Here is a 60,948-nt window from a genome sequence, read left to right as displayed (position 1 = left end):
TGTTAGCTATTTCATCCAGCTCTCCATTTCATTCTGTAGTCTATGTACATACATTAACTTCTAATTCTAACTAAAGTGAATGGCTTGTGGGGGGTGGTTAAAACCAGTACAGTATAATTATGGTACACTGTCATTTAAAAGGGTAGTGTGTTGTTGTGTGCGTGTTGTTGGTTTACACCTGTTACATTTACCTTTGGGGCTGAAACAATTTAGATCTTTAAAAGGATATTTCTAACGTAATTTTCCATTTTAGAAATGTATTGTACACAAAGCTAAAATGAATTGGCCACCCTAAAGCTCTTTAAATTGAGGATTTATAGCTTTAATCAGTTTTATAACACTGTTAACACCATATATTCGGATTTCAGGACAACATAAACAAAAGTATGTTACTTTAGGCTCCCTGGGAACTTGTGTTTTTTTTATATACTGTATGTGTTAGATAGACTAAACAAGGAATGGTTAATTCGAATTAAATGTTCTCACTCTCTGATAACAACAAAACATAACAGAATTGTGCAGTGAATGTTTGGGGCTTTGGCGATCTGGTTTTGGGTGGAAGTTCGAGAACAGAGAATATGGCGGGTATCAGGTACTACAGGAGAGGAAGTGGAGCTTGTGTTACGTTGAGAGCAAAGTGGGCAGAGCCGACGGAGAAGAAGAGCTCAGGCGGAGGGAGTCAGGCAGCCAGAGAGGAAGACACGCGTAGACGAGAGAGCAGCAAGGAAGAGGACAGACGGAACGATGCGGCCCGAACACCCAACCAAACGACCAAAACTGCACCAAAACACGACGCCGACCCCGGGAGATGAAGTGGGATAGTCATGGAAACTGGAAATGGGTAAGAAATCTAGAGTAATCGTACGTTAAAAGCTGTAAAAGCCGAGTCAGTCAGGGAGGCAATATGGTGGATAGAACGACTGTTGGACGCAGTGTTGTAAAAATGGCCATGGTGCTGTTAGCCAAGAATAAAGAAATCGGGTTTTAGAGTACAAATTGCATTAAATTGTGACATAGTGTAGCAGGATATGATGTTTAACACTCGTTTTTCGAGTTAACTTTGTTTTTATTTGGATAGACTCGTTTGTTTTCGATCTGTTTGGAGTTATTTCAACCTACGCATTTAATATTTGCTTTGTCCTTGAAAGGGCAAATGCCCTTGTCTGGTTTTTGTTCGACGAAAATCCACATAACAACATAATGTTTCGTTTTACAAATGGTGTGTTTGGACTGAACGACATCCAATCAAGTCTAATGACTCAAATTTTGTTTGTTTTCTCTAAATCCATTTTTGAACATTTTCATCGAATCTAATGTGGATAAATATACAATAAATGCATCCGTTTTTAGACATTCATGCCTCATACTGTGTTCAGGTTGTCTCTAAAAAGATTTCATCAAGGATTGGATGTGCAGGATTTGTAATTTTAAAATAGTTTGAAGAAATACAGACAAGTTGTAAAAATGCTCAAAATATTACCATCTGCAATATTTCCCATTTTGTAAGCATTATACATAACCTGAAGTGAATTTGTTTGACTGATAAAGAGTCCAAATGGCAGAAAAGCTTGAGTATACTTCGAAAAATAAAATAGGGTGTTGGCTTTTAACCCTTTGAGGTGCAGAATGGAGAAGTAAATTAAATGTTAAACCTTTATTTCGATTTTTCACGCTATACAAGATCTGCAAGACATGCAACGAGAGATATTAATGTTATAAAGCATCACTACATGTGAATCATGTTACACTGAGGAGATAGAAAATAATATTAAATTAATTAAAGAAAATCCTTGTAATATTGTGGTCTCTTGCCCAAGGTTGTTGATTTGTCCACACATTAATACAGTAACTACACATAAGCCAATATCACACATAGACAGACTTTTGTTCAAGATATTTGTAAGTTAATCTTTTAATTTTGAATCCAATGGATTAGTAGTGTACCACCCCACACAAAACAAAATGTCTTCTCCAGGCTCTTCACCGTAGTAGTTGTTTTATCCTGAACCATAATTTTAATGCCAAAGCCAAATGCAGTCCCTATTTGGCCACCAATCATGCAAAGAGGAAACATTTTTCCCATAAAATATGCAGCTGCATACTAATGGTCCTTTGCGAATATTGCAATTAGAACATATTTTTATAAACATTTTCTTAGACACATTTATAAAAGGTTCGGAAAACTTATGTTAAGTCTGTTAATGTTAATAAGAGACCATTTATGTGAGTGTAATTTGAGTATTATTTGTATTTTACAGGTAGTCCCTTTGATGTTTCTCAAACTGGGTCAGCGAAGAAAGTGGGTGATCTGACCAATGTGAAATGGTAGGTTTACTAAGGATTTTCGGCTGCAATTTCACATTTTTGTCGTTATTCAAATTTTTTGTTTATACTGCCACTTGCATGCAGCCAGTAGGGTGTGCTGTTTTCAACTCTTGTTCTTGCATTTTCCTATTTTAAAGGGTTGACATTTAATGACCAGAAAGCATGAAATGAAGGCTTGAAGTGGTCTGCACTGCAATGAGAACTTGTAAGTATATATATCTATATGTTCAAATATAATAAATAATTAAAGGTTCTCTGTGTGTCTTTAGTATATCCCCTCCATACAACAACACTCAGTTCTTATTCAAGTGGCGTCAGTCTCTTGCTTTTGCTTTCGCAATGTTATCAGCAGCTAAAATATTATTTTGGCCATCAAGGGCGGGGTTAGCAATCGTACCTTTAGAGGGTTACCTTCGCGTCTCCCGCAATTCGCCATTGAACTTCCTCTCTTACCTAACTTACTGTTAACAGAGAACGTAGCTTAACAGTATGATAAATCAAGTTAGCACCTTACCTACGGAAGTATTGCTAAAATAGGGTTTGGCTGTCTGCACTGGCCTACTCTCACCACTAGAGTTGTGTGACAAGAGATGCCATTATGCACCGTTACAATACAATCCTTGCTGTTAAGCTAACACACTACAAACATTTGTTACTGCATGCTATTCATACAATAGTGGTGGGTAAGGTGCTTAGTCAGGTGTACTTATTTGGTTTTGCAAGTGTCAAAGGGTAGTTATCTGATCAACATCCACACTTGCAGTGTTTTCTTGTTACGTTGTGCAAAGCACAAACTAATTATAATCAGAGCTGTGGACGGGACACCAAAACTGGCGATTGTCTGGATAATTAGCTGTGTCCCACAGTGAATCGCGCTACCATTTTCTGTCAGTTAGCCAGTTAGAACTCACTAGCCAGCTACTTTGGCTGTTTCTACAGACGAGGATGTTGACTATCTCACACTAATTGATTGTGCTTTGTGTTGCCATCATATGGGGCAATGATGGCACTGTGGAAAAGCACTCTGGAGGTCAACATGTGAAATGTAGAAGTAGAGACTGGGCCAGCCCTTTTGTTGTAATTGGTACCAGAGCGACTTTAAGCTGCTTTAAGTTTTTCGAGTCAACTTTTAAGTCATATTTTCTATGTATTTTTTGCATTGCTCTGAATTTGTCTTTGCTTTGTCATGTGTATAATCGGTGTTGCACAAGCTCATTAATCTATTTCTATGCTGCTGCCCATCGTTGGTCAAAAGTATGCAATCAGCTGCATTTAGTTTGCATGTCCCTTGGGTCCTTGGTGTTTGGCTCATTTGCATGCGCCTCCACCTCTAGAAAGTTGAACTAGCACTACAGCGCTTTATTGGAGTGGTTGAGGGTAGTGACTGCTGATGCCAGATGTGGACCCCCACTTGGTTTTTGGTCAGAGAGCATCCCTAACCCTGAATGTTAACTGAGGTGAAACTGTAGCACAGGGAAATTGAAAGGGGATAGTTATGATCCTTTTTCGGACATAGACCTGCCCTGCAGGCATGAGAGCTGTCCTAGTCCCCTAGTATAGGTAAGATAGCTTTGGAAAGCCTTACACCGAGTAGTTAGCCCCCTTACTCAGAGATGGTGCCTCAAAGCCTGTATGAATGAACGGAGCAGAAAACCAGTGAAAAATGTATAGTCTGTGCTGTCTGAGGCTGCTAAAAACAACTTTTATTTAATCCGCACCCGTTGGATTTGTATGACGTTGACTTTTTGTGGTGATATTTTTATTTTAGTTCACCTGAATCTTTTTGCTGTCTGAATCAAGACTTACTGAACACAGAATATTTCAGATAATTACTTCGGATCTTCAGAAAAATCTTGATTATTGTTGCCGGCAAGACAATAACTGATGATAAAAGCCATGACAATAATTGATGATAACCTGTTGCTAAAATGAAAAAAAAGTTCAATGTTTATTTTCCAGATTTGTAATAAAAGAAGTACAAATGACAATCATTTAAAAAATTATTTTCAATTTTCCTTAATTAAATGGAAACTTAAAACCACATAGAAAAGTCATGTTTCACTGACCTTATGGTTTAAGGTTTCTCATCTCTTGCACCCCTGTTGACTTCGACAGTGTTGTCAGGGTGCACGAAATACATCTCTGCAGCGAGGTTAGATCTTGAAGCACTGGATGCAAAAAATGTTGAAAAAACTATGAGTTCTTAGTCAGATTCCCAAGAGAACATAAATATACAGCACACCCAAAACAGGTTTCGGGCGGCCTCACATAGATTAACATTCAAAATCAGGTACAGTTCCTGCAGTGTTGAGTCACTGCATCAATATACTGTTCATATGATGTCTTAAACAAACATGAACCTTAAGCAACACAAACACCGTATCGCAGACGTCACAACAATACATTTCAAAACTGTTCGTCACACATTACTGATAAATCCACCATAGTTCTGGAGTCATATTGTACCAATGGTTCATGAAAAAAGAGGCCATCTGTAAATAATAGTCAAATTTGTTTCCCTATCACCCCTCATTAGATTTAGTATTGTCTATTGCACTCAGGGAAGTTGCTACTTTTCTACCTCGGTTCTCCATATTGTATAGTGGTTTGAAATGTATTTCGATAATGATATATATTTATCTACCTTTTAAAAAATATGTAATTCTGGCCAACAGTCCGTGCCTGCCATTAAATCGATTTTCTTAATCATAGAATTCAATCATTGTTATTTTTTTAAATAATTCTTAATGAGCAACTGCAAATAATTTTTCAGTGCCAACTTCAGGCTTGGAAAAGGTCAAAACATCTCACAACACGAACGGGGCATGCACAACAAAATTGTCACATCAAGTTACATTTCTGATTTGCGTTATGTTTGATTAAGAAATAGCATCCACTTTGGTTCCCACATTGATATTTCTCATGCACAGATCAAATGTACATTACCATGGATTTAATACAAGTTTCTTCATGTGTTGTACAGATGGCTGTACCTTGGAGTGGTGAAAGCTTTCAGGCTTTGAAAAAAAGAAGACAGCTCTGTAAGTTTTTCATGTTTATATTCGTGCTTTTCAAACCTGCAAGTTTATATGCTCCCAATCGTCCATGCGTAGATGTTGACAATAATTTGCGAGTATTTTCAATAGACATTATCCTACATTGTTTTCACGGTCAGTATGTGTTATATGTCACTAAATTAGAAAGTGATGAATTGGTATTCAAGGCCGGTCAAAGAAGTTGATATTAATTGGTAGATGAAGGTGCGGAAATAATGTCATCATGCTAGCTCTTGAGTAATGTTACTTATTTGGTAAATCCCTTGGTAAAAACTGAAATTTGAACTGTGGCTTTCTCATTAATGTCGTTAGTAAGTTTTGTGTGTACTTGGTATTCAGTGGAATAAGAAGGTATATTTGGTAGAATTTCGCTAGTTTGCTTTTTAGCCTGAGAAGCTGAAAACCTTATAGAACATAGTCAGTACTGCTTAAAATGTATTTTTCATAAATGCCTTTTTTGTAGTGTAGTATATGATTCTGAGTAATAGGTGTATAGCGTCAGTGTTTTCCAAGGGCTGTGTAACTGTTAATTGAGGATGATGTTCATCTGTTGTTCACCTGTCTCTGCTTTGCCGGCTCTGGTAGTCATTTTGGTGATTCACAGACAGTGTAGAGAACTGATCAAATTTTCATATAGGATTGTTTGCGCACATTCCAGTGTACTCTTGTTTTTTATTGAACTGTTATAGCTACATGTTTGTTGTTTTTTGGTTATGTTTTTCCAAGTTAGTTTTAACATAGTAGGTGACGTGGTTTAGTCTCTAGACGAAGCTCATGTTAAACCCCTGGTTGCTAGCAGATGAATCTTGTGTCGTTCACTTTGGTCACTTCAATTTTGCTGCTTAGTTTGAATTCTAAACTATTTCTCAATTTAGCCTACCGAAACAATTCAACACAATATATCATTATGATGACTTCTCTTATACTGCACTTCTCACTGTATTTGCGAACACTGATATTGAATAATGTCCATACTGCAACTTTTGATATTCTTCGGTAACTTGGGCGTTAAAAACATTTATCTAAGTGGACGTTGAGTAATCTTGATAAAGTGATGGCCAGTGTCAAGTTGAAGTAACATTGACTTCGAGCAGCAATTTTTGGAATTGACCATTGTTTCCTAGACAGTTTTGCTTTTAATATATCGTGGCAATACCTTTACGCAATGCTAGCTTGAGTAAGTGAGAGCTAGCCATGTATATTACCCAACAGTCATTTAATTCTTAGTCTCGTTTCGCATGTTTTCCTTTTAACTGATAGTGAATCATTATTCAGCTTCAGTTGCATTGTGGGCTTACAACTTTCCTTCTTTTTTATCCTATCAAGACCCATTCAACTGGATATTGCGTGGAAGTGGAAGCAACGTTTTTTAACGTGAAGATGGCAAGTCATTTGGCTGTTAGCCAAATTTTGACGAGATGAAACCTTTTTCTGATGGGATTTTCAACAATTGGATTTTTTGCTTTTTGACTACATGGACACGGAACCACTGGCTGTCCAGTGGACTTGAAAAAATTGCACTGATGTTACTGTCTGGGGATCGGCTTTGTACGTTTGATATTCAAATGTTGTTTTAAATAAAGTGTATGTCCTCTTATTTTTTTTCCTGAGCTTTTTTTCATTAGCTATTACGTATGCTAGGTAAGGACGCAAAAATTTTGAGACACCACCAATAAACCATTCAATCGCATGACCATTTCTGGCAGAAAATGGAATAGTAAAGTGGCGTCTAGAAATTCAGTTTTTTAATCCATATTGCAAATTATGTAGCTGACTTTGACGATTAAGACTTTGCCCACATAAATAAAAAAGAGTAGATGCGTTTGTTACGTACCATTATCGCAGAGCATCTTTGCCATCAACACTCTTTATAATGATTCATCAAATTAAATTAGGTCTCAAATATTTGATTAGTGGGAGTGATTAATCCGCACCACTGTGCCTCGATCTTGCCCATTTTTACATTTATACCTAATCGATCAAAGTAGTTCAAGAATTCACTTTTTTGTGTGGATTACATTACAAAGTTTAAAGAACATGATCTTAACTGAAATGGTTTCCAAAGCAATTCTAAAATGGCTTCTGGTTATCCTGTTTCCTGTCTAAACAGGAAGTGATGTAAAATGTCCAAAAACTATTTATATACTTGTACAGCCTTGGTATTCTTAAGTATTTGAGATGGGAGGAATTCATTTACTTTTGGGCTGTAATGTGAGGCCAAATTTATGAACGAGTGAATAAAAATGCCTTTTTAAACTATTAAAAGGGGTGGGACTTGAACATCACCTGAGTGTGGGGTAAATGGAAATAACGTCAATCAAAGGCAAAGCTTTCAGAGCCAGGAAGGAGCTCTACATGGCGGCTCAGCCTCGGGACGGCTGCTCTGGGCTTTCGTTTGTCCGTTTTCGTTCCTGTTTTAACCCTGAGACCGTTTTTTCTCGTGACAAATGAACATTTACGTTCGAATAATTGGATAATACGGAGTTTTGCGACGTTTTCTGTGGATTTTGGTCTGTTTTTCGCGACGAAGGAGCCGTCTGTGCTGGGCGAGTGCTCGTCGTTGTTTTCCACACAGGGCTCTGGCAGCCATGGCGCGCCTCCATTTTTAGTGTGCTGTGCTCGCCTCCGTCGCCCATGTCTGACAGCAGTAGAAGACTGTAAAGGCCTATCGCCTTTCTCTTCTAACTCTACTTTTTCTTATTTAACATTAAGTTATTATTATTTTACTCTTTTTTATTGTATTCGAATCGGATATATATTTAAAGTATCCGATACAGCGAACGTGAATCTATAACTTCATTTACAGACTACCACGTCTCTTCACATTGAATTGGTATGTTTACATTGTGTGTTGCATAAATAAGTTATATTCTCTTTCTTAAATCTTATTTTTCTAATCCGTCATCTGATGACGCAGTTACAATAAATTGCATGCGTCTCGATCCGTGGACAATTTCGAAAGCTAAGGCTGGACATTTAACTCATGGGAACTGCACCTGTCATTATCATAGTCGATTTAAATTAGCGATGTAAATGATGATAGTTATTTTTTTCCATTTAATGCTTTTTTCTTTAGTCGTGTCGCACCGCCTGGGTTTTTCCTGCCACCTGAGCAAAGGCAATCTTGTGGGACTTGTATGATAGTTCACGCTTCCTCCAACTTTTTTGACAGTATATACCTGGACTAAAACCCATCCTACTCAACAATTTTAGGATACAGCGATGATGAAGAATAAAGATAAAAAACAAGACGATGAAGGTTCGGCTCAAAGCAATGCATCCAGGTATGATCCTTTCACTTTTTTAACCGTTTTCACTTCTGTCTTGATTGTTTACCCTGTCAAGCATGGTTGGTCACCTGTGTATACATTTGCGACGTGGTTTTGATGTTCTGCATCAGTGTCATGGATGACCTTGCTATTGTTTAATAGCCACACCCTGATTTTCCTTCCATTTCTTACACTCAGTTTACAGTGGTCAGGCCTGTGTAAGACGCCATAAGATGCATGTGTAAGACCACAGGAAACCCATTTTGTCCTGGATTTTGATACCAATGATTTTTCACAAATGTTTTATGTCATATGGCCATAATGATATGTGACCTTGCCTTACTAATTGGTACTGCATTGCACCATTTTATCATCGTTGTTTGTTTTGTTTTTCTACAATACATTGCTATGTGTCACTTATGCTAAGAGATATCTGGCCTTTTGGTAAGAGTTAAATGTCAGACAGGCTTTGTGCAACGACTTGTTTGAGCAGAACTTGACATGCTTCTTGCTATTTTAACATTTCAATCCTCTACTTTCCATCTGAATATGTACTCAGAGTTTTGATATGTTATGGACTTTAAATGCAAAGTAAAACTTTCTCATCCTATGCTATCTGCAGAATAAATCTCCCTATCTCTTGCATAAGAATAACTGATATGTACAACTGTATTTTTAGGGTGAAAAGGTAAAACTTACATCACATACTTAATTGTGAAGCCATGTCATGGATGCTTGAACCTCCAGCCTTTCTATTTAGGGGAAACATGTTTCAATATAGCTTTTTGATGCCTATTTTAATTGGCTGATAGACTATAGTTATATCAAAACTATTGATTGAAATAGTGCCTTGCCCAAGAAGATAAGCATTCATTGCTATCCCCTATCTTTGTTCAACTTGCACTCTTAAGATAGTACCTTTAAGGGAAAAGTCATCATTTGCATTAATTGATGTCTGTTTAACACAATTGGTGCATGTGAATTATTCCAAGATGTGTTTACAGTGCTGTCTAGTTTTTGTTGACAAGCATCTGGTCCATGATTTTCATGTGATATTTTATAAAAAAAAAACATTTTTTGCAGGATTGCCTTTCTTCCCACAGACATGCTTAATATTTGCAATGGTGAATTTATTACCCAAGCTTAGATGTGTGTGTATATGATTTACCTTTCAAGATCAGGTGGAAATATTTCATATTCATCAATAAAGACATGTTTTTAAAAACTAATATCAAATTATTTGCATGCATGATGTTTAGGAAATTGGAGATGTTTGTGTTCAGCAAAACCCAGAAACCTCAAGTGGCTAGGCATAAGTCTCAATAGGCGTTTTTATAGAAAATGAAGTGTATGGCCTCACTTAAGATTGAAAATGCTGCCATGTGCTAAATTAATTGTGACACAATCTGTGTGCAAGGGCATGCTCTCTCTGTGTGTCTGTAGATAAATACACAGAAAGTTGGATGCAAATGCCGCGTAGTACCCCTTGCTTCTGCAGACTAAATGCCACACTACAGAAGGTCACTTTCACAGTTGTAGTTTTTGTTGTGTTTTTCCATGGCAGCCATCTTAGTGTTAGCTCTGAGTAAAACATGTCCCATTTCACTTATGATAGCATAACCCCTTCATACTTGTAAATGACTACAGGAAAATTGCACAGAAGCGAAAGGGGGACAGAAAATGTGATGATATTGTTCAAAATTATGTCCTCTTAAATGAGATAACACTTGTGCTCCTGTGTCACAAAATGGCCTTTGCTTTGTGTGTCCAGCTTGCACACTTATCTGTATAAAAACACGGCTCAGAACTACAGGGAGGAGGAACAGGAAGAGTTAAGACCTTCCAGACTCGCACACGGAGCTGCCATAGGCTAGGATTTCACATAGCAACCCCTCAGCCAATAGCAATTGTTTGTGCTCAACATGTCCCGCCTTCCTTTGACCCCCCTCCAGAAACGGAAAACAACTTTGTACTTCCGGGGTTGTCAGTCATTGCAGCTGCGCTAGAGACTCATTACGAATATCTATGTTTCATTACCTATGAAACACAGATAAAGATATTATTCCGTTTATACACTGATAAATGTTACCAACCAGCGTTATTTATGTAGTCCGTGAGCAATGTCATACAGGAAATGTTCTCTGTTTCTACAAAAAACTCAAATGAGCAGAACTTCCATATAACTGTCCAGGTATTCATTGATCAACAACATAGGAAATAAATAAATAATATTGGCGATGCCCTTGTATGCCCGTTTTAACTTCGAAGGACAAACATCGATGTTCTCCAGTTGATCGCATACGGCTGTGTGTCTGCGGAGCTATTCTTAATGTGTATAGCGCCCTCATCTGTGCAGACTTGGTACTGCGTGCACAAAAGGCCACACAACTCTGAATTCAGACTACACTTCTCAATAAATGATGTAATGATTAAGTCTTTACACATTTGTTTCCATGCTATCATTTTTCAATGGTTAGCTTTATGTTATGGTTATGGTATTGGTTACCAACACTAGTCGAAGTTATACAGTATTGTTTAGCATTTATTTTTAACAAAAAGGTCTTAATTCATTCAGGGATTTTTCTTCTTCTAATAAAGGCTACAGATGTGTTTGTTTCTTGATGATTGTCAATATAGCATGTCCATGAATTAAATCAACGAACATAAATATCATTATTTAATACAAATCTAATTAACTTTTATAGCCCAATGCGTGGAAGAAACTGTATGGAAAAGGCTTTGTACTTTTTAAATTAAGGGTTTGCTCTTGTTGCAGTAAAGAGGTATGGACATATAGGGTTTGAATGAAGGTATTTATAGTACTGTGAAGCCGAGTAAGGAATTTGGTGTTTGATGTAACAAGGTTTCTGTTTCAGCTGAGTGCCATTGCTTACTTGGGTAACTCAAAGGGTTTTCTCATGTCTTAAACAGGTTTTCACCTTTAGATTGAATGAAATGTGTTTCTAATTTAGCCCAACTGTCATTTGAAAAATGATTTGAAAGACAACACACTCACTGTAAAAATCAAAGGAATGAACATTTTCTTGTTCCCATAGCAATTCTGCTTCAGAAGAATCCAACCACTCTGCTTCGGAGTCTGGAAGTCAGTCAGAGAGCGAACATGGCAGTGAAAGGAGGAGATCCCACAACTCTGAATCCAACAGCTCCTCAGAATCAGAAAGCCACTCAGGATCAGAGAGTGGGTCAACTGAATCCAAATCCCAGCAAGCCGCTGCAGAAGTCAAAGACAAACCAGTTAGAAAGAAGGAGCGTCTGGCAGATGTTAAAAAGGTAAATGTCGCAAAACTCCAGTGAGGCGATTAAGTCTCCCTGGTGACTTAATATTTCTGATGCAGATTTCAGGCTTCCCATCTCTGATGATTGACATTGAGCTAAGCTCATTTTGAAATCAGGCTCTTGATCTGATTATGAAGATTGGACCACCTGTAAATTTATCCTCAGTTGTGCAACAGTTGCTTAATTCATTCTGTTGTGTCAGTTATGCTAAATTATCTAGACAGAGATACAGAATGTTAGAGGCTGAGTCATTGCTCTCCAATTACAGATGTGGGAAGAACATCCAGATGTGTATGGGGTCAGGAGGTCAAACCGCAGTAGACAAGAGCCGGCTCGCTTAAACGTTGGTGCTGGGGTAAGGAGATGTAAATAAGTTTGAAGACTGCATGGAAAAAGAAATATCCCAACAATATTGCTAAATAACAAAGAAACCGTGATGATATGGTGCAAGGCCTGGTACTGCAGAAACTGGTCACATCTACTGGAACTCATCAGCTCACAGAAGCGAAACTGTGGTGCCATCTAGTGGATATTGTGTAACCGTACTGTCATTTGAATTTCATTCAGTGAGGCTTACATTGTGTTATCTGCTGCGATGACTCTTTGCAGGGTAGCAGTGACTCAGATAATGAAAGTCCTAAGAGAAAATCAACACGAGCCAAAAAAAAAGAGTGAGTATCGGGGTTAGAAACATCTCAGTGGGTTTTTTTTTTGTCAGTATTTCATCATGTTCATTTATTTCAGTAGTACCATGTTGAAGTGAGCACTGTTGTTAGTGGGAATTTATAATTTCAAACTTTTGTATCAATGTCTGTATCATTGTTTTTCTACATCCGTTCATATTGTGGTTCATGTAGTACTTGTTTCTAAATGGGTATCTGTTTGTTCCACATGGGCTATAAATGGACAAACTTAGTTCCAGTTAGACAGCCAGGTGATGGTCAACATCTACAATAAATTTGATTGGTCAGATCCATGGCTTACCCCTGATCAAACTGGGTCGTTCTGGAACACCCCATGGCCAGTATTTGATGAAAGTAAAAATTGGTTATAGCAATGGTGGACCTCGAAGGTGAACTTCTGGTATTTCTTTGTTGTAAGAAGTATCTGGAAAAGTGATGACTCAAATGATGACGAGGAGGAGGAGGATGATGAGGAGGAATCCGGCAGTACAGACAGTGAGCAGGAAGACAAAAAAGTTAGATCCAGACGGCTTCCTGCTAGAAGGTAAGAGTGTAGCAAACCCTGGCAATCAGACAGCTACCCACTCATCTTGATTCATGCTATATTGTTTGTGATCATTGCTCAGTTACATTTTCCTCTTCCTTTTTATTCCCAAGTATGTACGGTAATACTGCAGTCTGATGTAGTGCCAAAAGTGTCCCTTGAATGACATTCAGTGACACTTAACATTTATTTTTTATTGTAAACCTGGCTACAGTTCTGTCATTAGCCAGCAGCTGCAGTTTGACAATCAGTTGCTGCATGAGCAGAAAGTACAATGTTCGAGGTAATGATCCAGACATCTGGTCCATTATCTAATCGTGCGTTTCTTTGCTGAACGTGATGTTTTGCAGACCTCAGACCAAATCGTCAGCAGTCAAAAAGCAGCTGTCTCAAAAGGGAAGAAAGACAAGGAAACAGGATTCATCTGCTGAAGAAGACGACGACGATGATGAGGACGATGATGAGGAGGAGGAGGATGACACTCCAAAGAGACAGACTCGAAGAAGGGGAGCAACACAGGTCAAAAGGTACATTTGCGTCTTTTTGTTTTTTTCCAACTCTATTTTTTAAAAGTGGAAGTTAAGAAGCTGTTCAGGGTCACAGTTTGTGTGTTTTATGTATCGACCACATCAGCAGTTTCAGGATTGGCCTGTGAGTGGTGACACTTAACCCATTATCTCCTGCCTTTCTCTCCTGTGTTTCAGTTACAAAGAGGACCAACACGACTTTGAAACAGACTCTGATGACCTCATTGAAATGACAGGTGATGCCGGCGAGGAACAACAGGACGACGACAGTGAGACCATAGAAAAAGTTATGGACACGAGGACAAGCAAGAAAGGAGGTGATGCATTCTCACTCCGAATTTGTATCTAACCAGCTGGTAAACCTGCATATGTACGATATACTTTACTTCAAATGCACACAATCTGAAAGTCAGCTGTTGTATTTCCCGTTGTAGCTACTGGGGCTTCCACTACTATCTATGCTGTAGAGGAAAACGGGGACCCAAGTGAAGGCTTTGACCCCGAGAACGATGAGGGCGAGACTCAGTATCTGATCAAGTGGAAGGGCTGGTCCTACATCCACGGTACATGGGAAAGCATGGACTCCCTGATACAGCAAAAGGTGAAAGGTCTAAAGAAGCTGGACAACTACATAAAGAAGAACGATGAGCTCAATTCATGGTGAGGACCTTTAATTATTATGGTATCAAAGAAAAATGCACACCTTTTAAATATTTAGACATTACATCCTGATCTTTATTTGTAGGTTGAGAAAGGCGTCGCCTGAGGATGTAGAATATCACAACTGCCAACAGGAGCTCACTGCTGACTTGAGCAAGCAGTTCCTATTTGTGGAGCGAGTCACCGGTATAACCTCATTCACCTTAATTTACTGTTTGTTTGTTTTTAAAGCAAAGTAGCACGTTTCTTTCAATGTGTTTTCTTAAAATTATTTTTGTCCACAGCTACAAAATCGGGAAAGACACCGGGATCCGTCGACTTCCCCTGTGAGTCACTTTTTTAGTTGATCACCTTTGCTGTGTCAGTTTTTCTTCTTATTGCTACGGCTGTGTACTTATTTGTCTGTGTGTTAATGAACAACAGCTCACAGTCACAAGACACCGTTGTCCAATGAGCCGGAGTATCTATGCAAGTGGATGGGTTTGCCGTATTCAGAGTGCAGCTGGGAAGACGGAGCCTTGGTTAGGAAGAAGTTTGGACCCTGCATAGATAGCTTCGACACCCGAAACTCCACCAAAACCGTTCCCTCTAAAGACTGCAAAGTAAGAGACAAAGAAGAAGGAATTGTTATCTCCTCCCTTTGAAAATGGAATTAATGGAACGTCTTCTTCAGTTGTTTGATCTGTGACGTTGCAGTAATGGGAATGTTTTCTGACTCTGACTGCAGGTGTTGAAGCAAAGGCCAAGATTTGTTCCCCTGAAGAAACAGCCAACCTATATTGGAGATGAAAACCTCGTGTTGAGAGATTACCAGCTGGCTGGATTGAACTGGTTGGCTCACTCCTGGTGCAGGTACAAATCCAGTCCTCTTTACATGTGTTACTGTGTCTAAAAGAATGTTACATGAACAATGCGCTTTATTTCCTGTTATCTTTCTCAGGTGCAATAGTGTTATTCTTGCTGATGAGATGGGATTGGGAAAGACCATCCAGACCATCTCCTTCCTGTCGTACCTGTTCCACCAGCATCAGCTCTACGGTCCCTTCCTGCTGGTGGTGCCCCTGTCCACGCTCACCTCCTGGCAGAGGGAGTTCGCTAACTGGGCCCCAGACATGAATGTGGTGGTCTACCTCGGTGATGTCATGAGCAGGAAAACGGTACGACGGAATGCCAAGAGGCGCTTCTGTTGGGATATCGCCACAGATGGATAGATGCATTGACAATATTTTGCTGCGTGTCTCTCTGAACAGATCCGTGACTATGAGTGGGTGAACCATCAAACGAAAAGAATCCGCTTCAATGCGCTTTTAACCACTTACGAGATTGTACTTAAAGACAAGGTGGGTGAAAAGTGTTTTCTTTGAGGTTCTGTTTTTCTTTTTATTACACACCATTGGCTCATGCTCTTTTCAATTTGAGAGTTAATACATCACAATTTAACTCCAGGGGGTTCTTGGGAACATCAACTGGGCATTTCTGGGTGTGGACGAAGCGCACAGACTGAAGAACGATGACTCTCTACTGTATAAATCTTTAATGGAGTTCAGGTCCAACCACAGGCTCCTCATTACTGGCACTCCACTGCAGAACTCCCTCAAAGAGCTTTGGTCACTCTTGCACTTCCTCATGCCTGACAAGTATGTCTTCATTTCGACGTCCAGTATGATATTGCTGCATAAATAACAAACTTACCAATGAGTAATTTTCTTCACAATGCAGGTTCCATTCTTGGGAAGATTTTGAGGACGAACACGGGAAAGGACGGGAAAACGGATACCAGAGCCTTCATAAAGTCCTTGAGCCGTTCCTTCTCCGGCGCGTCAAGAAAGATGTGGAAAAATCTCTGCCTGCCAAAGTGGAACAGATCCTCCGTGTAGACATGTCTGCCCAACAGAGACAATTCTACAAGTAGGATTTGTTTACTCCTTCCATCACATCTGATTTTTCACATCAACCACACGAGCCGTAGTGTAAGGTGTTGCATATTGCTTCATATTGTCTTTATTCGTTCTCGTATTCTGCCAGGTGGATTTTAACCAGGAACTACAAAGCTCTCTCCAAGGGCACCCGAGGCAGCTCCTCCGGCTTCCTGAACATCGTCATGGAGCTGAAAAAGTGCTGCAACCACATCTTCCTGATTAAACATCCAGAAGATGGAGACAGTGAAACCCAACAGGAGCACATGCTGGTAAGAGTCCTAATGAGCCCTTGGAAGCTTCCAGCAGTGAAACAGGTGAATAACAGCTTTGACATTCTGACTTTGCATTTCACAGAGTCTAGTCAGAGGCAGTGGGAAGCTGGTGCTGCTGGACAAACTGTTGACCAGACTCAGGGAGCGAGGCAACAGAGTCCTGATCTTCTCCCAGATGGTCAGGATGTTGGACCTTCTGGCTGAGTATCTTGCCAAGAAGCGCTACCCTTTCCAAGTAAGATTTGCTGATGTCCAGGGCTCCGTTCAGAGTCTATTCAACCCACAGAGAAAATGAGACACTAAAGCACTATTTGGACGGTAAATAGTTCTCAGGGGGACATGTGCGAAAATCGCATTTACTCTTCTGTGATAGATCTTGATAGTGTTAATGCCTTCGCAATGTTTTTAGGCAGACGGATTAAACACTGTTGTTGTTGTCACTGAAGGGGTTTTCGGGGGTGATGGTGGTGGTGGGAGGCGGTTGACACAGATGATGGAAGGATCGGGTGTCAGTGTTGTGGAAAACACGTGGTCAGGCCAGGTTGAGAGTTTATGTGGTTATTTATATCAAGTTATTTTCTGCCGCAGACAAGCAGGTCTCATGCAAGAAGCTCAGCTTGTGATTGCTGACGTTAATCATGCCTAATATGATCCTTCACAAAGCTAGTCAGGCTACAGTGGCACGTACAGCCCACAGATGCCAATGTTGAGGATGAACGTCCGGTAAAGTTTAACATCTCTTTTCGCCTCTCTCCCCTTCAGCGGCTGGATGGTTCCATAAAGGGAGAAATCAGAAAGCAAGCACTCGACCACTTTAATGCCGAAGGCTCTGAGGTATGTATGCCAAAGACTTTGCATAGCTAATTGAGGTCCATGGATATCAAGTCTGAAAATGTGACCTGGCATTGAAGCTGCTGTTAAATTAAGCTTCTACGTGATTATTATTCTTAACCCTAAATGTATTTTCATATTCACTAAACTGCTAATTTGTTTCGTGGTTAGGACACAGTGATGATTCTTTATTGATAAACATACAGTTTGTAGGTTTACTACTATACACACACATTATCTTGTGAAGTGTACAATGTGTCAGTTATTCAATAATTAATACTGCCCCTGTTTTGGTCTCAGAATTTCCAGGCATATTCTCTGTTGCTGATACTTGCTGAGGTTTATCACTGGTTGAGTTCTGTCCCAATAAACTCTTTTGTCTCTATTCTAGGATTTCTGCTTCCTGTTGTCTACCAGAGCTGGAGGTTTGGGGATAAACTTGGCCTCAGCAGACACCGTAGTCATTTTTGACTCTGACTGGAACCCGCAAAACGACCTACAGGCACAAGCCAGAGCTCACAGGATTGGCCAGAAGAAACAGGTCAGCCATGGCTCCTAGTGAAGACTTACAGCATAGATGCTGCAAAAATGTAAGGATTTTAAGAAAAACTCTTTGCTTTTTTAGGTGAATATATATCGACTGGTCACCAAAGGAACTGTGGAGGAGGACATCATTGAGAGGGCCAAGAAGAAGATGGTTTTAGACCATCTCGTCATTCAGAGAATGGACACAACTGGTAGAACTGTACTGGACAGCAACTCAGCAACCACCACAAAGTGAGTAAGATTTATGAAATTGGATATTGATTTTAGTTAATACACTTAAAAAAACAGAACATTCCATGTTCTTAATGTTGCTTTGTTTATTCCAGTTCAAATCCATTTAACAAAGAAGAGTTGACTGCCATCCTGAAGTTTGGTGCAGAGGATCTTTTCAAAGAGGCAGAAGGAGAGGAGGCTGAACCGCAGGTATTACTACAAGTAAACTGTCTCATGTCCACTGAAAATTTTGATGCATATATATATTTCGGGCTTTGAACAAGTATTTGTTTCTTTTCTTTTAGGAAATGGATATCGATGAGATCCTTAGGTTGGCTGAAACAAGAGAAAGTGACCAGGGCTCAAGTGCCACAGATGAGCTTCTGTCTCAGTTCAAGGTGCCCATCAGATGTTTTTATCATTGAGTTATGGTTAAGTATTAAAACACCTGCTCAGTCACTGATCTCTCTTTCAACTTCAAATCCATTCCTTTCTTCCTCTGTGGTTATTGCTGCAGGTGGCCAATTTCTCAAGCATGGAAGAGAGCACTCCAGAGCTTGAGGAGAAGACCCCGCGGGATTGGGATGATTTAATCCCAGAGGAGCAGCGCCGCAAATATGAGGAGGAGGAGAAGCAGCGGGAGATGGAGGACATCTTCATGCTGCCCAGAAGCAGGAGCTCCAACAAGAGGGTAAGAGTAACTTGACTTGACCACCTCAGGGCAACAAAGAGATGTCTGGAAAGTTTCCAATCGAGTTTCTTATCGGTTCCTCTGCTTGCCGTGTTTTACAGGCTCGAGCCAATGACAGCGATAGCGATGTGGGCTCCAAGCTGAAGCACCACTCCTCAGGCTCTGAGAGCGAGACGGACGACAGTGATGATGACAAGAAGCCGAAGAAGAGAGGCAGACCAAGAGCCCGCAAAAACAACGTGGAGGGTTTCACTGACGCAGAGATCCGCAGGTAAATATTTTGTCTGCAGTTTTTGTCTTTGGTACTTTGTATCACAGTGATGATGTGCTGCAGTTGTTTAAATGAGAATGCCGTGCTTTCATGAACACAATTACAAATGTCTTCTTAATCCTTAACAGGTTCATTAAGGCGTACAAGAAATTTGGATCTCCACTTGAAAGGTAAATGATGATAGATGGATAATTTGATCTTTAAACATATGAAACAATATGATCGTGCTGTGAGTTTAAAGTACTTCAGACTGCAGATAAATGCTCTTTTTTTTATTGCCAGGTTGGAGGCAATTGCCCGAGACTCTGAGCTGGTGGACAAATCTATAGCAGACCTGAAGAGACTGGGAGAACTGATTCATACCAGTTGTGCAGCTGCAGTGCAGGAACATGAGGAGCACCTCAAAGAGAATCCACAGGAAGGTGTGTTGGTGTTTTTGGGATACTTATTTCTTTTTTTTAAACTCGCAGTAGTTTCCAGGTCTAAACTTAGCTTTTTCCATGATTCCAGCCAAAGGTCCTGGTAAACGCAGAGGAATTAATATCAAGATCTCAGGGGTGCAAGTCAATGCCAAGTCCATTATCCAGCACGAGGAAGAGTTTGAACCCCTGCATAAAGCTGTGCCATCCAATCCTGCAGAGAGAAACAAGTGAGCTTACCCCGCTGTTGCTACTGATCAGAATATGTTCAGAAAAGTCCAGTTGTGTTAGAATGTACTCCTATCCACAGGTTTCAGCTGACTTGCAGGGTGAAGATAGCCCACTTTGATGTAGACTGGGATCTGCAGGATGACATTCAGCTCTTGCTTGGCATCTACGAGCACGGGTTCAGCAACTGGGATCTGATCAAGACCGATTCTGACCTCAAGCTGGCTGATAAGGTAAATGTCTGATATCTGCCACGGTTTTAGAATACTGCCTCCACTACTCAGAGGACAAATCGTCTTGATTCTCATTAGTGTTTGGTTATTAACAGCCTTATTGGGCTTGTTAAGAACATTTTTCAATATTTTACAGTTTTGGTACAGTTACAGTTTCAAGATCATTGAAGCCGTCTAACAATCACTTACCTATGCACAGATTCTCCTGGATGACCCAATCAAGAAGCCTCAGGCCAAACAGCTACAGGCACGAGGAGAGTACCTTCTCAAGTTGCTGAAAAAGGAACAAGACACTACAGACCAGTCCAAAACAGGAGAGGAGGTACAATATACGGCTATTATTAAGCAACTTGTCCATAGGGGTTTTAATCACATCAATATGGCACATTTTGCTCATCCCAACATAGTGACATCCAGTCTCTCCCTCCACAGGTCAAAGTGAAGAAGAGGAAACCTCGGGCGAAAAAGGACAGCAAGGTTTCCAAGGATGAGCAAGGCAACGACATCTCCTCCCCCCGCCTGTCGGACAACCCATCAGAGGAGGGCGAGGTCAAGGTGAGATAATGATGTCACTGCTGCTCAATTACGCCTCCTCCTGAGACGCTGTGGCGGTCATGTGACGGCTCTGCAGGTAGTTAGGTGGTGCTGTTGTGGCTGACATGTAGAATGTTCCCCGGGTGCGACATAAAGAGACCAATCTGCTTGGTACACTTTGTATTTTGTGATATAACAAAGCAATTTCCAGTGTAAATCTTCTCAATACACCACTCTGCCTGATGGTGCCGACATTTCCTTATAGTGTTGTAGTGGTGAAGCTGTAGGGATCTGTGGCGTAACCACAGCAACAGGGAGCAGAAGTCTCATTCAGCCTCTATTTGAAGATAATGGTATATTATCCCGAATCCCTGTTCTTCCATTACCGAGTGACCTGCTTGTTATATGGCGTAACACTTTGTCTTTTCTCTGGGTCGAGCAGGATGATGGAACCGAGAAGTCCCCTGCCAAGAAGAGACAAAAGAAAAAGGACAACAAAGAAAACAAAGAGAAACAAGGAACTCCTAAGAAAGAGAAGGAAGGGGACAAAGACAAAAAGGGTGCCAAGCCCAGAAAAGAGAAGGTACATAACTTACAAATTTAACATGGTGTACATGCTTTGTTCAGATTTACTTTTACAAGCAATTAATGCGACTCCGAGCTTCCTCTTTAACAGAACACTTTGTAAAGCAAATGAGGATCATTTATTATAGATTTGGATGTCCAGAATGTTTAAAATGTCCTGATTTTCTTTGATTTGCTGCATGCCACTACATGTATAAACATTAAACTAAATGAGCCCCAGCCTGTGTTTGTTTACAGTGTGAGTGGTTAATGAGTGTTAATTTTAATTAACAGGCTAAAGGAGCCAAAGGGAAAAAGCCCCAAGGCCCAGTTCACATCACCGCCGGGTCTGATCCTGTTCCCATTGAAGGAAAGGAGGACGATGAACTGGACCAGGAGACTTTCAGTATTGTGAGTTTGCTCCCATAAATCTCATGCAGAGTCACCGTGTGATCAAAACACAATTGCCTATAAATGTAACCAATAAACATTTACAGTTTTATTAGGAGCAGGTGGTGGTTAGCAGTAATCCAGTTGTTTGTGTCCAGTGTAAGGAGCGCATGAGGCCGGTGAAAAAGGCCCTGAAGCAGCTGGACAAACCTGACGAGGGCCTGTCTGACCAGGAACAGCTCCAGCACACACGCACATGCCTACTGAAGATCGGAGATCGGATCACAGAGTGCCTTAAAGCCTACAATGACCCCGAACATGTCAAAACGTGGCGAAGGTAAGATGAGGATTAGACACGCATATCTTTGTGAGAATAATCACGGTGGCTCCCTGCTTAAGTGCGCTTATAATTATTCTCAATCCTTTTTTTTGGCAGAAACCTCTGGATTTTTGTGTCAAAGTTTACAGAGTTTGGTGCAAGGAAGCTTCACAAGCTTTATAAGATGGCACAGAAGAAGCGCTCACACGAGGAAGAGGTAAGTTGTTCTGAATTCACACCCTAACACACTGGGTTTGGAGAGTTATTACGTGAGTGGGAGCTCTGATAACAAAAATGCTCACATTGCTTTGTGACATTTTCAGAAGGAGCAGAAGAAGAAGGAGGACGCTTCAGGGAGGGGAAAGCCTTTCAGACCAGAAGCCTCAGGGTCCAGCCGAGACTCCACAGGAACACAGCCAGCCTCCAAGTCCATGTCTCACCCTGGTCAGCCGGGTCCCCACGGACACCACAGGGAACCGTACAACATGTCCAACAAGAGGCACTTTGGTAATGATGGTACGTGCAGATGGATGAACGAGTTGAGAGAGACTATGAATGTAAATATTTCAAACCTTCAGATTATGATGAATAACATATCAATAATCATATTACATTACAGACAGAGGAGATTGGCAGAGGGACCGCAAGTACAATTACCCAGGAAATAGCAACCAATCATGGCAAGGAGATCGTCACCATGCTTACGAGCCCCATCGCTATAAGGATCACTATAATGATCGACGTCCCCATGGAGATTCTTATCGAAGCTCAGGCAATTACCGCAACAGTAGCTCCCCTCGGAAACGGCCATATGAGCAGTACAGCAATGACCGAGACCACAGGGGTCATCGGCCCTATTATGACAGGTGAGAGCCAATCAAAGGTCATGCTTGTGTGTCCATCAAAATCTACAATGACGGTGAACATGGCCTCATGTTAATGCATTGATATGGATGACATTTCAGGCACCCAGACCCCAAAAGGAGACGTCCTGATGACTTCCGTCCAAATTACCACCAGGGGAGAGATGGTCCTCTTCAGGACTTCAGGAGGATGCCAGACCACCGGCCACCGGGTCCACCCGGGCCTGACCACTACAGGCCCTTCCACCCTGACAAACCACCTCCGCTTATGGACCCTCGCTCCCCGCAGGGTCAGAAGTCTCCCCAGGACTCCCGCTCGCCACCAGAGCGACCTGTAGAGCCCAGTACAGACCCAAACTGGAACAACAGGAAAACATAAGGTAAGCTAGTCTGGACTACAGACTGATCCATTTGTCCAGGGTCAAAGACATGCTGCTGATAGACACGTGTGGAAGCCAATCATAAGCTCACAGATGTAAAGGGAATCACAAGGTTCCCTATTTACCAGCAAAACCAAACTATTTTGCTCCCAGTGACGGTGGCTGTGATTCGCGCTCTGAAGCAGGAAGTGGGTTTCCTCTGATCATCCTCTGATGATTGAAACAAGCTGAAGTGAATTGACTTGATCAGTCCATGTTAAGACTGCGTGAAATGCCTCTGGATGCTTAGTCCCATGGACTATTTTGAAAGGAAAATGTAGGATATAAGAACTGATCTCAATCCTAGAAGTGCCTGAAGGTTTTGGCCTTTTTGAACGGTAAACGTAAGGGATCATTCCCAAAGGAACCATCACATGGACAGCATTATTTTTGTGTTTAGCTTTAAAGTCTTGCAAATGATGTCATTGGAAAAATACAATGAATGTGTACTGCGTGATCATCTGCACCTTCAGATGTTTATCTTATGTAGCTGAACAGTATCAACAGCGTGACAATTCTGGTTCAAATGGTGATGTAATAGGACGGTGAAATGCCCAAATATGGAACGTGTCAGTAGAAGAGGTTTTAGCAGACGCATCTCCCGCGTGCGTGTACAGATGATCAGTGTCTGTAATTGTATACCTGTATAAATCACAACACTCCTCTTTGTTAGAACCACTTTCCTCTGTCTAGGCCCAATGCAATGAAAGATCTGTATGCAGTATTTATTCAAGTAACAGTGCTAAGGATTAAAACACTAAAATCACTCCTTTATTTTTGCCATTCAGTATTAATGATAGTATGATTCAGAAATGGTACTTCAGTAGATTCATTTCTTCATGTGCAAATATGTGAAAATACTATAGAAAAAAACACTTTATTTCTGAATCAACGATTTATTTGATATCATTGTTTCTGATTGATGTTCATGACCTTTTGACATTCTCTTCCTGTGCCAAATCTGACACTGATTCTCCTCTGGAGCCCACCATGTTGTTTTCTCTCCCCTACTTTGGATCGATTTTTGTCATGCTTCTCTGTTTGTGCCTTATTTATGTCTGTTCTCATACTGTATATTGGTTTGTGTGCAGTACTGGGGTTTAATGCAGGCAGGAAGTAGTATTAAACAGTAACTTGAGATTTCTCTGACAGGTGAAATTGTGTAATTCAGTGTGAACTAGTGAAGGGACCACTTAATCTGGCTGTTATGTGGTTCTGCGATTTCCAAATGAGATCAATGATTCGAGGAGGAATATAAATGGTAATATATTAGAAATCACATTGTTGTGTTTTGTCCTGGGCACTTAGCCGACCTGTTACCGCCAGCACATCTTTCTTCTGCAGTGAGCGAGCTGGAGGCTGGAGTGTTTCATGTGCTCTTTAGGAAAGTCTAAATAATTTATATTTGTCAGAAAACCACTCGTCATTGGGAATGTGCTGTACATATGTTTGGACATATGTATTAAACTTTGTTACACAAAGAGAATTTCCTCTTAGTTGTTCTTTATGACTCCAAACTGATTTTAAAAGCACTTTCCAGAGGTGTTTGATGTGTTTTAATTGTATCTGTGGTGTGCTCATAAATCTCTCCAGCAGGGGGCAATCAAACATCACAGATTACAGCGAGACAACACAAAGAGCTGAATTTCAAAAAATGCAACAGCGGCTCATTAACAAGACATTTTCTTTTATTCAATAAATAATTTACATTATAAACAGCTGGTGTGTGGCACCAACACAGTTTGATCTTTCTGGCTTTTCCCGTTCAGCTATATTTTTCAATTCCTATTTTTTTCAATCTTAACAAGTCTGACGCAGAATTTCAAACAAAGTAAGAGCTAACTGAAAAGAACATAAAGTGCTTTTAAATGTAAAACATGAACGCCACAGAGCAATATCCTACATTCCTTTAAATGACGATGCAGTTGCGTCATTCAGGATGTTTGCGCGGGTCTACAATCAAATGAGTGAAGACGATAACAGAACTACACTGTGTATGTGTGAGTGTGTGTGTGTGTGCGTGTGTGTTAAAGAATATATTGTTCTGTGGTGCTCATGTTTTTACAAAAATCCCTTTCAAACTCAAAAAGGTTCACATTCACCAAAACATCTGATGTACAAAAAACTGGAGTGATTAATTCAAAACACAACAGGTAACAAAAACGTATGTACAATCTCACATTACACATGTTTAGAACCATATACTGTAAAACTCACAATACAAATTACATCTATTAACACAAGATTCAACATTACAATCATTGATTTCCATTTTTTTTTGTCAAACTGCACCAATATATACTCCAGTAGCAGTAGTAAAGGCCTGCCAAATACTTCAGTGTAAGGCTAAATGACCGTTGAAGGATGACTTACACACTGCCAGATACTGTGATCAAACGCCGACACCAGAAACAAACGCTGCTTTGACAGTGTACGTGCATGTGTGTGTATGTCTGTGTGTGTGTGTCGCTGTCATTTTTCAAGAGCTTTTTTGGCCTCACTGCAAATTCACCCACAAACACAAAGTTATATACAATTAAGAATCTCCAAATGTGACTTGTGTAGTTCCTCTAAATAAGAGCGAATGATGGAAATACAGTTGTTGAGTGATGTTTGTTGGCACGAGCGCTTGTTCTTTATTCACTACAGCACATTCAGGTCAGCACACTGCGGGACACTAAAGATGCTACACTGACCAGAGGCGACATCTTTACGACTAAGCACTAAAAGGAACAGTCAGTATCTACACGATGAGAGATTAGTCGCAGTTCCATAAGTCGATATACATTCTGTAAACGTTTGCATTCTGCGTGTCCTTAGCTGAATTTGTTCTTTGCTTTCTTTCTTTTTTTTTGTGTTAGTTACATTCACATTAACGTACGTCTTACGGAACACTGTGATCAGCACGTCTGCTCAAATATCAGAGACCAGAGGCTGTAAATGACATACAGGTGAAAACGGAGACGTCCATTTTGACTGAGCGTTCTCTATACGTTAGCTTTTTTGGGTGCAATGTGAAATGTTTCTCCTCCTACAAACACACCAAAATGAACCACAGACGCAGAAATTTGTTCTAATCCACACACACACGCACACATATGTGAAAACACACGCACACAAACACACACACACACAACCTAACAAGATGACCCATTAATCTCCACGCAGACAACTGGAGACGCTGCTCTCTGACATCCTTTTGGCCGAAAAGCTTCCTCCAAAACGGCTCAGGCTTTTCCCCCCAGAGCTGGAATCTAATCAAACAAGGAGCTGCGTCTGACCTCAGGTTAACAAAAGCTCCTGTCAGGTCCTCTCGCCCCGCCACATGAGCCACAAGGAGCTTCACTGGCCGGGCACCAACCAGGGGGATCAGCAGACTCCTCTTTCTGCAAAAGATCATCTCGTCCAGCTTCCCACAGACGTGCGGCCCCGGCGAGAATGCGGGATTTAATCCCAGCTGGATGTCCTGAGCTCTGAGGTAGCCGGAACTCTCTCACTGCTGCTCTCTTCAAAGAGCCATCCTACCAACCTGCTAAACACACGCGACGACAGGCGGGGAGCGCGGTGAACTCGGCTCGTCATCAGACTGAATTGGAGACATGACAACACGACACAAATGAGACGCGGGGCTGCCGTGTCCCCCTACAGGAGCAGAGCAGTGAATCGGAGCGGATGTGAGACACGACGATGGTTCTCTTTCACACTCACTGACTAATGAGGGCCTATAGACGAACTGTGCAACACTCCGTCCACAGCAAGACAGCCAGACAGTTGAGGAGGACGAGCGAGAGCAGATCTTTGCCGCTCTGCGCCGCCTTGCTCATGAACGCATCCTTTTCAAAGATGTGGTGTCTCTTGCTGTTTGAGTGGAGCATTTTTACATCCTCAAAGGCGTAGTAGGCTGCCATGGTGAAGTTAATGTCCCCGGAGGAGAGGAGGTCAAACACGCAGGACTGGAAGTACAGATCCTCCACTGGAAGCCGCTCTTTGCACTTGGCTTTGGCCGTGTGGTAGGTGAAGCCTTGCGTCGCTGCACCAGTCCTGGTCTTCCCTACAGCCTGAGCCTCCGCTGCTCGAGCCCTGAAGTTCCTGAAGTCGATGCGCTGGTTGGCGGGACAACCGTGAAGACACAAGTACAAGTCCTGGTTGTCGCCCTCTTCCGCAGAGTTCACGACTTCCTCCGGCATCCGCACGGCAAAGGTCAAGTAGCGGCCCACTTGCCGGACCACGATGGTTGTTCCGATGTACTTGGCCTGGATCTCCACGTGCTGCCCCGGAACCTTCTCCACCACACGCAGGGTGTTGGCGCCGTTTCGATCCCCGCCGTTCTTGGAGCCGTCTGCAAACGCGGCTGGCAGCTCGTCCGTCTCTGCGTGGTACGTCTTCTGGTCCACACACTCCTGGAAGTTCTTGAAGATGATTGTCAGCTGCAGGAGGAACAAAAAGGTTCAAAGTGTTACATGAATCTGGACGTTTACATGTAATCAGAGTATTTGTCATTTCTCTATTCACGCACAGAATCAACAGGAGTCCAGCGCTCTGCAAATGGAAGTAAACAAACGTGAGAAACTTGGGCCGGAATGAGGTCAGACTTAGAATACCTCGATTTGTGTTCATTTCTATTGCATACAGGTGGACACATGACGTTTAAAAAAGCCAATCTATTGCCTTATTTGGAATATAATCCAAGTTTTAAAGTGCATATTAACATGCTGACCGATCATTTCACTCTGAAAGTCAACTCAGAAGTCACAATCTTACCACAAAAAAACTTTTTATTAATTATCAATTAATTATTTCAATTAATTTTGAAGTTAATGTTCTGCCTTCAATATTGTAGTTATATATAAGTAACAAGGTACAAGCAGTGAAACACACTTGCAAAAGTTAACACACTAGTTGATCCTGAATGCAAATATCATATAAATGCAGTAGGGTAGGACTTGTAGTGGAAATGTAGTGGAGTTAAAACTACAATTCCTGTTTGTCCCTTTGAATAGTAGTTGTAGATATGAAGTACAAATACTGCAAAATTGCACTTAAAGAGGACTTATAGATAAAAACACTTTTTGTACGAGTCGCCCGTGGAGTTGACTGACTGATTCAGTGAGTGAGGGGAGCACATCTACTTTTTTCAGGAGGAACAAGTTGGTGCAATGTGTGCCATCTACCCCACCACCTCGACTCCAGTGTCACATTTCAGCTCTGGCTCTACGCGGGGGGAGGCCGAGGTAAACGCCCTCCCAAAACACGAGTCCCCGGCCGTGTAAAATCAGGCCTCAGTTTGCCTCCGCACAAAGACCGTCCATTCATGAACGCTGAAAAACCTGCGAGTGAACCCCAGGACCGTGCTGCAGGGAGTGGCGACGGGCCAGGACACAGGGAGACGCTCTGTAGCTCATTAAGTGAGACCGGTCAGCACGCTGGGGGTAGGGGAGGGGAAACACACACCGGCAGAGAGACAGAGGGGACAGATTGGACAAATGCTCGGCACTCACATTCCACCTAACTCCTGTTTCTGCCTGATTTATGCCTTCAGCTTATAATGAAGACAAAGCAAATTGGCCTATTATGCTATTATTAGAATCAAAGTGGAAATAGAGAGTTGTGTTGGCTGTGTACCGACACACACATACACACACACACACACACACACACAGCTTTTTACTAGAGGGGCCTTGTTTGCACAGGTGGCACCGGCTGCTGCCTTGTTTTTCCTTTGTCCAGAATCAAGATCATTCCAAGCGTCGACTCATTTGCTTCCAAAAACAGCAACGTCAAAAATATCATTACTTTAAATGCTTAAAAGCTCCACAAGAGCTTAATAAAGCATCATTAAGGGGGCTTGATTATAGAAAATTGTACTTTCTACAAATGTCGTTAAGCACAAAGTCCTCTTATTGCTCACTTTAAACCCTGCAGTCATGAAGTTTGCTGAGGTGCTTTATTACGGCTGCCAAACCCTGGCAGTTCAGGGATACGGCTATTTAATGGACCATGAAGGAAAACAATAATAATGAGCTATGTGTTGCTGATAAAAATGGCTTAATAATGTGAAGTAAACGGCTACAGAGATCAAAATATGTTCCTGATGAACTGCATGCTAAGTAGGTCAAACATCAGGCTGAGCTGTGGAGGACTGAGGCTCATGTTCACATCTGATGTAACGCTCAGAGGCTTTACAGGCACTTTTAAACTTCGATTATGGCTTTAAATCGGCTTTTTCAAACCTTTTAATCCGATTGAAACCGGCACAAATTGAAGCAGGTTTAACGGTTTAATCACATTTTGCCCTTGATGGAGTACTGAGTGTGTGTAAGTGTGCTGAGTGTGCAGATGAAGATGATGAAGCTGATCGAAACCTCAATGTTTAGTGGCGTCACTACCGATGTGACCACATGAAAGAACACACACACACACACACACACACACACACACACACACACACACACACACACACACACACACACACACACAGAGTGGAGCAGAACAGAATCACAGTTAAGTAAGAAACCTCAAACAGCACACAGGCTGAACAGAAGACTCGCCCACCTTGCTTGTGGCAGTGGCCATTGAGCCAGGCACTACGGGGGTGTTGGTCACCTGCACTGACAGGTACTTATTGTGGATGAGCGGCCAGGCGCCTTCCACCTTACACGTCTGGAAGTCGTCGGAGAACGTTCGGAGGTGCGGGTCTCCGAAGAAGCCGCAGTGTGTGTAGTTGGGCGGCACAGTGTTGCGAGGAAGACTCCGCTCATACTGGCACACCTCAGGGCCGTCTGAACGCTCCTGGTTGTCGGGCGGGAGCTGCGGCGGGGGAGGAGGAAGCGGGGTGCGGGCGCGAGGCTGCGACGTGGGCCCCTCTTTGGAGCAGTTGTGCTGGCTCATGAGGTCCTCGATGCCATGCTGGGCCGAGTGGTACGCCAGGTCGCCCCGGCAGGTGCGGGCGGTCCGGCGCACGCAGCTGTTGTAGGCCCGCAGCGCCGTGCAGAACTCTTCCTCTGGGCCCGAGTTTGAAGTGGACGCCCAGAATTCCGAGTTACACTTGAGGATTTTGCACTGCAGACTCACTGTCGGGAAGGAACAAAGGACGGTTTGAACAAAAAGGCATGAAAGCGGAGGGTGTGTCACGATGTGTGTCGAGCAATTAGTCAGTAAACATGAAACACTCTCCAACGGCTGCTTCAACTAGAACATGGCTGCTAATGATTAGGGTTAATACCTACAGCCCACACAAGATGTTTGAAGAAATCGCAATTGATCTAACAATATGAACCTATCAGGTGGGCGAGGTCATCTGGTGAGCAAGGTCATCAGGTCCCTGAGCGTCATGTACACCAAACTCCATCTGGGACTAAAATGCCACGTCAGGCCTCCTCTTGACACAAATGTCATTCAAACCCTTCTCCTTCTTCTTCTTCTACTTCTCTGCACCATGTTTGAACAGCACGTGTGCGCGCCGTGAGAAGTTTGGGTCTGTGTCTGACGTGTCGAAGCTTTGAAGTCGCACTTAAAAGCCAAATCCCTCCTGATAGCCTCGCCTCTCCGCTTTACCGCCCGTTTGATAGACGGCAATAAACGAATCTTTATCTGGTGCTATCGCCGCATTATCGCGTTGTTGTTTGACGGTAAGTGACTTAGGAGGGAAACTGATAAGGGTTTGGCAAAGGTGCAAGAGTGTGAAGTGTCTCCACTGCAAGAAGTGACGGCCTGAGGCGTCTCCGTTCATACAGGCACAGGACCCAAAAGGTGCAGAGGTCAACAAGGTTTGAATCTCCTCTGGGTGTGTTTACTTCCTTTTCTTCCAACGTGTCAAGACTCCAGTAATGTGTGTAAATTGTTGACGTTAAAGTTCAACAATGATGCACAACTTTTCTACACAACTGCATTCCTCACATTTTAGAATCTAAAGTCTCTGAAACTGAATTTACACCTTCAGTTACACAGATAAAATGTAAAGAAAATATAGCAGAACAGATAGATTATTTGGGGCAAAAACAACCGACTGATTGTAATTTGTCAATCTGCAACAAATATGCAAACAATTCTAATTCTTTTTATAATTTTCAGTCATTTGTCATAAAGATTCAAAGACTGGAGAGTCGCTCAGTTTGAATAAGCAAAATGTCATCGAGTAATAATGACAATAATAGAAAACAACTGTTCCTTTCAGCCCCTGGCAGTTCTTTATTTTCTGTAGGTGGGTTGGGGGTTGGGGAAAAATGCGTTCGTGCCCAGTATTCTTAAAATCCCGGGCACGGCCCTGCCTGTAGTGACACTGCAGACCACACTCATCATCTGAGTGAAAACATAATGTGGTGATATTCTCTTTTCTCACTTTACAAATCATCACAAACGCATCATTTTGCTGCACATGACACACAATGAAAACCCGCAACCTCAAAACGCTCGGCTGAAACTTAAGGATGGAAAAAGCTGTTAATGTGAAACACAGAGGCCCCCCCCACACCTCCCCCAAACTCTCCCCCCCCCCATACAAAACAGACTGGGGGCTGCAGCAGCTCCTCCGTTTGGTTTGTCAGCTTTACTCAAACACACTTAATGCACCAAAATCTCTCACATTCAACCTTCTTCTCATATTTTCCGAACGTTTACCAAGTGTTTGCATGCCAGCACTTCCTCCCTGAAAACCTCTAATGTGCGGATGGTTTTTCAGGAGAGAGAAACTCTGCTTCAGTTGACCTTGTAAGAGAGTGAGAAACCATGTAAATCTGCGGTGTAAAAAGAAGTAAAAATGTCATCTTACCAGAGGGGAAGAGTGAGAGAAACACAGCCAGGACTCTGCACACTTCAAGCGCCGAGGCTCTTCCTCTTTTCCCCATAACCATCCATCCAGCTCGGGGTGGCACTTCACTCCTCTCCCTGCTCAAAGCCGAGTAAGAAACACAGAGGAGGAGAGATGAGACCGACCGATCCTGCTCGACAAAACCCGAGAGAAGCCTGAGATCCGTCCTTGTCCTATCATCACTACTGCACAAGTCACACTGTTGTTTTTTTGGCCTTCCAGGCAGAAAGGAACCCCTGTGTGAGTGTGTGTGTGTAAGAGAGAGAGAGAGAGAGAGTGTATGCGTGTGTGTGTGTGTGTCTCTCCTTTTAGGGAGAGTTGAGGAGGTACAGCCTCTGCTAACACACTGAACCAATCAGGGTTGCCTGTCGTGCACTTAAACCCCCTTTACCAGTTTCAAATTACACCTCGATGTGCAGACTTGTTCCACAGCGACCAAGTGTTTGTGAACCACAATGGTTGTCCGCAACGCTGTGTAAGAAATGTTTGATTTGCTGTGGAGATCATAATAGCAATTTCATTGTGTGAGGCAGAGGGGGGGGGGGGGGGGGGACAATATCGAATATACTGTAAGAGTGCATTTGAGCAAACGACACTAAGGACATCACCAATTTATGTCAGAAAGCAACGGCGATAGTGGCTTTAACTACTTTGAAAGGGTATTTTCACAGTTGGGAAACAAGCAGATTTACTGGAATACTCTATCTGGCAGCTGTGTTTAGCCCCTGTGCAGATAAACAGCTGCTAAAATGAAACACATTGCAGAGTTTTGTACTATCTAGTACTCAGATTCAGTGCCACAAAGCCTGGCCTGCCTGTTAATAACACGGAAATAATGTAACACTCTGAAATGCAGCACAATGTGGACTTTCACCTTTAATCCCGAGTGCATTCTACTACTAATATGTGTTTATTTATACTATTCAGCAAAGGCGTTTCACCGCTAAGTACTTTCTTGGAGCTCATATGTTTTGATTACGCTTCGATTAGACAGATGACACATTCTGACGTCCCTCAAACCAAAATCTCAGCAGCTTCAAACGCCGCTGTAGTATTTTTCCACGGTGCTGTGAGCGTCTTTGTGATCACTGCCCCCTCTCCTTGTATGATGGATACGTCAGTGCACAATGAGGTCTGAGCCTACACATGTTTTCGACGGGGGTGGCCTGGCTTCTAATACCGCGTGAGTACGGCTGAACGGTGGAAGCTGCTCGGTCGTGAATTGGGGTTTGATGAGGGGGGTGGGGGGAGGAGGAGGAGGCGGCTTGGAAAATCAAACCGCCAGATTAACGAGGCCTTTGATGGAGATACTGTATGTTCAGGTGTCACTGCTCGTCTGTTGACTCCATTTCAATGCTGCTTTTAATTATACGGCAAATATGATCAATAAATGATGCAGAGCGGCTGGTTGGCTTTACTTCTTCCACCTGTTGCATCACAGACTCAATATGTTTGCATATTTTCTTATTAACTGAACATTTATGGATTACTTTGCTCTCAATTTGCTGTGCACATTTGACTTGATTAGCTGTTGAGGCCTTGGCTGAAAGAGTCATTTGTAGTTTAGTCTCTAACCTCTTACAGCATATTTATGAGCCACAATCACATTCACATCAGCAGCAGCAGCAGCAGCATTGATCTACAGCCACACAACACCACAGAGATCATTTGACAGATTTTCAACACAATCGAGTAATTGATTGATCCAACAAATCAGCTGCTTGAGAAATTCTGTTCTTTCTTTTCATCTCCTAAGCCTAACATTGCAACTTATTAATCATAGCTCCCATTGAATCTAAATCAAACAGGGATCTGATTGCACTTTTTCCTCTTTCCTGATCACGTATCTGCTGTCAGATCACAGCTATAAATGGACCCTGGTTGGTCAGAAATCCTCTTATTTATTTGTTTTTTAACAAAGATGGCTTAACAGAGAGCCACTGATAAAGGAAATGGCCTCCAACAAAGGCGAGTGACAGCAGACAGGCTGTGTGCTCCACATGCTCTGACAGATAAAGGTGACATATAACAATAAAAACGCCTCCATCAATCCTCTCACCCATTGTGCCCTCAATCAGCTTTATATGGTAGTGATGCTCTTAGTCGGTGACATCATCGGTGCTGCTGTTTTAAAGCAGGAGAGGAAGAGGAGAGATAACAGGCAGTTTTTGGGGGGTAATAATGATCATGTCAGTGTGAGATGTGGCTCATCTTTACGTTTCTTTTGTCCAGTGTCAGACTGTTATATCTGTCCTGACAACCCGGAGCGGATTTTTACCCTCCTCGTCCAGCAGGTGGCGCTTGTTGTGAGCTTTGATGGTGAGACGGTGACACACGGGCGCACATGGCATTAGGAGGACATCTAAACCTGTCATTAAATGTGCGCTCTATGGACAGCTCTGTTATTGCTCTACCTGCTTATGCTGTCATGCAATTGGCGTTGAAAATGCTGAAGATCCGCAGCCAAGAGGCGTAAATTTCATTGCTTATCCTGCTCCGCCGCTCTGGAGATGCAGGATTGAGCTGTTAAGAGTTGTTACTTTTAATATTGAACGTAAAAATAACAATATTTAGAAATAAGGGTATAAAAGCGACTGTGATAAATGATGAAAATAATGTAAATTAAGCTATATGTTGTTACACTGTTTGGAAATCTGGTATTGGTCCAAATCGTAGTCAAAAGAATTCACGTTCCATTTATCCGTATGTATAAATGTAGTTTTCTATTAGTTTCTATCAGTACCGGATCAGAAAAGGGGCCAAGTTGGATCCTTCCTATAGCAGAGAACCTGATCCACACACGGACCCTATAGAAACCCTCCGTGCTGGTGTCGAAACCGGGACAAAACTGGGACACGGAGGCACAGTTTGAAATCCCAACAAGCAAAGCGAAAGCTGACACTCACCCCGCGTAAAACACTCACACTCACACACACTGACACACTTCCGACCTGATCTGTAATGTTTGTTAAAATATTCCAAATAAGAGCGGAACAAACACACACGAACCTTTGCGGATGCATATGGGCTCTCCGCGGCTCTGGAGTCCTGCAGGAACCGGAGCTCAGCGATCGAGGAGCGAGAGGAAAGCCAGACTCCGAAAAATCTGCCCTCCGAAAGAGAAACGCGTCCCGTGGGTCACAGTAATCCCAAATCAAACACACTCAGGGTGTTTCTGAGTGTCAAACCCTGCGATGTACACATGATGTCCACCTGAAAGACTCACCGAGCCGACGAATACGCACAGAAATGGAAAAGCGGGCAGAGTCCTTCAATAGTTGGGAATCATTCAAAGGAAAAAAGCGTCTAAAAAGCACTCAGATCGCTTCAGCCATTTGCTCAAACTCGTCGGGACTCTATCGGCTCGCTCGGGCAGACAAATCGGAGCTTAAAGTGACAGATGAAGTGGCGTAATTGCTCTCGTCGGGTGCGTTTAATCCAAATTGTTGGTTATAGTTGGACGCATGGAGCAGAAGAGCCCCGGGGGCGAAGCTGCTGCTGCTGCTGCTGCTGCTGCTGCTGCTGAGATCCTGTGCGCATGTTGTGAAATGGCTCGTTAGGAAAGTGTGAGGGAGACAATGATCAGCCCTGCGTGACGCCGCCGGGACCCCAAATCTGAGGCTCTGGAGCGATTTTACACACCAGCCAAAGAGAACAACTGTCTCAAACCCTCACTAACCCGACATGAACCTCTACCACTGGGATCATTTGGTGTTATTTTCCTCGTAAAGGCGTTATTATTCTCTGCCACGTTTCCACATCCTGACACACACACACACTCTCTCTCTCGCTCTCTCTCCCCTACAGTGAATTTGATCTGTGTTAACGACTTGAAACGCTATAGTTCATTTTTCTATCCCTTCCATATCCACATTAGCTTTACGATTTTGTAATTGATTTCCGACAAATAGCCCTATTGTCAGATCGGTGCCCGCACCAGATAAGCTTTAGTAGTCCCTCGCCTCTGCAAATCATGGGCTTTGAAGGAGACAAATCCATAATAATTACGATTTAATGGAGGATCAGATGGACAAACACTTTGCAGAGGGAGGGGGAAGGTGTGTGTGTGTGTGGGGGGCGAAGGCAGAGAGGTTCTAGTGCACACAAGCTGCACCTGTGTTTTAGGATCAGACTGCTGGAAAACACCACTACCCCCCTCTCCTCTCTCTCTCTCTCTTTAGTACATGGACAAACCTCCACTCTCCCTCCAGCAAGATCTGCCTCTCTGCTCCGCTTCAGTTTCCCCCACTGATCAGGACGATCCATCACACAAGAAGACACACACACACACACACACACACACACACACACACACACACACACACACACACACACACACACACACACACTCACATGTTCAGAATGACCTAAACCACCGATCTAGAGTGTGAACAGAGTTTTAAAAGTGTCAGAGTGAAGTTTTTGGATGCACGGCTTGTGTTTGTGTGTGCGTGCGTGTTTGCTACTGGGCCGATTTGTCACATTTCATCATCCATTGTGAATCCAGCATGAAACTGACCTCCTTTAATACACTTGTTTACTATCACAGCCCGGGCCTGGCCTCTCCAGATGGCCATTGAGAGGCAGCATATTTTACATTGATGTAACAGCAGCACATGAAAGACCTGACACCCCAGTGTGAAAAGAATGGTTTTAGAGGTGCCGGATACTGGCCCCATCTCAAACACAGCTGGTGCACACGCTGCCTTGCTGAGGTATTATGGTATGTTTAACACATCAGCTTGCAGCATTTAATCAAATCTGCTTTGTCTGGGGCCTGGACTGATAAAAAACAAGCCTTCAGTTTGGTGTATGTTTCATTTGACAGAACACAGCCATGACATGTTAGCTTTTATTTGGCCAAATAAAAGAAATTTGCTGGGAAACAGTGATTTCCCTTTCCACTGCTATGTTAAGTACCCTCTGATTTGGCTCATTATAGAGACTGTAAAGCTCAATGTGTTAAACAGCCTCAGAAAATGAAACAGAAACAAGAATCTGAGGAGGAATCTGGCTGACAGCAGAACAATACTGGTGGAATCTTGTAGGGTACTGTTGTAGAAATACTCCAAAACAAGGAAGGGTGTGGGCAAAATGCAAATCTACACTTTTTGAAACTTTGTAATCATGCAAATTTAAACGATTTTCACGCTGACAAACCAGTTGAGAGATGAGGCGCTCCTCTACGGATTGTTTTTCATGGAACAAATCATATGTTGGCGGTATTTCTTCAGTCAAAAGTAGGTGAATTTGTCAGATAAATATCAAAGTGCACCTTGTTTCCTTGAGGAAATGTAGGAAGTTTCCCATAATGGAATACTCATCACCGTAAAGCCCTAAATCACAGACTTGAATAAACGTACTTGGTTAATCCTCACCTCAGGGGGGATGAAAGGAGCCATTGATGTTAGTGATTGCAGAATACATTTCAATCTGAATTCCCTGACAGAGAAGCAGCGTTACAGGAAATTGCAGCAAGATTTCCAGTTGGATTGACTCAGATCATCACACCATATAAAAGTCCTGTGCTAATGGACGATGCTGAGTGACGAAACTGCTCATCATCTGCTTATTATACATCCAGCGTGATGATTCTGTCAAGGTTAGTTCAGGTTTCGGAGTCTGTGTGAGTCAGTAAAGCCTCCCTAGTGGATGTTATGATGATGATGATGATGATGATGATGATGATGATGATGATGATGATGATGATGATGAGGATGAGGATGATGGAAACCAGTCAGCTATAGAAGTAAGTCTGAGTCAGGTGCGTTTAAGTCAACATCATATGTTCTCACTGACCTTCCCTCTGCTTTTGTGAACCCCTGCAGCATAACAATTACCTCGTCACAGCGTGTCAATCGTCTCCTCAGAGGTGTCACACAGCATTTTGTACACACGTCTCTGTGAGGTTTGACAGGGCCGTTTCAGAACACCCCCCCGCCCCCCTCACACACACACACACACACCCCCGTGATCATTGTTGAGGCTGAAATAAATATGTTAATTTCTCCACATTCTAAAAAAGATGATCCCTTCACAGGCGAACTTGATGAAAAATTCATCAAGTTAATCCACAATAACAAAAGATGATTACAATTACAATTCCAGGAGCTAGGGCGCTTTGTTTATTCTCCTCACACACAATTCAATTTATTCAGGGGTGTTTCAGGTTCTTAAGAAACCTGTGAGAATCATGTCAGCCCTGCAAAAATGTCTTTTGTCTTGTTTTCTTGCTAAAGAAAGACACTGAAGGCATTCCTAACATTTAACTGATCCTACTGTCAAATGCTTCAAATAAGAGTTTTGATTCCTCTCTGTTGACTTGAGCTGATATTTAATTATGTTCATCTGCTTCTTGCATTGTGGGTTGAACTGATCTTCCACTCGCCTCAGATGTTCCTTTATCCTCCATATATATGAATTCGATATGAACTAGAGTCATATCTCTTCAGGGTATGCACTCTATACGTAAAATAATTATGCTTTTAACAGAACAACAAGGATATCAAATTAAAATGTTAAGTAGCTGACCAGTGGAGCTCCTTCTGTATTCAATGAACTAGACAAAGATGTATGTTCCGTGTACATGATTATCATTTAAACAGAGGTGAGGGTGCATCCAGCACGGCTGTCATCGGTAATAAGATGAGAGTGAATTATAAAAAATCTATTAGCAGGTGACATGTGGGGCTCAGGCACTGTGTGGAATTACTCCCACAGTCGGTAACCATGTGCAGGCAGGAAGCTTACAAATTGGCCCATCCTGCCACACAGAGGAATGGACCTGAATGTGTAAAACCTCATTACAGGATCTACTCTCTCATTTTTACGCAGAGATGGTGAGCCTGGATGCAGACCGCAATCCAGGGAGAATTATACACAGCATTTAACTCCAGACGTGGGCCGAGCGAGGCAGTGTGTGTACAGACTGCGAGTGTAATTAGCTCCGTGCCAGACAGAAATCATCTCAATGAGCGACATGACACATCAAGCCAAATTTCAGAGAGGAGCATTAGTGAGTAAATAAGTGTTTTACACCGTGAGCTATCATCAGAATTAGAATTTTGCACCCGACCGCGTTTAAAGAAAACATGCTGGTGTTCGGCCATGTTCCCATTAGCATGCAAGATCCTGCAAACGCATGCTAGAGAATTGAGCCTTATCTCAATAAAACAGCTGCCGCTTAAATTCCACTTTTGAAGGAGAGGAAGTAAATATTCATTGTGTGAATATGAAAATAAATAGGGTTTGACTTTGCTCTGCGTGAAACTCCAGCAATTTCGCTTTTGCTTGGAGTAATTCAAAATGAATCAGTGGCCGAAATAATGAACAGTGTTGACATTTTCACGCTTTGTTTTGCTTTTTACACAAACAATAGAAACAGGCATGAGAGAAAAACACCTTCAGCCACCTGACTGATTAATTAATACAATAAGATACAGTGCAACCCAACTTCTATACACTTACAAGCTGAGAAACCTTTTTTTCTACATGTAGGGATTAAACTGTCAATACAGCAGAAATGCATACAATTATTATTTCAATTGACAAACAGAATAATGGGTTTGTATCTTTAATTAATGTATAGGCACAGTGATGATTACAATGACAGATGGGAGTTGATGGAGATCTAGACTATGACTGCAGAGTTTAACGGTCTCTGCCCAAATATTTGTCTCATATGGACGTAAAGGTGAATGCTACCAGTGTCTGGGCCTTTGGCATTAGAAAATAAGCAACCAGTCTGAGTTCCTGGAGCCCTTTTATGTCTTCACTTCTTCTGCCTGGTTGTTGAACTTTACTGGTGTCCTGTAGCGGTGGTCGTGTATGCACAGCTGCAGGGGCTGCGTCTTGCCCTTCCCTTTGTCCCATCTTGTCACAATAGCTGCAGCAGAAAACTCAAGTTGTTGCAGCTGCAAGCAAATTATCGCCGCCACAGAATCACCTTGCAGCCGTGGTGCTCTGGCAGAAGTGGTGGATCAGTTTTCTGGTGTAATCGAGGAGTCTGATCCAAGACGGCATCAGAAACGACTCAAACAGTTTCTATCAGGAAGGTGCTCAGAGGCCACATACCTCCAACAAGGCCAAGTAGTCCATTTATGTCTCCATCTATCAGTAATGAAATTTAACTGTGTATTGGTTAGACCATGATCATCCCTAACATGTACTGTTCCAAAGTTATCGACAAAATTGGAAAGAAATCTAAGAAGGCACTAGTGGGTGTAGCCTGTATTGAGTGATCCGGATAGAACCAAGGAAGCAAGGAATAAAGACTAGACTTTATGATTCAAACTTCAAAACTAAAAATGGTAATTGTAGTGTCGCTATCAGCCCGATCACTCCAACCTGGTCGTGAAGTTTCATCGAAATCCATCCAAAGCTTTTTGAGACAAACTGCTAACTGACCAAAAACACCACGTCCTTGGGGGAGGTAAGCAGACTTGCAAGTGTCTGCCAAGTTTTACATAGATGACCTTTACCCTCAGCTGCTGTAACCTCTCACAAGCAAACCTTTTTAACTCTGACCACACACGTTGCCTTTACTATTCCCCAACCAAGTAGCTGCTCCTACAAATCTCACGCTTCACACCCTTTGACTCCAGGAATTCATTTGAGGTTATAATTATGTCAGGCAGATATAGCCCTTATAACATTTTATATACTGTATAAAGCCATTCCTTAAAATGTACCCCTCTGAAGAGCTCATATGCAGCACAAATTTGAGCTAATTTCTGAGCTTTAAACCAATATCACGGGTCAACAGCCTGACAAAAGTCGAGGGCAATCCATCCATCAGCCTAATTTTAGGCTTTAGCAAATGGAAAGGAATTAATTTGCAATTCTACAGCCCAGAAAAAGATAATTTCCTGCAATATTTATAGTCTGCTTAAAACTGTTGAAGTGTGGAGGCTGCAGTGGCTGACAGAACAGATTAATGTGAAACTCATTAACATGTAGGGTATCTCCTCACCGGGCCTAAAGAGGAGCTTTGATCTTTTAGATGCTCCAAAAAACATTTGGAAATGTTAACAGACGGAGGAGCCGCGTTGATGTTTGCCACGCGTGTCCATATTGTTCTGCAGCCGTGTAGTCCACTCCACCTCCGCGGGTTATTAACAAGCACTGGAAATGTCAGCGCTTTGGGTTCAGATTAATGGAGGAGCCCACAGATGTCTAATTACAGGAAAATGACTTACAGATATTCCCAACCCTCTGAGACAATAGACCTTTCCCCTTGGGTGAAATGATGCCGCTATTGATCGCTATATGTAAAGCGATACTGTCATTTCTCTATCCTGGCTATTGCAGTGGAACCTCATTAATTGAATCACACCCTAAAACGACAGAGAAAGCGCTGGCGATGAGCTGTTGAGCTTATCTAGTCGTCTTTGCTTCTGGGTTGTATTTAATATGCAACAGGGTTAATTAAAAGTAACCCGACTGGGTGCGAAGCTGCTGCCGCACAGTCTGGACCTGCTGGCGGCCTTCCAGCAAGAGAGAGAGAGAGATGGAGTCTGGCTGTTTGGTCAGGTGCTGAATAGTTGAATGATGATTGAGGCTGTTGATGTTTCACTGATGGCTCTTTGTGTTGCCGTGGCAGAACCTCACACGGTGTGGGGCTCCTGAAGAGTTGTGAAACAGAAGGAGACTCCGGCCCACTCCCAAAAAAAAAGAAGAAGAAGAAATCGCAATACCAGAGCCAAAATAACATCAGTGAGTCATAGCTGCCTCGAGGCCACGTTGACTTTATCTCCTCTGTCTCAACATGCACGCTGGTCCTCTCATCAGGAACTTTAATTAAAACGACACCACACATTTCACCTCATTATGATGCGTCTTTACGTTTCTGTCCTCCCTTTCCGACTTTGATCCGTGGTCAGTTTGTGCAAATGACTGCTTGAGATGATGTGTTAGGCGCTGCACTTGTGAGGAAAAAGGTTTCCATGGCTAATACAGCAAAGGTCTGCTTCAGCCTGTGTGTCTCTACATGCCCACATATTGTCTACATTTCCTCTCATTTGTGCCAATCAAAGCAAACTGAGTAGGAAACATACCTTTGGCTTATAATAAACTGATATGACGATATCACAGTTCACATATTAATTTAAAAGTACTGACAGACAGACTCTCACAGGTATAGCTAGAGAAGCGGTACTTTTCCTGACCTGTGTACAGTGCTGCTCTGCAAGACAGCTGCTGCCAAATTAGCTTTGTGGTTTTAAATAGGAGGTTCTTGCCAAAAATGTGCAAAGGTACAGTACTCGCTATAGGATATTTGTAATAGGAGCCCATGATTAGTAAGACATTGCCCCGTTGATGAAAGTGCCACGAATGAAAACAGCAGCACAACCATTTTAACTTGTGCTCCTGTCACTCGCACAAGAAACATTTTCAATCAAACTGTTGTTGCTTAAAGATCAAGCACACGCATTCCAACGGCTCAGTCAAAGAAGCAAAATTTAACCCTAAACCACAGTTGACAGATCGTTGCCAGTAGGAGAGCCCAAGGCTCTGCATGTATCAGCTGTGCTGCTGCCTCCTGTTAGCATGAAAAGGCCAGACGAGTACCCAGCTCACGGCTTGTTTTGTTTAGCGCTCTGATAGGAACTGAGCTGACACTTAACCACTCAAGGAGCCATGGAGAGTCTGAGCAAGAGCGCATAGGAAGGTAAACCTACTGTGTAGCTGTGTGCACTAGCTGAATCACAATGAGAAAAGAAGCCTGTGGTTTAATCAACAATCAGTAGCATGACTAGGAAAGTTATTGTTGCAGCTATAGAGCAGCACCGTCAGACGTTTAGTCCTTTGTTCAGAGCTCCCAGGGTTCCCAGTGGGTTTAATTTCTTTGCAAACTGGTCTTCCCAGCAGGACGGAGGTGTGATCACAGTGCTTCCTAGGTCACGGGGACAGGAAGTCGTTGTGAGTCGTACCCATGGATCAAAGTCAGAGGATTCCATTGTTCACTGAATATCCAATTTGCTTATGAGGGGAAGTAGAGTAGCTGATGCGCGGGATGTTCACAGCCCAATTGCACACCACCAGATCGCTTACACACTTGAGTTAATCGACTTGCAATTTGAGTACAGTATCACTTTAAGCCCATTTCAATCTGATTACAGTGTTTAAATGACACCAGGGTTTAACACGCATGAAAACATTCCTTTGTTTCCTCCAGAGATCTTAGTCAACCAGCCCAGTCACCGGTGTGCACAGCCTCAGGGCCACTTCTGACTGACAGAGCTTCCTCATTCCACTCAATCAGGACGTTTGCTGTACACGCAAAGCTACAATTGTTTGTCTGTACTCCGATTAAGGCAAAAATCTGTTGTGAAATCAGAGTATGAAGGAGAAACCACCTGGTGAGGAGGTTTCTCTTACTCTGAGCCATGCAGTAAAGTTCATTAGTTTATTCAGATTTCAATGACATTATGGTGTTTGCTCGACCTTTGGGGAAAAAAAGAGTTATTGCCTTAATAAGAGTATCAATGACATTTTAATGTGCACGTGAATGGACTGAGTGAAACCACTGTGTAAGCACTGCGCGAGGAGGCAGCAGATATAATATTAGCCGCACTAAATGGACATATAAACACAAACATCAATCCATAACTCACAAAGCTGCTATAAATTCACTGCCAATGTCTCACGTAAACATTAATCTCTTCTGTTGTGTGAATATTGTATGAAATTTAACTTTTAGCTAGCTAGTGAGGTAGCTAGCAGTTAGGCAAAGCCATAGGAGCTGCTAAACTCATTGAACATTAAATGAAGTCGAGAGGGAAGCCCACAGCTTACAACCTCCAAGATGATGAAGATCTTAGAAGAGATAAATATCACAAAATATTTAGCTGTCAACGCTGAAGCGTTTCAGAGGCTGCTACATGCTAACAGCTTGGTTTAGTTGGACTTAGCTGTGTGACTTAGCTTTACTTTATGTAAACATAGTTAGAGTCTCGGGGATAAGTTTGCGGCAATGTCTCTCATCTAGGAGCAAGTTTGAATCCAGTTTAGCCCGTTTAAACACACTTTATAGGTTTTGTTGCTTGCTTTTATGACTTGGCAAGTGTGTTGGTCTGAGGAGGCGACTTTCTAGACAGCAGTTGTGATCTGAGCAGGTGCAACTCATTTTGAGAGGCAAATTTGAGAAGTGCAGAAGAATCCTTTGCTATAATTTACAGACGCCTTTGTAAAGCAATTGCACTGCAGTCGTCTGAAAGTGAATCACAGTTTGATGGAAAAAGGGAACGAGTCTGTTTCACAAAGTAAAATGAGTCCTTTGTCTGAGCGCAAGGGATGCATGGTGTTTTGGGTGACTTTTCCAGATGGCTGACACATGTTCCTTTGCTTTCCTGCTGCTATCAGTCTCTTTTTCGCAGTAAGGTGATCTGCACTAGTGATCCCAGCTGTATCTTTGCAGCAAATTCCAGTGTATCGGCAGCCAAACACTCAACGTCTCTCTCTCTCGTCTTAAAACCCAATGCTACCCGGTTTTGGCAATACGCTGCCACACCCTGCACACAGGAGAACAGAATGGAGTGCAGACCAGACAGATATGTGGATGAATAATGACAAAACATCTGCAAGATGAGAGAAAATACAAAGCCAGATGTTTTGTCGAGATTCATTTTCCCCATCTTAGTCTTTGAACGGTTTGTGTGGGTGTGTGTGTGTGCATGACCACCCTGATTCTTTATTGTGTGTCTGACATATGTGGTGGTGGAGACAAATCTGCAAACTCAGCCAGAGCTGCAGAGGAAATTTGAAATCCTGCTGCCATTTTAGATAAGGAACTCAATTTGTGTGGCTGCCAAACTTCTCCCTTGCAAATCCCAGAGAATCTGCCTGCACTTGTCTTCTGCCTCACTTTTATCACTATTGATTGAAAGTGTCGACCTTTTGTCAGAGTAGCTTTAGAGCAGTTTTAGCTGTAGCCTGCGAGAGAGCTGCCGGAGAGCGAAGCCTCCAATTTGTCAACGGCGTTGTCTCTCGATCCTTAACGTTAACGGCCTCAGATAAATGTCACGTATAACCAATGTATGGCTTCTTACCAGCACTTATCTGTCATGATTATACGTGTGTATACGCCTCACTTGTAGCATTCATAAATCTGTTTAGTACATCTTCTGTGCTACGGCTTTCGCTCTCTGTCTCAGGAATCCTTGTCGTGCATGCACAAGCATTCAAACACACATACCTTTTACATTGTATGTATCTATTCATTTACCACTTCCTTCTTTTTGCACCTGCAAATATTTTTCACATAATGCAGCAGCCTGACAGAGACCAGAAACCTGTCAGCTTTTACACAATAGAGGAAGAAAAGAATTGGTTTAAGGCATCAGGCAGGCAAATAAACCCGATGTAGACAGAAAGAGAAAGCATGGATGGTTTATGAATAGGCCTCACACTAATCTACAGCACTGCTGGCATCCACGCTTAGATCAACAACAACTGAAGGCAAAGCAAATGAAATTTGGCATCAATGTTAGAAAGGATCTATTATATTGACAGGCATGCATGCTGTGGCTGCAACTGTCTTATTCTTGCATAATTGGTGGTTTCATGCCACAATCTAACTCCATTTAGTACATTTCCTTTTGTTCCTTTCTTGCATGAACATATCAGAGATCGGATACAAGATCGTGACATGTTAGACATTGTCCATAAAACTGTTTATTTAATGAAACAAAAGAATAAAGAAAGTTTATCTTAAAGTGTGAGATGCTCCATAGGGGAAACTGTTAATCCTTCCCAGCTGTTTTTCGCCCGGTACGCTGGACCTCTGCGTCATGACATAAGCGCTTAGCATTGATTGAACTTGATAGCTCACGCTGTTCTTTGGTTGAAGAACTGTGAGAAACAACTGGACGTCTGCTGTGCTGGGATGTGATAAAAAGCCTTGTTAGCCGTGTTCATGACAAGGACAATTATTTTCAGACAGGATTCATTGTTGCATTGGCTGATAACACTCAGGATTATGGATCGTTGTGATTTGTTATTCCAGTGTTGCTTGGTTTCATTTTTGAGACGCTGACATCACCTGCAGTTGCTGACAGTTTTCGATGATACCTTGACAGTTCTGTGAAAGTCGTAATCTCAGGACTTTAAAAAACATTCAGTCAATGCTCGGTAATGCAGGAGTTTGTGAGAAATAGGAAGTCATAATTTGAACATGTCTCTCTGTGGCTACAGCATATCTGCTCCCTTAATCCTTGACACAAAACCTGGATGAGCAGCGCCTTTGTGTGTGTCAAAATGGAAAGCTTAAGAAACAGGCCTCAGCACGCACGGCTTCTCACAGCACCGAGGCAGGCGTGGAAATTCAGCTCACACCCAGGACATCCGCAACAATGTGGAGGAATAAAGCTGGTAGGGACCAGAACACAACCTTTTCAGAGTGTGTGAATACATGGATGCACCAAACACACACCCCCACACACACACACACACACACACACACACACACACACACACACACACACACACACACACACATATAAACAATGGCAGGTTTACGCTTGATTTTAGCATTTACTACACAAGCGATGTTTCATACCTTTTGTCTAGCTGGAGGATTAAATACTACCGTGTTCCCATCAGGAGGCATGTTGCAGCACAAAGTGTGACCCTAGCATTACAGATACAGCAGACACAGAGCCACATTAGCATTCCACTATACCCACCTGATGAATTTATCAAATATTCACTCTCCATTAAAATCTGTATTCAGTATCTTTGCTCTGTGTTCTTTCTCATCCGCTGCTTTTCCTCTCTGCAGTTTAGTGCTGAGCAGGTTGCTCACAGTTAGAAACAGCTCCCTGTGGTTTTATATCACAGCTTGATGAGCGCTGTGGCGATGTAACTATACAGAGTAAAACAAGGAGCTTAAAGAGGCTAAAACCTCTGTGGAGCTGTGGAGTTTGGCGATAATCACTTTGAGCGAATTATAAATGGCTTTAAAGGCCAATCAGCATGTTCTATTTTTCCCCTTTGCGACTGACAACTGATGCAAAAATACAGAGGCTTGCTAGTCCATTTGGGTTTATGTACTGGATGAAGGATTTTGATGGGGTTCAGTCCTTGTATATTATTTGCAGGTTGTCACTGGTGGTTGACTTCTTCATTTATGGATGAAACAGTGAACAAAAGGATGAGAAAAATATCCAGGTGGTGGTAAATCAAGAATTTGCTGTGGGCACAGTAGCAAATCAAAGTCAGAGATGTTTTGAATAGCAAAGAGTCTATGGTTGGATATATTTCTGCTGGTTTTCCAGATGTTTGTACTTGTATGTACGAAGGGGCTACATACAATGTATGTTGTGTTACTATGTGCTTGTAGAAAACAAGCCTTTGCATGCTTGCGTGTGTGTATATTGGTGTCAGTCTTGTGTTGCTGCACCTGTGGGTGACTGCTTGTCCTTACCCAAGCAAAGAATTTGGAGCAGCTCCTACAGCGACCCAAAAACATGAATACAGACAACGTCAAAGTTGTCGAGGCTGTAGGAAAAATGCGAGAGCTCCGCTGTGGCACCACGGGAGATCAGACAAGTCACTGAAAACACATTGGATTCATGTATAAACATGAAAGCCATAACTTATTCAGAGGTGACGAGGATGAAACAGATCAAACGAAAATGAAAAGCTTAAAATATAAGTACGTGGATACAAACAAAAAAACTGCAATTACAACCCACAATATAGACAATTACACATGTGTTAGATAACAAAAGTTTGTATTTAGAGTTCCGTAAGCACAAAATTGACACATTTGATTCCACACAATATGTTTAAACCATTTGCAGGATCCATCTAAACGCTTGCCTTTCACATGCAGTATTTATCATTTGACATTCCTCAAAAAAATCATCTCAGACAGAAATATGCAGGTCGTCAGAAAGCAGCAGTCAGGATTTTGATAGTGTACACAGCATAGACAAACTGTACACACAGAGTACGCGTAGATTCATCAAGGTATTAAAACGTCCGTTGAAGTTTAAATCACCCCACAGGATGGCTGTAAAATAGCTGAGCAGATGTCTGAATGCATTATTTTCCTAGCTTGAGGTGACTAAATGAGAAAAGCTTGTGGTCTGCACATGCTGGGACTCTAAATCAAAACTGGTCAACTGGAAAAACTACTGACCGTTCAGGAAACTCTATTTTGGGTACCATATGACTGTTTATTATTCCTGCCCTTGTGATACGCTGTTGTGGAGCGTTACACGTTTAGACTGTGCCATTTCATTTCTTACTGTCATGTTTCCCTAGAGCTCCCAAAGGCAAACTCATTTTGGCAGCGTGGCGCTGGATCAGACCAACCACCTGTCAGTTTATTTCTGCACATGGCCTCCTCTGTCAAACACTCCTTCACATTCCTCCTCGTGCCCCACGCAGCACCTGTGATTGGCCGGTCTCTTGCCATCACAGCTGTCAAGCTCCCCCTCAGCATTAATTAAAGTGATAGAGCCCCCAAAGGCTGTTTGCTCTTCAGCTTTGTGTTTTGGAGCACAGCAAGAATCTGTGAGGAAGACGTAGGAGCTGTAATCTGGTGCATTTAGATGTATCGTGCAGAGTATTTGGGCTCAGTTCTCAGCAGTTTGGATCATAAATTGTGGAGGCGTGAGAAGCATAGATGTAAATGATTCATAGATGTTACCAGATCAAACTGCTAAATGTTTAAAAGACACAAATTACAACACAAACACAAATGTACTCATCGCCCCTCTGCCATTGGATTTGTGTCAACTTCATCTCCGGAGACTTTTGTTCCCAGAAATCCATGATACTCAGCGCAATGAGACAACATCAGTTACAACACATTGATCCAATCCATCCAGGCACTGGGCGCTCATTTGGACGTAAACACAGGCGCATTATTTTGTTTCCAACCAATATCAATATCTTTTGCTATACATTTGATATACTGCGTTTCTCGTAACTGCCACGACAAAATCGAACGAAATTAATGTGTGAAAAGTGTCTGACTCGACGAGGAATTCGGAAATTAGGCATTTCTTAAGTGATCATAATTGAAAATGAAGGCCTGTGTTACTGCTGTTCTCACAAACCGTCCTGATGTCAACAAACCTCCAATGTGATTGACTTAGATAAGTGTGATTGAAAGATCTGCCCGTCAGTTTGAGAGTGACAGCTGTTATTACATTGCTGTCAGGACAAATTCTCTGTCTATATTTAGCTCATACAGTGTATTATGCCTTTAATTTAAAGGTGTAAAGTTATTCCACAATGAATAAAACAGCAGCGCTTCTTGTTTTCGTCGTGTCGCGGTCGCATATTGAAATCTCAGCTGTCATCGCTGAATGAGTCTTCGTGGTGTCATTGAGAGGATCTGTTGAATTTTGGGTTCAGAACAAAGGCGAGTAGAAACCAGCAAGAGGAAGGAATCTGAGAGCAGCTGAGCCAAGTTAGTTGGTATTCAAAGCCAACCTAGCAGTGCCGTCCATGTGTTGGAGCACATTTAGAATGTTTTTTTTTTTTACCCCAGTGATATTAGATTAACTTCATTATGCAGCAGCAGCGGCGGCTCTGCAAATGTCATTTCCTGGAGACTCATTTGGAAGGACTAATTCCTTCATGAAAATGCAATCAGAATTTAGAATTTGCATGCTTCAAATCTTTCTTTTCTCCCAGTCCGATCATAAAGTTTGAAAGTTAGACTAACAAATTAACCCAGTCAGCGAAGTATACTGTGTATTTTCATGCCCACAACAGTGTAACCGGGCCTCATTTTTGCTGAGTTTAAACGAAATGAACATTTTACTATTCTGGGTGTGAATGTTTTTCTGCTTTTGCACTCTGACAGGGCTTTGATGTTTTTCAGAATGTGCGAAAGGGAGCAGAGCTGAATGAAGCGGCTGGGTATCACTGTTTGACTGACTTCTCTTTTCATTTCTGAAGACCAGTAGCTAAGCAAAGCCACAGCTCTGGGTAAAGCATCTGATCTGTGCCCTCCAACACTGTCGGCCCGTCCAAGATATCAGCCGGATGGGAACGTCACAGTTATTGCACTGATATGAAAACACGGAAACGATGGCATTTAATGAGGCAAATCTTATATAACAATGAATCTCAATCACTTTATCCAGTATGGAAGCTTTATATTTTTCTTGAATGGCAGCAGTGTTTTGTTCAGCTGACAGAGGAAGAAGCCTGCAGCTGAAGGAGTTCCTGAAGAAAAAAAAGCGTCCGGTTTTGAAATGGCCCCATTCAGGCTATAGGAAAGGATTTTTCCCAAGCCCAGTGTTCTCACACTTGTGCTTGCATCTCAAATAAACCTCCTATGGATTCCTAACTTCACAGAATGGCTGGCGGGGGGAGGGGAGCAAGGGGTTGATGGAGCTGGGAGGGGAGGGGAGGGGCAGGATTGTGAGCCCCAAAAAAGCGTTTTATAGAGATGCTGATTTCTTATTCAGTGGCCCTCTGTAAGAAGAGAAACTCAATGGAATGCACATTGAAAGCTACATTTCTCACCGAGAGGCCATAATGCATCCAGCGTATATGAGTTGAAAAAGAGCTCCCTGGTGGGAAAAGAGTGACCCTCCGAACCCTCTGAAAAGATAGCTGCATGTGCAGGGGCTCTCACTCCAGAGGTGCATTGTAGTGCGAGTGCTGCTTCTCACCTGCATAGAAAGCGAGTGGGAGCCCTCTGTGGGTGTTTACGACAAGCCCTCCTCTACCTTCCCAGTGGAGCGAAGGAATAACAACAGGAGCCCCGGCAGAAACGGCGGAAATGCGCTGTAGCGAGATCATAATCTTGAGCGAAAGGAATTGATGACATATCGTTCTGTTCTCCCTCGTTTTTCGCGCTGATATTCTCCCCTTTCATTCTTTTTGTTCTGTGGTAGATTATGACCAAGACCATTATGAAGCATGAAGATTGCAGCGACAAAGAGCTATCACACCTGATAAGCATCATCAAAACACCCAACAAATCCATGAAGTTAAAAAGAGTATACTGGCAAACACGCAGATAAGACTTTAAATGGGCCTCTGTGCTTTTTAACAACAATTGATCTGATCTGACAGCATTCTGTGATAAATATTACATTTCTAAAAATGTTTTCACCACTATATTTTGGACTGTGTGTGATAACTGTGAGTTGTATCTGGGATCTGCATGTGTATCCTCGGACTTGAAAGCCGAATTCTCCACGACTGGAACCATTTGGAAGAATTAGAGATTATGTTCTAGCTCACAAGATAGTTAAACAGATGTTGAAATGAGAGCAAACATCTTCAGTAAGGTGACGCCACGAATACCAATTTGTACCTTAAAGCTGCACTGACGGACATGTGACGTTTGGCTGTGTGTGTGTGTGTGTGTGTGTTTGTGTGTGTGAGAGAGTGTGTGTATGTGAAGACAGAATAAAAGAGTGTGTGCTTTACATGAGAACAAAGCATGTAAACAACAAGCGGACTCACACTACAGCCTGAGTGCTCTGCCAATGACCACTCATTGGCAGCTCCTCTGTGAATGGGTTTCCCGGGTGATATTAGTATTTGCAGCGAGTTTTGCATGGCGGTCACATTAGCGATGCCTCTTTATGTGAAACCTCTGAAGAAGCTCAGTTCAATGGGTCCATAGTCAGGGGAAGGCTTTGTAGACAGCTAAAGGTCAGGGCTTTTCTTCCGCCCCCTTCTTCTCACACTGTGTGGGTTTGTGGCTGAGGCCATATGGTCCATTTGTACTTAGAAGACCCCCGGATTGTTAATGTGTGCATACAATAATTACACGCATGTATGGTTTTTTGTTTTTAACTCCACTCCATATCAATATTCCAAATCGTCAATGCAGACGTACAAAGTTACTGCATGTTTATGTCATTAGCTTGAAGCTCGCTGCTCCATATGTTGGTTCAAGTTCAAATCTGGTTTCCTCATTCATCACCATCATCATCAGCACCACTGTAATCGCTCCAATAGCTGACAGGATCAATCATGAATGAGGCTTTAGACCTTATACACAATAAGTTATTCCTTATTCACTTTTCAGCTTGTCCCCTTTTTCTTTTGTTGGTTTTACCCTGAAACACTCTTCTTCTTCTTCTTCTTCTTCTTCTTCTTCTTCTATAGCCCTCATATGTGTGTTTGTGTCCCAGTGGTGGAGTCGGACCTTTTTTTTGCACTCTAAAATCCTACAAATTTACAGGAGAGCGTTCTCAGTTTTCAGTGAGTTTGTCCCTCCAGCTGTGTCACATGACTTATGCTTAAATATACATCATTTATAAAGCTCTTTACACTCGCTGGCAACTCTTAATGCCAATGCAGTGCAAATGGAGTCCAGTTGGCCTGTCCTTGGTGGGGGGGGGGCATGGTGAGGACCTCACATGCTTGCAGACCTGCTGTGGGCTCCACATTTCCAGCTTCTGTTCCACTCGATTTAAGATTTATTTATTTAATAGTGATGGAACGTATTAATGAGCATTTAAAAATGGATATACACCAAAATCAGCAGAAAGGCTCATTTCCGTATGTGGTTGCAACAGGTTGAAACTTCCTACACCTACAAAAACAAATAAAACCAGTGCATCCATCCATCAGAAAGCTATAGAAGTACATACAAATACACATAACACTGTATACATGACTGGTAAATTCATCCATCTGTGACAGTTTGTACTTATAGATCCGTATTTGCATTTTACATTGAGCTTTGTTTGGTATTTTCTCAAGGAGGGTTTATTCATTTGTCTTCATGAAAGGTTGAAACATAATATTCCTATTTTCTCTCCATGTTGATTCGATTAATGATCATTTACTGTTGTGCTTGGTAGTAAAAATGTAAACTTTTGCAGGTAAGGAGCGAAGGTAAACTGATTATTGTGTTGTATTTTTATTCACCAATGCGTCTTACACAAGGCTTTGACAGGCTCCAAAATTCACCCAAGACAATTCCTTATATTAACTGCAGCTGTTTCAGCTCCAGGCAGCATTTTGCAATATTTTACGGTGAAGAAAACAATATGAGAATTTGTCATTGGTTATGTGGGAGGGCTCGAGCTATAAATATTTGTTTGAGCGGACAGGATGACATAAGTCCAGCCTTACTCTGCTCTTTTGTTTGTCATAGTATCTTCAGTTATCTTCACTTTTTGAGTTTTTGTTTTTCATTGATCTGTTGTTGTTCTCATTAGTTTTAGTCTCGACCCAAACAATCGATGCTTTCATGCCATTGCGACACAATAGAGCCTCACTAAATCTGCAAAGGCAAATGTCTGTTCAGATAAAGTGAAAAGTTATTTGTGCATGAACGACTAATCAATTTGGAGACAGCCTTAGAGAAATCGAGTATTTGGAGTCTGAGAGTGACGAGCCAGGGAGCTGCTAATGATTTCAGTGCACATGGCACTGCTTGGCAACTGGCTTTCCCCAAACACAGAGCAGAAATAAGCCCTTTGAGCAGGCTCAGGCCTCTAATTGGCCTCTCAGTATGACAGCCTTGGCTAATACTGAGCACTGGTCAGACATATATAGTGCGTGAAAGTTTATTATTCTTAGAGATGGAGGGGAGTGAAAGGTGGCCGCTTTTTGGAGGTACCTCAATGGAATTCATGCCAGACTGGAAGGATACATCCGTTCCCAGCAGACGCATGGCTGACATTCAAACTGACTGCATTGTTCTTTGTTGAGACATTCCATGTTGGCACTATTGTTTTCTCAGACGTGCTGTTTTGTTCGCTAATAAACAGAACTCAACATGATAATGGATGCAATATGTCTTTCTTGGTGATTTCAGGAAAACATAAACACAGTTATGGGAGATTTTGCTTCTCATTACTGACTGCATGTTGTGTTGCTGCGGGTTGTATGGAGTGGAATTAAAAAGACAAATGAACAGATGAAGATATTTAGATTTTGTGTCTCTCATAATCTTTAAATTACTCTTAACTTGTTAAACAAATAACAATTTACACAGTGCAATAATACCAATACTTTTCTAAATAGACCATCACTGTTAAACACAGGTGTTAAATAATTTCACTGACACACCAAAATGGAACCGAGCCATCATTAAGTAGATTATTTTCACCTTAATGAAACTGTTTGCTCTATTACTAATTGTTTGTGTAGACATAATAAGAAGCACTTCATAGCCAGTTTTTCAGGTAATTGATCATCCATGCAGGTAAAGTCATGGTTACATTTCCGTTACTGGGTGTGGCATTCGCTTTGCCACAGGCGGCTGTGAAGAACCGCAGGAAAACTTGATTATTGGCTGGTATTAACTTTCATTTTCCACTTTCAGCGACCTGTAAAGCAAAAGAATACACACAGTGGAAAATGTTTATAATCACACAAATTCATCAATTCATGTACACTTAAATTATCTTCTCCTTCAATATTGATCAAATCTATTGGCTGTTTGTGTGTGCTGGTGGTCCACCTCCACACATTCAGATGATTCCCCACTGAGACAAATTCCGCCCGTTAAGGTAAAACCCCAGTGACAGAGTGTAGCAGATGGCACGGTATGATACCTATCAGCAGGCATGAGGGAGAGCGAGGCTCTGCTGGAGAGATGGTCAGACCTCCCACATTTGTTTGGAGTGGTCAAGTCATTAGCACGTCGTGTTTGTGCTATTTTTGTGAAGCGACATGTGGAACACTGACAGGTGGATAAAAGGATTGAAAAGGATGAACAAAAACAAGGAACAGAACCGCCACAGTGATCAATCAAACAAAGGTGATAGAAATAGATTTTTTTTTAGCTGTAGAGAGGTTTATTTTCTAATTCCAGCACCTGTTTAACAAGTGAAGACAGACAACAAGCAAGAAAGCTTCTTATAGGGAATCAATACAAACACAAAAGTTTGAGTCTACCACTTCCACTTCCAAAGTTATGAACAAAATTTAACCATTTGTTGTTATAGCACCACCATCAGGTCCATTCATGCAAAATGAGCCACGCCCACTCAACTTTGGCAACCAATGATACCAAAACGGTAAGTAATATAAAAAAACTAAGAAGCAGTTTTAATCCGGCTCAGTCCAGACATTCTGCATGTAAAAAGTTGTGTTGATTGATCTGAAATTGTAGAAGAAGCTACACAAAAAACTGCTTTAACTAAAATGAAAAATCGGCAGAAAAGCTACGTGGGCGAAAATAGAATCATGGGGAAAGAAAAGTAACTTCGGTAACTTGATACAGACACACAGCTGCAGCAGATCACACAGCACCTGTTGCTTTCACCCTGGAAGGTATCGACAAACCGACGGTGTCTAAAATCAGCCGTAGTGGAATCCATCACGTTAACATTTTGTGTAATGCACTCGCTTGGCTGGCTGGGTGAGATTACACAAAGCTCGGAAAAATAGAGCAAATATCTAATCAAACGAGACATCGACAGGTTCATGTGTCGTTCGCTGTGTGGAACCGCAACTGTACATACCTCGCATTACTCTGATGAGAATCCCCCCCCCATGCCCCCTCCCCCCTCCCCCCTCCTCACTCAGCTTATGTCAGTGTTATGAGATGATGGATGAAACAAAAGCAGGCGAGGTGGTGGCCATCCAGAGGCGCGAGGCCTCAGGTGTGAACAGGTGTGCGGGTTCACTGCCATGCTGGAATGGGAGCAGTTCCAGGTGCACAGCTGCAGGGAGTGGCTGACGCTCACACACACACACACACACACACACACACACACACACACACCCAGCCTCCCGGCCTGTGTTGAAATACATGAGTCCCTGGAAAGGAGGGAGAGGCAGGCTGGGTGGGGTTTCTGCACGTATTTTATCTCACGTTGCCATAACTTTAAATCTTCAAGACAATTCATTGGTGACAGTGTATATGTGTAGATCTTGGGGTTGGAGGGGTGATAGGTAAAACTGTGAAAAATACAAGTTTGTGTGTGCGAGTGTATGAATGTGTGTGTAATATTTGTGTAGGCGTGAGCTTTCTGTGTATGTTTCACAGGAACAGTGGGCCCAAAAGCAAACAGAATGACGAATGGGAGGTTGTATGTCTGGGAACTAAATGCGAAGTAGTCTGGTTTCCTAGGAAACTATTGTTCTCATCAATCCGTGATTAAACACAATCGCAATCCTCCTGCCGTAACACATCCTGGTGAAATTCTGTTGGAAGACGTGCATTTGCTCAGCGTCTCTAAGCCATGGACAGGATCAATCGCAGCCTCAGGACAGATTAGGTTGAAGACAAGTCCCCTGTCTTCAGGGTACATGGTCTCTAAGTCTTCTCTATCAAAGGTCAGAGCAGCAAAGTGAAGGGGACCGTTGAGGCGTTGCGTTGCTGGCAATTTGAAAGGAGAAATGGGTCAGTGACTTCTGTGGATGGGCTCTCTATTGCCACAGATAGCCCACACATTCTGTAAGGGGACAGATGTATGTGGACAGTGATGCAGTGAAACGACACGGCCATCAGAGATTGTGTGTACGGATTTGGCTCTAGCCATTCTTGCAGTTTTTAATCTCCAATTTTTCTTCTGCAACGTGGTCTCACCAGCCGCATTGACTGCCACACAGTGTTCCAGACGAGCAGTCTGACCTTTGGTGTCCTTGGAACAGTTGACACTGTGTAATATATTCTGCAGTTGATTCCTTTTTTTCGTCCTATGAATTTTAACAACTTTTTTCTATCTGCTGAAGCGCTGAATCTCTTTCTCTGTGTCCCCGCACTGCTGGATTTTATGCCTCTTATTACCTTTCTGAACTCCAATCAATGCATGTCCTGCAGAGAAACAAAGCTGCGACATGCAGTCTAAAATGGAAACAGTGGGGAGAATGACAATTTCCTCATATTGGCTCAGAGAACACAGTTTTTCCTGCAGGGTAAGATTAGGTTAATGTCAAATCTTAGATCCATTGAGCTAAAATTGGATGAAGACAGCCTGTGCTGAGTGACAATGAGCTATAATAGGTAAAGCTAGGTAGGTTGTACATTGTACCTGATGGGAGAGACTCTCATCAGTGGCTCTGGTCGCCACAAGACTGCTGTTCATGCTAACCGTTACAACCAGTGCCAATCCATTCCTAATCCTATTAATTGCATCAATTTTTTTCAGTCACCACTATCATTGATACCTTATTCCTTTGACTATTAAATCAGCAGCCAGTGAGTCTGAGAATGCCAACAGGGCCCATCAGAATCCATTAGTAGTCTGTTACTAATTACCAGTGACTCTAGGGTTGATTAAAGGAAGTCACCAAGCAGCAGCACACATCATTATGCTAATGAAAACTCATTTGGAAAGACAGTGTGTGTGTGTGTGGGGGAGCAGGTTGGGGGTGGGGTGGGGGATTTGGATGACTTCTCCACAGCTCTGAGCTGGCTGGCCTCCATGGCTTCTTGGACTGCATATCATTACAGGAGTGGAGGAAAGGGAAGGCTTCTGATGATAATGATGATGGCAGAATTTTAATCATGTTTATCTTGTCCAAAGAGTCCACTATTGGTTTTCTCTCATCCATATCATGTATATCGCATATTTTTTGATTAATCTGTCCAAAAACCCAAACACAGGGCTGGAAATTGCTATCACTTTCAAGTTGTTTCATTATATTTCAATTACCCCCCAAAAATGAATATTGAAGCATTTGCTTACGGAGGGAAACAAGAGGATGAGGATGACATCTTCACCCAGAAATGTAAAAGGACGGATGTATCACAACAAACTGCAGGCCTACTTGCAGCTCTACTCAAAGCATCAACAAACAAGTGCGGGACACATGTTCCCTCCTGACACACAATCTGTGGACACTTACTGTAGAACACTGCCTCTTTATGCTCAACTGGGAGACTTTTGTGGATGTGTGTGTGTGTGTGTGTGTGCGTGTGTGTGTGATGTTTTGTGCTGTTATTTCCTTAATAAACCTCCATCAGGCTCCACAGAGGCCACTGCAGGCAAAGTGTCAGATTCCTGCTGTTTAGTTCCAAAATTAAGACTGATTTCTGATTTTTGCTTGACTGATCAGGAAAAACAAAACACAATTTATTTAGTTTATAATTAACAGGCTTTGGTTTGCACATTTTCCAGTCTCTGATTTTTGTTTCAGGGTAGCAGAAGGTAAGATTGGATATTTAGATGCTGCTAAGGATTTCTTTATTTCTGTCAACAACTAATTTTTGATCAAATCAGCTCTATTTTCCAATGTGGCTCAGGTAGGTTCTGCTTTTGTGCTGTGATATTCTGCTACTAATCAAATGTCTATAGCTTGTACACACACACATGTTTAATGTGATTACTATTTGCCCGTGCAGTAAATCAGAATGATAAAGGACACACAGTAAACTATGACCTTGTAAACCTCGATCCATACATTCTTACAATATCACGAAAGTCAGGATGGGAGCGGTTAAATTCTTCAACATGAATCCTAAGTAAGCATTTTCCACTCTTGCTACCGTCTTTTTTATTAAACCAAAATCAAATTATGCTGTTATATTTGATGTCTTGTGAAAGTCCAGTGGATTTTCTGATAACTTCCTTAATCCGCTGCTTCCTCTGTTTGATGAGAATAGCCGGGGGCTCTTTACGGGTTCATCCTGGTGAGCTTCAGCTCTACCATCCAGCCCCTGAGCACCTGTTAAGGGCCGCTCCTCCTCAGCTTTTAATAAACAGGTCCAGCTCGGAGCCTCTGAGCTGCATTGCATTGCATTGCGAAGCAGCCGAGGCCCTCGTTTCAGCCCTTCACATCTGTGCTTCCCTGTCCGTTTCCAAAATCCCCTTGGCATTTCCGTGATCTTTCTCAGCTGTTAGCATGCCCTCAGGCCAGGGCAGCCTTGCTATGCGCTCCAGCTGCAGGCTTTGCAATGGTCATGGGGCCCTGCTGAAGGGCACTATTGTCCATTCATGGGGTTCACTGTGTGAGAGGTCAGATGAGGGAGAGCCCACACTGGGGCCTGGCAGGAAATGAAGGTGCTGTGGCAGTTTGGACTCTAATGTGAGGCTTGGGTCTGAATAAATAAAACGGTCAAAATTAGCGCAGTAAAAAGCCAAATCTGTATTTTATGTTGTAAGTGCGGATGGAAGTGAAAGCTGTGATGAGTAATTGGAAATTGGAGTAATGAGTTTTTATTTTCCACTTATAGTTGAAGGAAATCCTTTAAATCTATGGGCTAATTCCTCTTTATTTGGCATGTCTCATTCCACTGTGTGGCTCTGAACCAAGAGCGCTTCACAGATGTGCAGATAAATCTTCATTTCTCACCCTGTTAAGCAGTTCGACTGGCTTGTGGCTGCAGAGCTTCAAGCCAAGGGCACCTTTCAGGACCCGGAGAAACTGCAGAACAAATTGGAGAACAAACAGTCACACTGGGTCGTTCACATGATCCTTTATCTCAAAAAGCCACCGACCCTGGTCAGTAGGGAGCCTAAAGGCAACAATGAACAATAACACACATGTTGTGATACTCCACCGACACTTTCTAAAGTGGAATTTCTCACATAAATCTTTTATAAGCTCGGAGTCCTCCATCTAGAAACGGCTAACATGATTGTTCAAAGGACAAAGAAGTCATCAAAAGGCTTTGTAATGGCACTGCAAACATTAGCCCAGACTCAGTGAGAGTGGTGGACGCTTTCCAAATTCTTTTGGCTGCACTACAAAAAGCGTCTTGAGAATAAAACACTATAATTGAATATAACCTTTCTAGTATGGTGTGTATTGCCCTAACCTCTACCACTATTAGATTGTTAATGCCCAGTTTATGGGGTGTGAATATTTAAAAAAGCTTTGTCAGTTCGTGGCCAAGACAGATGGACATAAGGCAGAAAGAAATGCAGAGACCGGGATGCTTTAGATTCTTTTAACAAGGTCCTCACTTAACACATGGACGGCTTTAGCCAGCACATTTGCTCCCAAGTCTGTAATGAGTAGCAGCACAACAACTCTTGCAGGATCTTCAGCTGCTCCAGAGGAATAACATGGACCCATCACACTTCTCTGGATTTGCTACAAACTATGCTGGCAAGCTTTCATCACTGCAGATATAGTCTGGGGGTTTCAGGCGGGAGATGCCTGTATTGGTGGACATAATACAACTAATTATTTCTGCACAAGCAACTCCTTTTCAACAGAAAACAAAAGCCGGAATCACAAAAGGGGAGAAATCCCTACATTGTGGGGGTGAACCATTAAGAGCGGCGTGATAGAATTTTTCAAAGCACTAATGAAGCTTAACGAGAGACAAAAATGAGAAAGAGGAAAGAAACAAATGCCTGGAGACAAGGCTCGGATGCTATGTCTATTTTGTTTTGGTACTAAACAAGGTCGCATATTTTCAACCAAGGATAATGAGGGACCTGTGGCACTGTTATTGAGTAAGAACAAAGCACAACACCAGAGACCACATGCATCCTTTATTAGCTGTTTCATTGTCTTCTCTGTTCCTTCCATTTAACAGTGTGAGAGTACCAGCATGGATCCAGACAATAAGACACAGCAGTAATGATTCAGATCTCTACATAGTGAGAAGTGCAGAGGGGGAGCAGCCAGACAGACACAGGGTGCTGAGGGATTATGGGCCAAAAGGGTGTCTGAACAGCAGACCAACTGACCTTTCCCTACCCTGCACTGGCAACAACTAATCAGGGGCAATTATAAAGGCCTCTTGGCCACAAATCACCTAATCCCGTTGTGGGAGTGGGAGCCAAATGTAATTATGGCACTCGGGTAGGCTGACCCCGCACTTAGCGAAACTAAGCCCAGGAGCCAAACAGCGGACCCAAAAGTGCCAAGTTTAGCCGAGTACAGGACAGAAGACCAACGTGTTCGCTTTCAGGGAGGAAGAGGGAGCCACCTGTTTCCTGCAGCTACGCATCTCCATTCCCTCTGACACAGAACTAATCGGCAAGCAGCATTATGTGAATATAGGAGCGTTTCACAGGCCAACAAAGCAGAACAAAGCTCTGCCACTGCTGATTTAGTTGTTGTATTTTTAGGACAGCACGATTTAACCAATATACCACCACCAAATATGTACATTCCAAAATGTTATTATACATCAGACATTAGACATATGTCAATTAACGAATTACATAACTGATGTAATAATTGCACATTTTCACACTGCATTTGCTATGTAATTA

The 60,948-nt window shown here is 42.4% G+C and overlaps 2 protein-coding genes across 9 annotated transcripts; one reads left to right on the top strand and one right to left on the bottom strand.

The window, feature by feature from the left end:
* Nucleotides 1-399: 399 nt before the first annotated feature.
* chd2 (chromodomain helicase DNA binding protein 2) lies at nt 400-24,315 on the top strand. Of its 8 annotated transcripts, none has more exons than XM_076142092.1 (39): nt 7,554-8,214; nt 8,595-8,665; nt 11,707-11,941; nt 12,216-12,302; nt 12,557-12,618; nt 13,049-13,174; nt 13,525-13,701; nt 13,879-14,018; nt 14,136-14,361; nt 14,447-14,547; nt 14,646-14,687; nt 14,785-14,963; nt 15,089-15,213; nt 15,302-15,518; nt 15,612-15,701; nt 15,808-15,998; nt 16,081-16,269; nt 16,387-16,549; nt 16,635-16,787; nt 17,315-17,386; nt 17,775-17,924; nt 18,009-18,160; nt 18,256-18,352; nt 18,448-18,540; nt 18,660-18,833; nt 18,935-19,104; nt 19,233-19,274; nt 19,387-19,526; nt 19,615-19,753; nt 19,834-19,984; nt 20,184-20,306; nt 20,417-20,539; nt 20,961-21,101; nt 21,377-21,493; nt 21,631-21,809; nt 21,909-22,008; nt 22,115-22,307; nt 22,411-22,657; nt 22,757-24,315. In XM_076142092.1, the coding sequence occupies exons 2-39, from the start codon at nt 8,604-8,606 to the stop codon at nt 23,031-23,033; spliced, it is 5,445 nt and encodes a 1,814-aa protein (XP_075998207.1). In that variant the 5' UTR covers nt 7,554-8,214; nt 8,595-8,603; the 3' UTR covers nt 23,034-24,315. The 8 variants fall into 8 exon arrangements, 6 of the variants coding, with proteins under 6 accessions (XP_075998209.1, XP_075998207.1, XP_075998206.1 ...); XM_076142091.1 differs by having other exon boundaries at nt 8,554-8,665; XM_076142090.1 differs by having other exon boundaries at nt 8,458-8,665.
* A 60-nt stretch (nt 24,316-24,375) lies between these two features.
* rgma (repulsive guidance molecule BMP co-receptor a) lies at nt 24,376-35,396 on the bottom strand. The gene is made up of 4 exons (XM_076142095.1): nt 34,889-35,396; nt 31,841-31,956; nt 29,626-30,143; nt 24,376-27,500 (listed from the first exon to the last, which is right to left on the bottom strand). Exons 1-4 carry the CDS (start codon nt 34,900-34,902, stop codon nt 26,796-26,798), a joined length of 1,353 nt encoding a protein of 450 aa, XP_075998210.1. The 5' UTR covers nt 34,903-35,396; the 3' UTR covers nt 24,376-26,795.
* Between the last annotated feature and the right edge of the window lie 25,552 nt (nt 35,397-60,948).

Source organism: Genypterus blacodes, unplaced genomic scaffold, assembly GCF_046128005.1.
Source record: "Genypterus blacodes isolate CSIRO-AG114 ecotype Tasmania unplaced genomic scaffold, CSIRO-AGI_Gbla_v1 ptg000021l_1, whole genome shotgun sequence".
NCBI classification, from domain to species: domain Eukaryota; kingdom Metazoa; phylum Chordata; class Actinopteri; order Ophidiiformes; family Ophidiidae; genus Genypterus; species Genypterus blacodes.
The sequence above is the reverse complement of the archived record's forward strand: the minus strand, read 5'-3'. Positions and strand labels throughout refer to the sequence as shown.

Bases quoted from the DNA above. Each gene is read 5' to 3' on its own strand.
- rgma (XM_076142095.1), bottom strand. The intron at 30,144-31,840 runs GTAAGATGACAT...CCTTCCCGACAG, and splicing joins TCTCTCACTCTTCCCCTCTG to TGAGTCTGCAGTGCAAAATC. The intron at 27,501-29,625 runs GTGGGCGAGTCT...TTCCTCCTGCAG, and splicing joins TGGCCACTGCCACAAGCAAG to CTGACAATCATCTTCAAGAA.
- chd2 (XM_076142092.1), top strand. From the start codon at position 8,604: ATGATGAAGAATAAAGATAAAAAACAAGACGATGAAGGTTCGGCTCAA. The intron at 14,964-15,088 runs GTAAGAGACAAA...CTCTGACTGCAG, and splicing joins TTCCCTCTAAAGACTGCAAA to GTGTTGAAGCAAAGGCCAAG. The intron at 19,105-19,232 runs GTAAATATTTTG...AATCCTTAACAG, and splicing joins ACTGACGCAGAGATCCGCAG to GTTCATTAAGGCGTACAAGA.